This window comes from Harpia harpyja, chromosome 16 (assembly GCF_026419915.1).
Source record: "Harpia harpyja isolate bHarHar1 chromosome 16, bHarHar1 primary haplotype, whole genome shotgun sequence".
NCBI lineage: Eukaryota > Metazoa > Chordata > Aves > Accipitriformes > Accipitridae > Harpia > Harpia harpyja.
The window spans coordinates 30,254,689-30,326,777 of record NC_068955.1 but is presented as its reverse complement, the minus strand read 5'-3'; positions in this window follow the sequence as shown (position 1 = coordinate 30,326,777).

The following is a 72,089-nucleotide window of genomic DNA, read 5'->3' as shown; positions in this document are numbered from 1 at the left end:
ATAAAGCAGTTGATGGCAATTTACTACAAATCCCAGTCACTCTGAGGCCTAAATGTAATTTTTTTGAGCAAAATATTCTGTGTCCAAATTCATCTTTGGTACTAATCCATCAATTTTTGTACCATTTCTATTCTGCAAGTCTGTGACTATAGTAGAAGCGGACCTCTTGTCTGCCTCAAGGATAATATTTTATGCAATTGTGTCATTTGAATGGAGCCAGTAAATAAAATCATTTGCTATCACTTCAGTGTGTCTGACTTTCAATACATTCATCCAAAAATTTCAAATCTTTTAAAATCTTGCACCATCCATCAACATTTCAATGCTTCCAATTTTAGCTTCTGCCAGCTTTGATTTTTGGCGCTTTCCCATCACGATCATTTCTACTATACTCATCATTCGGTCCTCAAGAGTAAGGGGTTAGAGAACGTCTAAAAATATCATGAAGGATGTCATTAATTTCAGTCACTTCCCTGGAAACGCAGACACGGCACATTCTGTTCAGACGTTTGTCCACCTCAGACCATTCAGCCTTTCCACAGTTGCTTCCCCTTGCCACCAAGCAATGTGGAGCTCCTACTCGGGAGCACAGGGAGACTGATGCAGCTGTCCCAGAGCCCTTCACACACTTTCTGCTCTCTAATATCAAAAGCTAAATACTAGTAAGATAATTCTGTCATTGCCTGGTAGTGACTGAGAAAATTATTTCCTTAATGTTTTGGTTTCTCATCTACTTTCTGCCTACTCTGTATCTATAAATAGGTTTAGTGTCATTTGAGCAGGGAACTACAGCTTCATGTTCAAGGTTTATTTCTGCTCTAACCAAGTGGTAATGGACTATGTTGTAACATTCTTCTGTATCAGAAGAAGCAGTCAGCATTTACTTTTGCTCCAGAGCCTGAAGACGTCCTAACTGCTTCAGAAAAGAAGTAACAAACCCATTGCCAGAGAACATATAATCTGCCATCACCAGATTAAAGGATATGTAATAGCGCAGAGTAGGTGAGCAACAGAAAACAAAGAGAATGGTTAAACATAAAAAGATAACAAAAACAACAATAGGATAATGTGTTTTCTGAGCAATGCTGTGATCCACTGTTACTGAATTTATCTGAATGAGTAATTCATTTCTTATCAGTTTATTCAAAAAAGATGTACTTCTGAATATTCGCCTGTACCATTAACATTGTTTCTTGTGTGCTTACCAAGGCAGGAAATAACTCTCTGAAGAGCTTGGAAAGCAGTAAAGAAGATAGCTTAGTCCAAAATGAATTTTCCAAATGAGAAGGACAAGGCATGAGGAAGAGTGGAGTTGCTTACAAATGAAGCAGAGGACTGTATCAAGGACACCCGCTGGTGCCACTTGCTGACTGCCCTATGCAAGATCACTGGAATGAGCTTTATAAGTAGCTGGGATTTCTCACATTGTTTTCTCCTTGTTTGCAGAAATTTACTTGAAAGAATTTAAGAAAATCTTTCCAGTTCAACAAATTATGTCCTCCTGCAGTCAGATTGTTTGAGGTCAGAATTGTCCCTGTGTAACACTGTGCTATCTCTGTAGATGATTGACACCGGGCAAGACTGCATAGCCTTGGCAGAAGGGCGAGGGCAGCACTGCTGCATTATCTGTAGGAACATGACTCCTTCATTTCCTCATGCTGAGAAAAGGTTGGGAATAATGATCCTGTCCCTACTCAGCAAGGCCTCAGTCCTCTCACAACCTCTCTAATCTACAGCATATTTAAAGATCGGACCACCTTCAAAGAATCACTTGACTTTATCTCTCCTAGTGTCTGTTCACACTGTCCTGGCCAAACTATTTTACTGCATTTTATCTGCAAACTCACTGTGACTCATCCTGAATGCGGACAACCCCTCCTACTGCCGATCATCTGTCATCTTTCTGGTTCAGCTCTCTTTCTGTTGCTATTACTGTAATTGCAATGGCATTTGCTGTAGTTTAAGATGAAATACAGCTTCCCACAGTAACCTTCAGTTCTCATAATTTCTTATGCATGCTTTATTGAGGATTTTTAGGTCTGGCATTAGTCCTATCCCCATGTAACTCAAGATGAATATCTGCGGTTTGATAAGTGCAAAAGAGATAGCCTATGGTATTGTTCTCTTCATCTGAGAATGTTCAAAATCAGGTCCTGAAAGGAGACCACTTAATAATTTTCAATTTCTAAATGTTTAGTGTTGTGAACTTTTCTCAGGTGTTTGGTCATTTTTCATTAGCAACTTTTTTTCCTGCTGCATACCTTGCAGATCCATTTGTTAAAGATTTATTTGGCACAAGCTGCTTTTCTCCATGCCAAAGGACTTACAAGTTAGTTAGCCATGGCCTATGTGGGGAGAACTGATGCTTCCTCTGAGGCTGCTTGCAAACTCCTCAGAGGGGAAAGCCACCTGGGTGGGAAGGTTGTAGCAGAGCCATAGGAGCAAGAGATATCCCAAATGCTGTAACTGCCTAGCCACATCAGTTGGAATTGGTCCGTTGCTGTCCAGAGGACCAAACACTTCTAAGTAACTCCTTTGTGAAGAAGAGTATTATTATGTACCTAGGGAATAGCAAGAAGTATCCATCCAATAGAGAAAAAAATACCTGTCATGCTGAAAACAAACAGTTTGCCATACTTTTAACACCAAGATGGGAGAGCCGACATAATATCTTACTAATTCTGGAAGGGGGGTGAGTGTATGACTAGTTTGCAGCTACAAATTTTGTAAAGTCTCCCTGAGGACAGAAAAATGAGGCAGACAACCCTCAGACAGACAGCCCTTTTGATTAGGATTTATTTAAAATCTAGGGATTAAGAACTGCATTTTCTATGTTCGCAAGATAGAAACATTCATATGTCATTTACTGTTTGTTAGTAAGAAATTAAGTGAACCAAGGCCAAGATTCAGTAAAGCATGTAAAACCTTGCTTAACTCTATCCTTAAGCACCAAAGCTTTTCAGAGCATGCCTTCTTTAGCCCCACACTAAGTCCTATTGCCCTCAGTTTTACATAGGCATAAGACTTTTGTTGACTCTCCGTGAAAAGTTATGCCAAAATATACAGTCCAGAACAATCCAGAGGCAAGATACTTTTAAAGTAGCATTGATAAGCTTCCCCACTGTCTTTGTACACAGTCTTGGTATCTGAATCTGCCTTTCAACAAGTAAGTAGGGTTTTGACATTATTTTTTCATTACAAATCTTATCCAGAACAACAAATTAAGCCAAAAGGAAAAGAAGAAAAAATTACTTTTCTGTTTCAAGTAAGAATTCACATGCTATACTAAAGTGAGTGAATCTTGCCAAGAGGTATCAAGCTCCATCTACTGGCTATTAAAATGAACTTGTAACCCAGCATGATAAGTTTTGGGTCTATCTACATAAAACAAACAAGTAGATTAATTATCTTTGTAGAATTTCAGTCAAGTTCCATTCTGCTATATTTAATTAATTAATCTTATTTAAATATTAGCTGTATTTTCAAACTATTACGTCATTTGCTGTGTTATGTGAGCATAGGAGAAAAGACTTTCATAAGTACTGCATGAGATGTTAGGCTATGCATAAATAATGATTTCCATACAGCTAGACCAGAAAAGATTCTAGTGCTCTGTTTCTTACGGTACTCACATCACAAAGACAGATTTCACAAGGCTTTGACCTGCCTAGTTCGTACTTCATTCAGTCACTGAAAACACCCTTTAGTGGTATCAAGGGAGAACAAAAAGGTACTTATACCTGCAAATACTTATCTAAACAATTAAACAGGGAGGGGAGATCTCCCTTCAACTTCCATAATGTGAGGGAGCAGGGCACAACAGCAGCAGATGAGGAAATGTTGCCTGCATAGAGACAGTCTCATCCTTTGACCAAGCAGACAAAGGGAATTTGTTTTCTGCCAGCATTTGTTGTCTCAAATGCATTAATTCTGTATGTCTTTTCATATACGCTCTGCCTGTTTTCAAACATAAAATCTCAAGGACGGGAAATAAATTCAATGATCATTTTGAAGAAAGGCAACAGCTACTCATACCTGCAGTTTTTCTGTCATGTGGGACTTTTGATAAATTAAAGATAACAGTACATCAGGCTAAAGTCATACTGACTAAAGGGGCACTATTTCAGTTCTATGTATTTATGATGAAATAAAATCAGTCAACTAAAAAAACAGAACAGCAAGGCTTGTGCAATAGGCATCATGCAAATTCAAATTACCTTCAAGATACTGAAGATATACAAGGCTTGAAGAAGTGTATTTCTCCCTGAATGATGTACAACAAATATCATAGATTTTCAATCTTATTGAGCCAAAAAAAGAAAAAGAGGGAGGGAGCGGGAACAGCCCTGCCAGAAATCTGGCATTCAGAAAATTCAACAATCAGAAAAGGCTGTGATTAGTGTTAATAGAAGATAACATCCTATCCGTTTCATGTTTGTTTACTTCTAAGGGAACATTCTTGCCTTAAATTGCATCCTGTTTCCAAAAAAGCTGCTATGCTGAAGTCTTACGTTTACTAAGATTAAGAAAGTAGGTCGACAAAGTCCCGTTAATCTGTATCATGTGTCAGCTGAGTGGATGTGCAAGCTCCAGCTGCAAACGGGACTTCCTCCCTGCTCATCTGTCCTAGATGCTGCCTTGTTCCTTTTCTGTTAGAGTACTTCACAAAGCTCATCCTGCACATAGCTGGAAATTCAAATCTCTTCCCCATTTTCCTGTGGTTTACACCGTTGACCATCACCTTCACCCTCCAATCTCCCTTAGCTTTTATGATTCTGCCCTCTCCTGGCTAGTATCCCTCCTTGTTAATTGTTTCCTCCTTCCTGATGCAAGAATCAAGGGGAATTTCACAAAGATCAGCTCTTGACCCATCTTTCCCCACTTTATATTTATGTATCTAAATATGTGTAGTTATTAGAAAAGCGTCCAAGTCATCACGCCTGAAAAATGCTGTTGACTACATAAGTAATACATCCGCTGTTTTTCAACCAGCTTTATTCTCTGGGGAATCCCATTCCAAAGCATGGGGTCATCCACAATATCTTCCCTATTTTCTTTTCTCAATCTTAGGGACAACGGCAATGTAACTTCTGTCACTGAGGACAACACTCTGAGCATTAATTTTGACTTAGACCTTTTCATGGTGTCTAAAAGCCCTGTACTGATGCAGCTCAGAAACCAAAAGCCTGTAACTGAGATAATTACGTCTGGAACCTATTCACCTTAAATTCCCAGTCTAACCAGTCCAGGAAGTTACACCCAGAGGGCAAGCTAGGTCCTCAGTAGCTGAACTTCCCAGGGCAGGTTCTTCGTTTTGACACATTTCTGAACTGGGATGAATCATTAATGCATATTTTGAAATCTCACAGTCATTTCAAATGTTGATATTTTTCTGTAATTTTCGGATTTGAAGTGGACTTTTTTTTTTTTAAGTAATAAAATATTAGCTGTCAAAACAATGGTCAAAATAATTGTCAGCCATTTTCAGTGCTGAAGGACAGGTGACCCATAAAGGCAAAGTTTATTAGCAGTTTTATAACACTGTAAATGGGAAGATTGATAGAAGTACCAACTGAAAATGCCGTGAAAACATAATCAGATTTTTTATTTTGCTCTGTTTCTGTTTATCTTTTGTTTTAGATGCTCATTTCAACAAAAACTCAGTAATAATTAAACCTATTTTGGCCAGCTGTGCTCTTGGCAGATGCTATCCTGTCACCCTTTATCTGTTCCAAAATCCTTGGCAAAGTCATAAGCCTGGACTTGCTCATGTCACTCCCTTGATATCCTTACTCTTACTCCTCATTTAGTCTAGCTCAAAATCTCTGTCTTTGAAGAGACACCAGAGCTTCTTACTGAGCATACCAACTTTTCTCAGACTAACTGTGGAGCTGTGTTCTACAGAGATATCCTTGACTGTCATAAATGAAGTGGTCCCATTCATTTTTTTCATTTCCAGTTTTACACAGCTGTTCCTTACTCTTTGGAGGTGATTTCCACAGATATCCCCTCCTCCAGGACAATCCTAGGCCATAAAGCATTTAAGAAAAACTTGAACTGTGATTAGGCTTTTTACATAACTTTGTTGTTGTTATTTGACAGATACATTCCCCAGTCTGCTCATTGGCTTTTTCTCTTTTGTTTCATCTTATACTCCAGTGGAAAGCTGGAGTATAAGATGTCTTTGTTTTGTTTTGTTTTCATTTATGTAGCACACATAGACAATAGTATCCCTACACTAATGGTTTTTCAGGCAGCATTACCTATAGATCTACCTATAGAAAGCAGCCCTGAAGTCAGTGCTCAGAGACTACTGCAAGAAGGGACTCCACCTTGGAATAAGACTTTTTTTTGTCAGCAGAGTGATAACTGATAATAAAACCTAACTTTTAACTGAGTTGCCTTATCTCCTGGCTCTAGCTCCTGAAAGAGCACAATGAATGAATGGAGTAAATAAGTGAAACGGATTTCTACAGAAACCAAATTCTGGATATCTACATTTAACTAACAGAGCAAGCTGTTGTTGTTAGAGGCCATGAAAGAGGGAAAGCTTTCTGGCGGGTCAAGTAGGAAATACAAAGACTTAAAATAAAATGCCTGTCTCAAGCTACAGTTTTCCTGCTCCAGGTCCTTGATTCACGCTTCAGGTTTCTGTTTTAGATACATGAAGGCAAAACCCTCTTCTGAAAAAAATGGCACAGAACAGCTTAACAGAAATTGTAAAATTTCAGATGATATCTAGAGAGTAGACTGCAGGTATAAGCACTTCCAAAAGTTGGTGTTAGCTGCAAATGCAGAAGAGTAATTCATTATATCCTAGCTGTAAGTCTTATAAAACTGCTAACTCTTCATGAAAAAAAGACTCAATATGGTATAGTTTTATATATCAATTTTACACTCCAGCCCTTTACTTTTTTTCTTGTTCCACTGTTGAGTATTACCTTACCCACCTTCATTAATGTCATGGAAATATCTGATGTATAAAGGATTTACTTGTTGCAGCCTCTGACTGCCTTAAGCATCCTGGAAGATACATAAGCATTTATTCAGCTGTAGATATGAAGGTAATCTCATTCAAGAAAATGGGACTAACCAACTGGAACTCTTCGGTTTAATACTGAGATCCTTAAATAGTCAGAATGTGAAACAAACTAAATAAAAGGAGCATATTTTGGTAGTTTCATAATATTAAAACAGTATTCCAGTCATTTTTCTCAGAGTGCTCACTGGGAAATGTTGGTATTTCCAGTCACATAATTTGTCTTTACTATGAGCAAAACTATCCTTTAGTATTTCCTGGAGCAGCCTAAGGCACTGATAATTTCAGAAGAAAAGAGATCATAAGTCAAATATGGGGAGAAACAGTGCTCTAGTATCCAAACAACTTTATGCTCTTTATTTTGCCTTGCCAATTTGTCATGAGCAGACATTTTTCTTCAGAGCAATCTGGATGAGAGAAAGGCAGAAATATTTGGAGAATCTGGGCCTAAAGTCATCTGATAAGGAAGCAGACCCTCTGCCTCCAGAAGACTGGGGGCAACTTCTCATTATTTTTGAAGTGGAAGATGACACATAACTGGGGAAAACTCATTCCTCTCCCGCCACTCAAAGCACAGCTGAATAGTACAGAATCGCAGTACTTTGTCCTCACACTCCCATCCGCACAAGTGGACATCTAGCCTGAATATGGGCTTCAAGAATATTTTGATGAAACCTGACAGCTCATCAAAATAAATACAGTGTGATGAGAGAAAAATGCAGGAATAGTCAAAATACTTTATTCTTCTTAATCTGTTATCTGCTTATTGCTGTTGTCCTTCTTTCCCTTGAAAAACAAGTATTTTAACAGCTGTACTTAATACAGTAATATGGAACAGGGTTTACTACAGAGAGGATTTAATGTATATTTTACAATACATTTTGCTGTACTAGTTGGTGATGCGTATTTTAAATCTACAGAGTGTTCTGTTGGGTATATTTTAATGTGCATAACTTTTACTCTGCAATTGCCTCAACAGTTTTCTCTTTTGCCCTGACATCTTTCCCTTCCCATTGCCATCCTGAGCATTGCTACAAAGCTCTCTATGTCCTATTGTTTTGACCATGGCCCTCCTCTCTTTGAACAATTCCATGTCTCTGCTATATCAAACAAAAATACTTGTTGTCTTCACCTTGAAACCCTTTCAGAATCCCACCTTGCTGATCCCTGTTCACTTTTGAAATACAAGTAGGCAAAGACAACATCATCAACATTTTGAGACTAAAAAATTTGTTTTCTTCTGAACCGGAATGAAGAAAAGTATGTCTATGCATTCTCTCCCTTCATCTTTTTCACACTTTCTGACCAAACTTTCCCTGGGAAATTTCACTAGATCTTTTTTTTATTCTGATATGAAATGTTTGACTCTGGTTAAGAAAACATACTTTGATGGAAATGCACTTGGCTGAAACTATTCCAAAACATCAATTCTAATCACCTCTGACTTTAAGTCAACCCACGATATCAGCCCCCCACTGCAAACTCGTCACATTTTCAAAATTTAGTTTGTCCTGCTTCCTCCCATGCTGTCCTTTAAACACTTACAAAGCTACTTCATTCTCCTCCTTCTAATCTCTTCCTTGAAATGAGGGAGGCTTACAAAAAAACTGGATCCTGGTTGGGCCATTCATTCTTTGACCCTACTGCTTCCTATACTGAACAGCATTATTTCATTGTTTTCCCCCTTCTTGGACTGTCTTCCTCCTGCTTGCCATGAACAGGCATAGGCTGAATCCTATGATGAATGGGCCACCTTTTTAGTCTCTGCTTTTATTGACTTTGCCCTCATAGTTGACAGGCTTCTCATTCTAGTCTCTATAGTATCATGACCATAGTCACAATCATGTTTATAAAATACTTCTACCTAAAGGGCAGTCAGGTTATGAATGATGCTGTACAGACAAATTAATAATTCTGAAGACAGTAATGCAGCAAAACAAAAAAACCTTCCTAGTTAACTTTCTGGAAAATACCTCTGAGTGACGCAGAAACTTTAATTTCAGCAGAAACTTTCTCTAGAAGAAATTTCTCAAGATGAGGATGAAATTACTGATTGAAAAGACAGGAGCCTATCTGATCAGAATACTGGTGGTAGGTTTGTATTTGTAGCATTCGATTTCAGTTCCCCACTCAGCCTAAGTTGGAGAAGCAAGTGCATTGGATGCTGGGCTTACGTTTTTCTGCATTCCTTTCTTTGTTTCTCCCTTAAAAATAATTCTTTGGGATCTGGTTTCATTCTAGGGCAACCCCAAAACTGCAAAATCTTTCAAAGAATGAGAAACAGAATTGTTTTCATGCACATTCAATTGCAAGTTTCAGAACATGGTTTTGCAGGGCACGTTATTCTGAATTGATTCTAAGCCCCAAACACAAGTATTTTGTAGTTGGTCAAACCTTGGCCAGCTGTTTCTGGGGGCCCTAATGTGCACTGTAATAGTCATGATTACCAGTAAGGCACATATTGGCAATCTGTGATTATATCCCATTGATTTTCTGTTCTCTGCACAGAAGTGCCATTTTGCACCCCTGTATAATTAGAATGTGAATTGACACATGTGTATGTTGTAGTAGACTATACGATGAACTGCAGAAATGTTTCATCGTTTCTAACAGGAACGCAAAATGGTGTCACACTTACCTGTAAAATGTCCTTTGTGTACCCATAGAAAATTAGCTTGCTAATCTGTAACAATAATTGGGTGTATATATTAGTGTGTTTGTATGCAGATGCATGCAGAATTTAAAATCTAGGCCAAAGACAACTCAAAGTCATTCATATTGCAGTTCATGTTTAAATTCTCTGATCCCTTCCTGCTTTAGTCCTCTGAAAATTCCAGTGTATTTTTTGCACCTGTCCAGCTCCAATTTCTTATTAATCATTGGTGGATGAAAAAAAGTCCTGAGTTGCACCCGTATTACAAAAAAAAAAAAAGGAAAGTTGGGAGATGTGACGATCCAACAGGGAAATCAGTTTCCTCAGACTGTAACAAGCTCCACTAATTGTAATAAATATAAGTTTCTGGTTCAGAAGATTTTTTTCAAAAAAAATTGCCTTTTTTTTTCCAAATAAAATATGACTAGCTGGCAAACGCTAATTTTCTAACAAGAAACAAATATTTTGATTCCAAATTAATATTTCAAAGAGAAAGACCATTTTTGTGTCCTTTTTTTTTACTTTTTATTTGTCAGTTTAGGAAATGAAAGTTTATGTTGAAGTATTGGTTTGAAACAACAGATGAAAAGGTTCGAATAAATTGTTTCTACATTTCAGATAAAAAAAACTTTCTCATTTCAGTTCTAGCTAAATATTAAGTCAGTTTTAAAATTATGGCATTTTTATGAGACAAAATTTATCTTTCTCTAAGAGATATTCATAAAAATATAGGACAAAGAGATGATAAAGGAATAGACTCATTTTCTAATGATTTGAAAACTGATTAAAAATCAGTTATTGTGGCGACTATCTTTCCAGCCGCTGCAATAACTGTTTCTGTCCAATTTTGAGTAAAACTCTGTCAAAATGCTTCTCCATAACTTATTTTGTTTTCTGTGCACAGAAGAGGGATACAGTACAATCATTACTGTCTACACAAAAATTAATGTTTGCAGCAAACCTTGTCACTATGAATTCAGTCATTAGCAATAGCGTTATTCTTGGTACCCAGATTCTTCCTGCTGCCACCAGATGGCAGCCTCGACATATTCCAGTGAAATGCAGGTTTCTTCATGTGAAGTTAACGTTGGCCTTCGTGAACATTTTCCTTTCGAGGTGATTTCTTTGCTATACACACCCTTCCTGACTATATCTCCATCTCAGTGGTCTGCAGTCATTTATAGCTGAACTCAGTCTGCATATGGCCATCCTCAAGTCAATTCATTCTGCTGTCTGCAATACTTTAAATTGACATCTCTACTTCTTCATTGCTAAAAGCACTAATGGCTATGTCAAAGGTGGGATGATTCAGTGTATTTCTTTGGTCCAAGTGAAGGCCAAGAATGGAGAATTCATTAGATAAATCCTGGAGAACTTAGTCTATGCCCTCTTTTCTGTGCTCGTATGCAGAGAAGTTTGTGTGCTGTGGTTGCAGCTGTGTGCGCCTGTGCGTGCAAAGGAACCACGTTGCAGGAGCACTACTGCACTGCTCGCTGGGCTGCTCCTTCCTCCTCTCCCCTGCGCCTCACCTGGCAGGATGAATTTGGTGAGGAAAAAAAGGGCTTCTCTCTCCTGACCCTCCTCACACATGTGAACATGTGCCTGAGTTACCAATCCTTCTGTTTTCTTCTATGTAGTTTAAATACTATTGAAGCCTCTCTGCAGCTTCAGCAGAGGATGTTGACAGGAGCCTTCCAGCACCCATGGGGGATGAAGTACAAGGTACCTATGCGGTCAGAAGGATGCCTTCACCCTTGTAGGTGACCTTATCTTCAGATGCCAGCCACATGAAGCTTCATCCACCTAACCCACGTAGGAAACAGCAGCTTCCCAATGCAATGGGAATTTGGACTACAGAAACCTTGAATAAGCAAACATACAGAGACTTGGCATACAGAAGTTAAGCCCAAAAGCAGTAGCCCAAATTCCCTTTAACTGATGGTATTGTCTTCTGTTGCCTGGCATTTGATGAGGGAAAGGAAGCCACAGGGCATTAAGATGTACATAAGCTACAAAATGACACTGGGAAATCAGAGAGTTTGTTGGTGATTCAGAGCTAAGGAGTGACAGCTCAGTGAAAGGAAAGGCATGATGTGCTCAGAAAAAGCGGGATTTCACTCTGCAGGTGTTGTTATAACCTATCTAGTAAATAAATGATAAGGAAAAAAAACCCCAAACAAATGCTGCTGTGGAGAAAAGGGAATGGTTGGAAATTAAAAATATATATATATATGGGTCAGGATTGTCTTCAAAGCAGCATGGACAAGGATGATTACTGAGCATGGCGGGCAGAGCTGAGGTCGCCCAGGGGCTGGAACAGCCCTACTTTTCATTTTGGGAATGTGAGCAGCTGGATCAGGAGCAGAGGAAGCATAGCAGGGGGCAAGAGCCCTCCCACGGCTGCCTGCAAGGCACTGTGTGGGGAACTGAGGGCTGCTCCAAGGATGGCCATTCAGCGCCATGTAGTCATGGAGTTTAATATATGTACACTGCAAGATGACTCCGGCATCATAAGTAAATAATACTCAGCTATACAAGGATTGCAAGACTGCATTCTTAGCTGTCTTTGGCTATGTTTTCCCCAGTTTTATATGAAAATGTCAATATAATCAAGACAAAATAATGTTAAGCATTTACTTAATGGCTTGTTTTTTGAAAGAGCTGGGTATCCATTAGCTTTCTTGTAGTCAGTGAAAAAATTAAAAAAATTATTTGCTTAAAAATCTATGGGTTAAACTTTTGGAGATCTTACCCTTACTTTTTAAACAAAACAAAGGAAACACTACGTATAACAGCAGTGTTACCATGGTGCTACCATGCCACCATGGTCGTGTTACTTCTGAAAAGAGAATGAGGTAGGTCTGAAATGAAATTAGGGACTCAAATACCTATGAACTTTCTAGAAGAAGAAGGAATCTAAATCCAAATTTTGGAGCTAGTTTCATAACACTGGGCCAAATCTATCCCCTTGTCAGGAGCATACTTAAACTTTGGGGTTTTCTGGCACCATGAACCATGGTCTGAGTTTGCTGCTTGAGCCATCTTTCATTTACTGTTATCAGATATTTACAGGAGGAGATTTCCCCCACCCCAAGCCCCCTATGCCTTTGGATTAGAAGGCAGAAGCTCACAGAGAATGCCATGTTGCACAAGAGTGTGAGGTGAGAAATACTACTAAAGCCCTCGCTAAGCGGTTGCTTTTGTTAAAACACCTTCAGTTCATGAAGATCCAGGATGTGTCTGCAGGATCTCTATTTTAAAACTTCTCATCCTGAAGACCTCTATGTAGCCAAGCACATTTTTTTCTAGTCCTGAAATTTATGCACAAATCAATTTCAAATGCAACTCTGTTTTACTTTAAAGATACCAAATCAACCCTTACAGAACTTGGATCCTAGTTCTGGAGAGTATATCTGAATGAACATCTTCTGAGCTAAAGATTATTCCTAGATATTTAGGCGTGATGCATTTGTGATAGCTAATTGTAAGATCTGAAACCTGTAATGAGCTCCAGATACTCACACAGATGGTACTCCAGGAACATTGTCTTAATTTTCTTTCTCATTTCCTTCCCTTTTAATAAGATGTTCCTATAATTAAACTAGCCTAAGGCTTGATTCAGCGGGTAATAACTCATGCTGAGGTTCAGTGAGAGCCTGGAGCTAAATATGCTTAGATATGAATAATACACAGTTATTTTCCCCCTGCTGTTTTTACTGCCATATCCCTTGGCTTGTTTGAAATGGGTAAGTGAACACAGAACTTGTGAAGCCAACAACATTGTCTTCTGCCAAGGAAAGTGCTTTCCCTGCCTCCACCCTGCCCATCTCTGCAAGTCTGAGGTCAGTTTGGTGCCCTGGCCAGGACGGCCTTCATGGCAGAGACGGTCCTCATTGGAGCCTGCACAGCATCTGAAGGTGTTGCTGTGTCCAGAAGGGAGACTAATCCTCCGAGCATGTGCATTCACAGCTAACTCCAAGCGTGTGAATAGCACATTCGTGCGTTTAAAGTCATACACATGCACACACAGTTGCAAGGATGGGGCCCTAATTGGAGTTTGCAGCCAGCTGTCCACAATTAATGACGAGGGCTCATTAGTCGGCATGGAAACCAGCTCTGCACATGAGCCAACTGAAGAGCAGGCAGAACTCTTGCTGCTGAAATCATAGGGAGGAAAAAAGGTTTTCAAGGTTTTTTCCCTTGTTTTGTCAGCTCCCATAACCAGGAATGTACAGAGCTCGAATTGTTCACGAGGTGAATTGCTTATCAATTAAGAAAACCTCTGAATGCAGAAACTTTAGAGATGTTATAATTCCTCTGATTTAAAATTATTGTCCCCTTCATCCTCAAAAAATTCCTTAAAATCCTTTGGTTCCCTGTTTCTGTGGCAAGCTAACACCCTAGTCATATTCTTGAGTCTGTTTATGAAATCCTCAGGTAACCCTGAAACCTAGCTTATCACCCAGGCACCATGGCAGAGAAACAAACAGCAAGTCAGGCATTGATCAAAACTGCCAAACTGCAATCATTGTGTGATGAAAAAATCTAGCAACAAAAATCTAGCTGATATATTAGAAGCCCATGACTGGAGATAAAGATATGGATGTTGTTCAGTGTTTTTTATTGCTCAGGACTTTATATTCTTAAATCATTATGTAGTTGTTGATACTGTAACATGTTTATTCTCGGTTGATCCATGCGTAACTGAGGTCAACCCATGGCATTTATAAACATACTTTGTTTAGTCTCGGGTTTTATCCCACCATAAAAGTGAGCAATTAATAAATAAAAGAAGAAAACTGGCCACATGAAGGACAGGCTTCCAAAATCAAGATGCTGGATGTTTTACTCTGGTTTGAATACCAGGGCTTCAGAGACTTACAAGTACTTTAAATGCTTAAACTAGAAAAAGCACATATGTGTTTGTACACTAGGAATCAACAGAGCCTGCCCACTTCAGCCTGGGATTAAGCGTGCGAATTGATCCCGACACTCTGTCATCGGTACCCAGAGCTCAGCTCCAACTGGGCCTGCCACACACAGCAGTTGGGGGTTCATGCCACCCCTTCTAAAGATAGAGAAGTACGGCCAAGGAGTCTTTGCTCTTGTTTCAAGCTCATTAGATGAGTGATGACAGGTTATAGCAGCGGTCCCTCGTGGCCAGACAACAAGCAAGGCCCCCAACTGCTGCTGTCCACTACAATTGCAGTTGAATTTAGCCAGCTGTTGTAACAACCAGTGCGACATAAGAACCAGACCTCCCTGCGCTCTGGTTTAATGAGCTTTGTGCATTTTAGGCAAGTTCCCCTACAAGATGCCGCTCAACTGTGAGGCTTTGTGCTACTGCTGAAGCGTATGGCTATATGTTCTCGCTTCTTGTGTTGGCCTTCATATTGGCAGAAACACCTTCCCCTTAGCTGTTTCCTGTCTTTCAGTCTGCTGAGTCTGAACTAAACTGAATTATTTGCAGAGAAGGAGAAAGCAGGTAGCTCTCCTCACACCTCTGTTTCTCTCCAGACTGACTGCTCAAGTTTATACTCTTTATTTTAAGAAAGGGGTGAAGGGAAATACCAACAGGGGGATTTTGTTTTCACAGCCTTCTTTGTATATAACAAAGATTCAGTATCAATGTGCATCCTCAGTTCATTTTTACAAAGCAAGCAGTGGATTTTGTCTTTGTTGGGAATAATTGAAAATATTTTTTCTCTTTGACCTTTGGGGAAAATAAACAGAGTCTAAATATTCTTGTTTTGTAAGAAATATGCCCCCAAAACCAGAATTCTGGTTAAAACTGTTTTCCTTGTTTCTTCTTGGCAACCAGTTTTACTAGAGAGAACCTGAGGAAGATGTAAAAACCCTCATTCTCTCTCCCTTGTTTTAAAACACTCCAATGTTGAATATTCAAACCTGTGAGATGAATACTCATCCAAGAAAGAGTGTTTTCTAACTAGAAGTTTAATGTTGGTGTCTTTTAAGTGTCCAAAACATTATATGGTTACCTGAGCCAAATCTCTGGTATGATCTTCTTGTGTTCATCTAGTGTCATTGGCTGTAATCTTATCTAGGCTCAAGACTAAGTCAAACTCACAGCACTTCCAGTTTTACCCTGCACTCACACTGTTTTCTGAATTACTGGAAGGTACCTAACTTCATGAGTCAAAACTCACTAATCTGGGGAAGCCTTGCAGTAGCCCCAGTGCTCCGATATTCTGAACAATCACCTTCGATGTAGATTTCTGAAAGATATTGGCACACATAATTGATTGGGTTACATTATAAAGCGTTCAAGAGGAGGAAAACCTTGTAGACTTTGTTATTTGCCAATGTGCCAATATAGTTATGACATCTGTTTCTGTTTAATTTGCCAGTGGTAGGTATAAATACATATCTACCACCCAGCACCCAGTCCTATTTTCCAAATTTGTATTAGCAGTTGAAACTAGAAAAAGAATTCTTAACTGATTTCCAGTGTGCAAAAACTTCTCAGAATACGCGGGAAAGATTTTGTTCCTGTTCTGTAGATGTGTTGATTCATTGCTCTAAGTATTTTCTAGTAAAACTTCATACATTATTTGATGCAGATAAAGGTGAAACAGGGCCAGGCATGGGGCACAGTTTGAGAACATGATGAGGCCTCTGTGGTTCTCTAAGTCATGTTTTAAAATAAATTGCCATAATAACAATGCTGTATTGAGATATTGCAACTGTTTTCTTATTTCTGTCACTTGCTTTCAGCTCTCAGAGAGCCAAGGATCTTCTGACTTCTTTCTAGAGATATTATGATGCACAAAATATCAAGAGTCACTGAACAAAGTACTGATCTAAATCCAAACAGAAAAGAGTCTTTTTATGAAAAACTCCATCACAATTCTGTGCGGCACTGAGAAATTTGTTGTCTTAATGGCTCTGAGTTAATACATTCTGAGTAACGTGACACTTTGTCACATTATTAGTTTTGCTGATTTTGTCCTGATTATGAAAGTACTTTTATCTTTCAATGGAAAGCTATTCAATGATAATTTTAAGCCTTGATTTCATTTTCATGGTTTTCTCAGCCATGTTGCCTTCTTGTAAAGAAAACCTGATGTCCTGATTGTCCTTGTTTAGTGTGAACTTTAAAGCATGCAACCTTGGCACATAATGCATATTCTGCATTTGTAATACACACTAGGAAATGAATTCTAACTCTAGGGAAGTTAACAGCAACTTCTCTACTTTAACAGAGTCAGGATTTGCTTCTAGTTGCTTTGTCCTTTTATGCATTCCTCATATCTTGATGCAGACTCAACAAGGTGCTTCATATTGAGTCTACAATTCATACTGAATTAAAAAAAAGGGAATTACACTTTAATCCTGGTTCAAATCCTAATGGAAAGCAATAACTTTTTATGAACAATTCATTACTGTGCTATTAAGTAGGTTAAAACACACTACCTCTAGCATTTGCAGTAAGTATTTGCTTTTGGAGTATCTGGGAATTCCACAAGTTTCTGACTCTTATTTAAGTTCAGAAAGATTTAAACAAAAGTATCCTTCTTCCTTTTTTATTTTGTTAAACAACTCAATTTCCCCTACATTTAATTCATTCAATATGCAAAAAGATTATCCACTTTAAAACTAACTCTGCAGTAGTATAATGTTTTCCCAGCAGTGTTCACTGAAGCTTTACTTAACTGCATCACTATTCAAAGTCTGATGCAAATTCTTCACACATTTTTATGGTGCTTATCATTACAATAGCTAAGTGCAACACAAACATGAATATGTGTATATTCACAACATCTTTGTGAGGTGATGAAGTGGTGTTATACTGTCATTTTATAGCTTACAACTGAGACAGAGGTGTCAATATCAATACTGTTCACAGGCTGTAGATACTCAGTTTGAGACCCTTAAGATCTGATTTTTTAGAGTATAAGTATCATGTAGCACATACATTTTAAAATGAAATGCTGGCTATCTTTAGTAATGTCTATGAGTGCTTTGTTTTTCCACAGAACTCAGTATCTCAAGTCAGGCAGCAGATAATGAGAAATCCAAGTTTTAACACTACATGAGAAAGATCAGATCAAAATAACTAGCCAGCTTGCCCTTGGGAGACCAGGGCAGTGCCAGGTGAGGAACATCCTGTTTCACGGAGGAGAATCACGTCCCAAAGAGCTACTGCCTAAACAGAGAACACAGACAGTGGTAGAAGAAGGAAAGCATTATGTCCATTTTGTCAGTGATTAAAACAAAATCATACGCAAATATGGGAAATTTTTCAAAACACATACAATGTGTCACTTTCCACTTGGCACTTAGGAAATCTATGTGAAATATAGGTACAAAAGACAAAGATCAAAATGGCCTGAGTATAGGGTGTAAGCACACTCTTCGTTTGAAAAACAGCTGGAGTGGTGATGGTGTCACTTTGTAGGTACATACAAATGCTGAGCTATTTCTTGGCAGCTATAGTCCCTAAAAACTGTGTAAGAAGAAGAAACATGCAAGGGTTCTTGGCAAAAACACTGTTTGATTTATTTTGAAAAAATTTGAAAACTTACATTGAGCTGCAAGGCCTGTGACCTACAGTTTACGTAGCTGATTGATAGTATGAGAATTTTTGGTTCCCCCTGTCAGATCTGGAAGGGAGGATCTAGACCCAAAGCTTAGTACCGGAGTCTGGATCATTATTCTCTTGAAGGAAAAAAAGAGCTGGTATTAATACAGCCTATAGAGTAATTAGTAAAGAGGTGAGCTGCAGTAAGGAGCACAACAGAGTTATTCACACCAAGGAGATGATCCATAGTAATTCCAAACTGTTTATCACCTTCATTCACTAAAAACATGTTGCTTTAGCAGAAGAAAAGGAAGGAAAGGAGCAAATGCTGTGTTTGACGTTGTTACTCATTTCCCTGGATTACGCTGGTGCCCTGAATTAAACGCCCAAAGCTAACAAGAAACTGTTTCCCAGAAAACAGTCTCAGACTAGAGAGTTTTTTCAGAGTTATTTGCATTAGTGTTTATTTCGTGTGAGCTGATGAAAGTCCCAAGGGTTTACCTCTGACAAAAAGAGTGGGACAAATACACATGAGTGCCCAGTAGCTCAACTCAGCTGTGGTGAGGCTGCCAAAGGAGATAATTCTGCCAAGCGAAATGGCTTCCAGGCTGTGCACTTGTGTGTCAAAATGACATTAGTGTATTTTGACATAAGTGCTGTCTTTTATCAGGGATAAGCTTCAAAGCTACAGAGATGGAGAGATGGGAAACTGGAGGTTGACAGGAAAAATAGAAGTTGACAGAAAAACATAAAGAGAATTTGTTAAAACAAACCCAACACTCCAAGAGCCAGCGATACCTTCAAGGATCAAATTTAGAGCAAAGGATGTTTTATTCCTGTATGACCATGATAGTTTAGGCATAGTAAGTAAATTTTCTCTGCAAAATGCAATGGAATTTAAAAAACCTTGTGTCTGCTCTAATGTCTGGAGCTGCCTGCTCACTGCTAGCTGATTAAAGAAGCTTAAGCCCCACAGAGAGTATGGAGCTAGTTAAAAAAGACTGATATGCCTGTTCGTATCTGTTTTCATATAAATTCTGGACAACTTAGATGCTTACCTAAATAAAGTTCAACAAGGAACCCTACAAAGCAGGGAAGCATTTCAATTTCACAGCTTGAGGAATGGATACCTTCAGACGTGAAATTATTTGCCAAAGTTTACATGCATTGCAGGCCACTAATAATGCCAAGACCTGAATGAGGCATCCCCAGTCCTAACCTGGAGCTGAATCACATAGCTCAATTCATCCTTGGCCAGAAGAACCATTGTGGATTTCTAATAGCGTGGCTGTACTCACAGGCCTCTGGGTCAGAGATTTGCCCTGAACAATCTCTCTCTGATTGATTACAGGGTACCTGGGAAGCTGGATTTGTTACTTGGAAACACAGAAAGAGGAACATACAGCTTCATCTGCCACAGTTACCACTGAGGTTTCCTACCTCTTTTGTTAGTGGCACAGAATTTCCATTAAACTCCACAGGCTAAAACCTTGCTGAACGGGGTTAAAGGTTTCTAACTTCACATCAACAAAACTTCCTGCCAGAGTGATTGTTATGTCCAACAAGGTAGGTCATTTCCCTCCTGTGCGTTTTCCTCCTCTTATCTCTGGTGATTCCAAAAGCACATAGGATTCACAGAAGCTAAAACTAAAACAACAACCTACATCCGGTCAATCAGGTCATCTCTGATCTTTCGGTCAGTCCCCTTTGACAACCACACAGTCAATAAAAATGCTCAGAGATGCCAGTAAGTTTAATTCCCCTATCCCTTTCACAGGCTTGAAGCCTGCAGAAGACAGAATGATAATTTTCAGCTTCTTAGCCAAATTTCAGCAATCAAAGAAGAAGGGTGCTGCCAATTATAGATGACATGGCTTCCTCTGACAACTGTATATTAGCATGAGTGATGTGTGCTCGTCTCCCCTAGAGTCCAGAAGCTTCTGCAAGGCACACATGAAGATCAAAGACTTCTATCTAAGTCCTCTACCTCAAAATATTTACTTGCTGTCATCTGGAGAGATAGAGAGAAGTCATGGCCTCAACATCTGACAACTCTCTTGTGATGCTACAAATGTGTCCCATTTGCCATTAATGTCACCAGCGATATAAATAGGATATCGCAATGCCTACAGAAAAGTAGTTTCCAGGCAGAGATAGCTAGATCAAATTCAACCTGGATAAGGCAAAAGAATTACAGCCAGGAAGGAGGGATCACTAGGTAAATGGTCCCCATGGAAGTATACGTACAGAGCACAAGCCCTGAAGATCAATAGACTCAAAGACTTTTTTGGTTCAGATAGGGCCTCCAATCCTTAAGCCCAGATATATGTGCTTAGTTTTGATTCCCAGATTGTTGTTATTGCTTAATGCCATACAGTCCATCTTGATTAAGTCAATTGAGCCGCATAAGGCTGAAGAAAACATTCCATCATCTTGTTTAGCAATATAATTATTTAATTATACAACGGCAATATCAATGCTAAACAAAGTCAGGAATCACTGAGGGAACAGATCAGCTTCACAGCAGTTTAGGACAACATTTTGAGACAAATAAAGAATATTACAGATAAAAAAGAATAATAAAAGAATATTAAATGAATATGTTACAAATATCAGCCATATGGCCCATGAGTGAAAACTGTCTTTTAGAGAGCTGCTTGTCTTCTCTCTTTTAAAGCTCTCTTTAAGCTTCTCATAAACAAGACTTTTACTGTATAGCACAGGCACTAGTATAGCAGTGACAGCACAAGCTAAGGGACAATTCTGAAACAGTGTTTATTTACAGTTGTGTATGCTGCTGCAAAGAATTCCAGACAAATTCTGGTATTTAAAAAGTTTGCCCAGGTCCACAAAAGCATTTAGATATTTCACTCCCATTAAAATCCTGGAAGAAATCAACAGGAGTTCAGCACTTGTTCCCAATCACTGCATCTGAGCAGCAGTCCTCACAGTGAAATTGATAATGAACAGTGAAGCCAGCTGCCACAGCATCCAGATGACAAATTTTAAGTCCACTTGATTTGGAAATCCCTAATTTTATGCCTTAAACAGTAGTCCCAGTTTTATTTAAATGCCATCTTGTTAATCTCTTTTCTAGACTGCTCAGTACATGATCTGACAGTCATTGAACATGAAGTGAAAAACACAAGTCAGACTCTTAAACTGCACTGCTGCATGCAGTATTTTAATTTTATATATAAAATCAGGCATCATAAACTGAATTAATCTTTTATACACCTCCACTGACCTTAATGAAACAGTCAAGAGTTAAACTTGACCTTTTGGATCTGGACATCTGGATTTTTTACTGATTCCTGATAGAAATTTTACTCTGGTCTTTCCCCATCCCAGGAAAAGCAGTGATATTTCAGGATGTTTATTTGAAGGCATGTTGAATTCATATTCCCACAGTTAATTCACAGATTGTATAGCTAATTTTTTTAACTGCTCCTGGAATGGAAGGCAACCTGTCTGTTACTCCCAGAACATTTTGCAGCACTTTGATTTCTGGACTTTTGCCAAAGTGTGGTATTGTTCAGGTCCTTTGTCTTGCCATTAATGTTCTTACTGTTACGGTTTTGTCTGTTGGATCAATGATGAGATTAGTTTTCATTAGCACAGAAAACTGAAAAAAAATACAAGTTATTAGATAATCATTAAAGCACATCTGTTGCATTTTTCAGAGTGCCAAAGTCTGAATTCCATTGAACTAGTGACATGGCACTTGACCAGCGCTTAGTTCAGCTATGGTCAATGAGCTGCAAAAGGATTAAAATATTAGCAGCTAGTTGATTCAACCTAATCCCTGGCAGTTTTGTTTAGATCGAAAAGAAAGGTGCCTAGAGCAAAAGAGAATGAAACAATTGCAGTAAGAAAATGCTAACATTTTTGAGGCCATTCCACAAGTTGTGCTATAGTGGTGCTCCACTTTGGTGTTACGCCAAGGCATCAGTTCCTCATATACTCTAAATACACTTTCATGTACTTCCACCCTGAGTCTGTTCAAAAGTCCCTGAGAACTTCTCAGCCTGAAAGTCTGGCTGTTAGAGAATGGAAACAGGTATTTATTCCATCATCCATACACCCAAAGTCAACAGCAATCTGGACTGTGAACGAATATCATGTCTCAGACACCAGCTTCTTTTCTCTTTTCAGAAAGTCTTCTGAAAACATCCTGTGGCAAATATTTTAAATCATAGACTTTTTTAATGTATAATTTTAGTTTATTCTTTAAAAAAAACTTGTATGTGTTATGTATATCTTTGCAAAGTACTAGAAATCACGTTTTTACAGAGAAAAACTAGGTTTTCCAAAGAAGCCTTCACAGAAGGAAGCACCCAGTTCCCATCAGATGTCACTTGTGATTTAAACTTAAAGTTTTATCATATAAGCACTGTACATGTGTAATCAGGTAGCTGCCTATGACTAATTCTACAGAATTATTTAAGAATTTACAGAGGAAGAAAAGGAAAAACCTTTGATCATAAAAAAATTACCATACATTAGGCCACACACATTTAGGAAGATTTACGTTCCTTACATAATGAGTTGGATAGTGAAATCACTGTTGCTTTGGTGTGACTGTCATCAGCTAATTTAAGACTTGAGATATTTTGTGATTTAGTATGGGATTCCTGATTTGCTTATTAAAGATTCAAGTTAGTCAAGTTGTACACAGGGTGAAAAGGAAATTCTTGGATGATTTTTCTGCCATCCCTGACCACAGCAAAAAACCACAGTCATACCATCTAACCAATGTAGACATTCACAGGTGCTAAGGACCCAATCCATAATCCACTGAAGACACTCAGCATTTTCTTGAGCTGCTGAATGTAAGTGTGTAAAAGAAAGCTGAGAGTACTGCTGGAACTGCATTTCACACATACACACCCACGCACCCATGGCTGGGTTTGTCAGGTAAAGGTTGCATTTCTCTAGAAGGCTTTTTCCAAGCTGAAACTTAAAACTTCCTTTTTTAGTGATGTAGGTGTGTGAGGAACAAGATGGATTTCTGCTTTGTTCATGTTAGCTAGTATTCTTCAAAGTGCATTTTTTTAACCTAAGAAACACCTATAAAACCAAACCAGACTGATGTTCTTTGGAAGCTTCACTACCTGGAGTGGTTAAACTATTACTCTATAGAGTTTGGAATTTTTTTGCTCGCTGTTAATTGCTACGTGTCAAGCAAATTTGGAGAAATTGAAATTGCATTGCACTGGGTTTGATACTGATTTTACAAAATGTAAGACACATATATCAAGGGGAGAGAGGGGTTAAGAGGTATGTCAAGTTTAGATAAACATGTGGGTATGCATTTACAAGTGATGAACTTTTTATTTTTAATCAAATCATTGTCTTAGGTGTCCTTCTTTTCATGACTATTTCCAACACTGCTGCTACACTCCCATATAACTATTACTGTTCTTGCACTCATTAATCCCAATAAATGGTTGCTCACGTGATTTCTCTATGTTGTACTCCTGGAATACGCCCTCTCACATATTACTCACCTGGGATATCAGTAATAAACAAGATAATTATGATAAGCCATCAAATCTGTAACAGGTGGTGAAAGGCAAAAGGGAGATAAACCCTACAATTAGAAGTTTATAATTGATGAATTGTTATTTCATCAATGGTTTTGTTTTTAATAAATTTCTTTTCTTTCTATTACTGACTTATCTGTTGGAATTCCTCTTTAATGAGCAGGAAGTTAGCAATATGACTTTGCTACTTCTTAACAGGGAAAAAAAAGCATGCCTAAGAAAGCACAGTGACTGGGTAACTCATGTTCCAGCTAAAGCAATTAAGGAATAACAACCATCTAACTCTGAACTCCTTACCTACATAAAAGGTCACCTTTTAGTTTACTTTTCTTAGAGTAGGGTCTACCTTGTTTCCAGTCTTGCAGCATTCAGGGACAAGAAATGCATCTACTACATATCCTGCTGCATGTCTTTAATAACACATGCGCAGCAACAGTACTTAAAAGCTCACAAAATTCTGCTGCACATCTTTAAGTGTTTTGTGCTCTTTGGGCTACAGTCTTATGCTCAAAAAATAGTCATTGTTTAAATTTGCTTGGTATAATATTTCCAGTTTAACTAATGGGTGGACTTGAAGGTCTATACTTCAGGCTCATGCATGAGGCCCATGTTCCTCTTGTGTTATGAGTTGGTTTTAGAAGTCAGTATATGTACCTGAAGAGTCTGTATTGCTGAATTTAGCTTGTCAGCAGCAGCTACAAATTCATCTGGGGAGAACCTGACTTTTCTGTGTTCCAGAACAGAATGAAAGTCAAGAAATTCTGGTTAATTGGCTGCAAGGGTTCTTTGGAAAGAAACAGAGTATTTCTCAGCCTTTTGAAAAGAAGGAAGAGATATGCATCATCATACACAAGGGATTGGGACAAACATCCTGGATGCAAGAAGCCTAGCTTTAGCTTTTGTGCGCTCCTAGGAGGGATCAGCCCCACATCTCTGACTTTCATGTAAGGTACCCTAGCTACCCAGACCAAAGGGTGAAGCTGTGCCATCATTCAGGAACAAATTAAAAATTCACGGGGTGAGAACTGGTGTCTCCTGCTGTCAAATAATGAATCAGGAACTCATCTAGAGCGTGAGAAATTTGGATTCTGGTGCACACTCCACCAATAGCCAGGGTATTTTACATGGTATCTGGTTAATGCAAAACAGGCAAAGGAAGAGACAGGTTTCAGGGCTCTCCTTTTCTGTCTACTTACTAGAGAAAGCAATCATACAAATGTAGGTTCCCTGGCTTAGCAATTCTTGAGGTCTCTTCTGAAGAATAGAACAAAGTTAGTAGAAAAGAGAGAGCATATAGAACAAACTACAGGGGTTAGGGCATCCCTCAAACAGGAAAAAACTCTAATCCAGGTCTTCCATTCACTTAACCATTGCTCTAACACTTCATTTCTGTATGAAAATGTCCCTGCTGCTACAATGAGAATGGTCCTTCTACAGCCTTTGTCACTGATCCTCAGCCTCTTTGCACATGCTTAATACAGCAGTGAAATGTAAATCTTCTGTGAGGCTGCTGACCATGTGACAAATGCTTGTTAGAGCTATAAAATGGGATTGGGGCCAAAGTGTGATGCGATCTGGCAACTGTAGCCAGCAGCCCAGTGCCCTATGGAGTATTAGATTCCCAATGCAGGTTAGAGAAGCCATAAGTCTGTTTTCACTTGCAATGAGAGCCCATTTGTTCTCTTTCTTCCCATGCATCTCTCACCTCTTCCTAGATCCTGATATATTAAGAAGGCAAAACCCCAATTGTTTCTAGTGGTTTTGTAATACATTTGCAGATCCTGGCATTTCTTACAAGGGACTTTATCAGAACACGTTCCTAGATTTGAACAATCCTAACTTTCAACATTTCAGTCAGGTTTTCCATTTTTAGAAATAAAAATAAGACTAAGTCCTTCAGAGGTGACAAAGGTCTATTTCATGCCTTGTATATGGATTTGTGGTAGAATCTCAGTCTTAAAAGCAAACAGACAAAAAACAGCAGACTATGAGTTTGTGTCTATATCTGAGTCACTCCACCTGCATTATTAACTGGGCACACTGTGTCATATAAAGAAATTCTAATTGTTAATCAAACAGTTCCACATTCTAAAGTTCAACCAAGTAGTCCTCCTTGTTCCCCAAAGGCCAGAACTACTTGTAACATTGAGGTCACTTCAGTTTTCCTAAGAAACTTCCAGTTCCTGTGACTCATAACACCACCTTCCAGACAATTATGACCTAAATGTGACTAAAATGCTCTTAATCTGTGCATTGGCCTGTGTACACTGGTAATATACTCATACACTTACCTGCTGTGGTCACAGTCTAACATCAGTTCCATCCAGTGATGTTATTTATGATCAAGTATTTCTTAGTGTCAGTGAATAAATACCTGTCAAGGTCTAGAATAAATTCCTCTGTTGTTTTAGGCCTGAGGAATATTTTCAGCACAAAGATTGGAAATAATAAAATAATGATTCATTTCTGGTATTTTAGAAGAGCAGCAGTCTGATGCTCTTTCAGCTAAGCTCTGTGTCTTAGTGTGTGATTTTATTCCCATCAGCAAAGAGCATGGCATCCACTTATTTCAGGCATTGGGGAAGTACTTCGGAGAAAAATATGGCTTATTTTAGCCATTTGGGAAATACCATCATGTTTCTAACAAAAAAAAAAAAAAAAGGCAACTCTGTTACAATGGGGTAATTGAACTTAGTTACTCTAGCAGCGCATTATAGTATTTTTATATGGCTGAGTGGTATAAGATACATTCAACATGCTTCAGAGAACCAAGAGGAGGAACAGCTTAAGGTGTGAATCATTTTTGACAGAAACACTGTATGCCAACATTGCATCACCTAAGAAGTTGGGCCTACTTTCAAAGGTACACAAGTACATTTTTATGCAGTAGCTTATTGCATCAGCTATTGCATCCTTCAGATGGTAGAGTAACACCTTTCCCAGAAATCCAGATTGAAACAGCCAATTTGCTCTGTACCCTTCTGAACCAGTTCCACGTACTTGGGAAACCACTGTTGAGGAAAGATCTGTAGCTAGTGAGAGCTATCACAGCTCAACACATTCTTCACTACTTCTGCATTACCTGTTGTATACACCCTGAGATCACATGCTGACTCATGGAGACTGGTATGGAGCTGATTAGGAGCATAGCCACTGCACTTTCCTCCAGCAAATAGCTAGATTTTTGATCAATCAGGTAAGACAGTATGTAGAAAGGGACATTAGGGAGACCTGCAGTCTTTTTTCCCTCACTTGAACAGCTGTTATTGTGATAACCTGAGCACTCTTACCAAGAATGATGAAGTGCCAGTTCAGGTGCTCGTAGACTTCAACACACTTTGTCAAATACAGTAAGGCTTATTCTTAATATACAAAGTATTAGTGCTTGTGAGGCTCAACAGTTCTTTCACAGACTAGGTGTCAAAGCATTAGTGTTCAATGACTTACAGAGGTCTGTAATTGCAACCTGGTGCTTTTCTCTTGCTACCTTAAGTATCAAAGAATTATGCAAAAGCCTAGTGCAGGAAAATATGTAAGCATCCTATTTCCTAAGTTACATCGACCTGCTTTTTTTACCAATCACCTACAATAAAAAAAAATCAGAAGTGTACCTTTGGTTTTTTATGTAGAATAACAATGAAAGACAACAAATATTTTGACCTTCATTTTCAGAAAGAAATCATAGTTTTGGAAACTTCAATTTTCAGGTGACTGAATTTAGGAAATCATGGACATGACTTTGACAGATGTTGAATGTATGTGCTGCCAGGCTCTTCAGCAGTAAAGAATTAGCCAAATAAAAATGATGGACCGCTATTTTTAAACACGTGTTGTTATAAAAAAGAAAAAAAAGATTTGTTTCAATCATATTATAAAAACAATGTTTGTATATTTAAGACTTGAAACTGAATGGGAATAAGGTTATTCATGGTTTGGCCAGAAGTTACATGTATTTTTTCCTGATGTAAAATCTTTTCCTATTGGCAACATGCAGAATATTGTAGGCCTAACATTTACGGCAAAGGGTTATGTTTATTGCTTAGGATAAATAACATACTTCAGATAAAGACATGCAATTCTTTTAATTCTAATGCTTTTGGATGAGGACCAGGAATTAATTATGTTAACCTTAAGTCTAACTTTGACAGTTTCCAAGAAATCTTGATTGAGAACTTTGGAAAATTCCATAAAATACATCCTTCTTCTCATCATTCTTTTATTGTCAATAAATAAACTTGGCAAATATCAAGAAATCTGAAAGGTTTTCTTTACAAGTATTTGAAAGGATTTTTTAATTAAAAAAAACCTGTAGAATTCTTTTCCTATCTCAAAAGCAATCAAGAGGAACTAATTAATGGAGTAACTTCAGAGTATTTATTACTCACTGGGAGATACTGTACCAGACAGTCCATGGCTCCTAAAATAATTATCAAGCTTTTATTATGTTATTACTACTACTTGCACTGGTAAACAGATCACGTGATTTAAGAAAAAACTCATGGAGTAAGACAGAAAAGATTGGAGAATGTTAGAAGTATGTGTACCCTAGGTTGAAGTCTTGTTCCATTTAGGTCAAAGACAAAAGATCCTGCTGATTTCAGTAGTCTTAGTCAGGCCTTAGAAATATTGTGCCAAAGTCACTCTGCCTGATAAAGCTTCAGGTTTATTTTTAGTCATACTGTGCTATCAGTAATTAGAGCAAGGCACTAATAAGGTCTTGTTCTGATACTCTCAACTCCATTCCCAACAGCACAGGCTTGCCTGGGCAGACTGCATAACTTCAGAGAGTCTGCTCTCAGAAAATACATCTTATTTCTTCAGCATGATCTTCCACAGAGGTGACACTGTCTTACTGCTGCACAGCTGTCCTGAGCTGCAGTTTCAGCTTTATGGCATTTCAGCAGTGAGATATTGGGCATAAGTATTAATCACCTTCTGCCTCAGTAATTCAAATATGGAGACTAGTGATTTATGTTAAATAAGGCAACACAATGAGGACTGAGACATGAATATATTCATTTAAACTTAATGTAGCTACTGTTCATTTCTTGTTGGTGGAAGCAGATGTTTTTTATAGCTTTCTGTTTTTCTAACAGCAGCATTTATGAGCTTGTCAAAGAAACCAACACAGAGGAGGGGAAAAGTCACCACCTCAAGTTCTAAATAGCTTTATTCTAACATCTAGATTTCTGAGTATGTATGAAAAATTGATTTTCTCTCATCAACGCATTTTACTTACCACAAGATGGCACTGTTTTTTATTTCTTTATTTTCGGCGAGCACTGTCCACAGTCCTCTTGTGTTTCATCAGGTTCTCTGAAGAGAAAATGATCAAATCTCAACATTTAGCACATGTTTATTTCATATACCTGTTTATTTTGACTATCTGTTCTCTTTATACTATATTTGAAAAATGTCGGTTTTCAGCTTGCAGTGTTTATTGACTGTAGACATTATTTTCCTTTCAGACTGTAAAATGTTTCACAGCCCGCCACTTCACTTTTGAATTTTCAGACTCAGACCAGCTCAGGCTTACTTTGGATCCATGAAATGAAAAAAAAAAAAAAAGCTTCAGATGTGAGACTAATCCAGATATTCTCCCAAATTCAGGAGCCTTGGTAAAGATTTGGATGGACAGGGTTTGAGTTTCCCATTCACAGAGAAATCAGGTGGCACAAAAATTTCTAGACAGCATTTTATACACTTCTACTATAAAAATGCCTCTTTTATTCTATATCAGGCTATAGCTTATATTACATAAACCTATAAATATAACATTGTTGAGTAGATACTAATAAATGTTCCCATAATAGACTGGTACTGCCTGCAAGGACAGGGGGATTTACAGATATCCATATTTATGTAAATGAAGACATCTCCATTAGCTGAAATAGGAGATGGTGATAACTGATTTTTATCTTAAGATGTATTCAAAATGTTGCCAGTTGCTCTATTTATCTGGATTCATCAAGATGCTGTTATGCACAGGATACTTGCAAATAAGGGTGTTATACCAGGACATGATTTCTGCAGAATTCAGACCCTAAGAAAGGTTATCAAAGTAACTGTTGTTTGAGTGAAAAAGTTGGGTTTGTGCTTCTGTTGAAAATCTGAACTAGCGAGTTGCTGTAAGCAGTGAAGACCCCTTCTTCTATAGTATCCCCAGAAAGTATCTAGTGTTTGCTTTCCCTCTTGTGAAAGAACATCTGTTGTGAGCGGTATGAGCTATCTTCTGGGTCTGACCCACCTCTCGTTACTCTTTTAATAACCCAAGTCAGTATGCACAGTAAGTAGGACATGCATGGGTCTCCTTTCCACATAATGGATAGGCAGCAGTAACCTTGCATCTGCTCTTGTGTTAGTCTGTCACTCACAATCAGGGGTTACTTGATGCCTAAAATAATTCCTCCCCTGACAACTAATTCATCTGGGAAGAAAAAAGACTCCATCCAGATGGTGGGAATCTCACAGGCTTCTATTTTTTTAAATGGCAAAGTCTCTCTTTTTTTAATAGACACTCTATAAGTTATATAACATTCTTGGAGCTATCCTGTGCTATTATCAGTCTTTAAATATGTATTAGGCATTCAGAAAATAAGTCCTTCCCTGACCTGGCAGAATGCATCTCTCAAAATGTGGGCTGCTAAAATCCTTTACAAAAGTGAGCCCTAACAGCAAATACTTTATTTTTCTCTAGATGGAAAAATTAACGACAGAGAAGGGTGGTATGGTGGGGAATGGAATGAGACAAACATTTTTAACTCTATGCAGTGTTGATTTGCTGAGGTTGTTGGCAAGTGTCACCATCTGTGGACTGCTTGGTGGCCCACACGCCAAGAATTAGTGATTTTAGTCCAGCCTTTAGCCTACCACTCATGGAAATGCAGAATGATTTGTGATTTGTAACTGAGGAAATGAAGACATAATATTTGTGAAAGGAGGCCTAATTTCCCTACATAAAGAACCAGGCTTCGGACATCAGTCTTTAAGAAACATCTGCTATGTCTGTTGAGAAAGCTTACACAGTCTCACCCTGCAAGGCAGGGGGGTGCCAGTGTAATTGATTTTCTATTGTTCTGTTGTAAAAGTAGAGGGCATCAGCCAGCATGACAGTTGTAATACTATTTTTCATAAACTGAGGTTTCTATTCTGGTGTGGGTCAGACTGTCATAAGAAACTCAGCTCTTCTGACTTTCGAAAAGTCAGCTTCTTCACCATGTGTTTGGAGAGAAGAGCTTGGAAGAAGATTCAGGAAGGCTCAGAGGTCAAAATGCAAACATAAAGGTATTTATATTTGCCATTGAAAAGCAGTATTTGGGGACAAATTTGTATCAGCTGAATATCTGAGGCTGGAAATACTGGTATAATCTATCAGCCTGCTGCCTTCCATGAGAACAAGCAGCATACCAACTGCAATGACATAATACTTATCTGTGTCAGTAGGAGTACGAAATACCCTGCTTTCGCAAATAAAATAAATGGAAGTTAACACTGTGCAGGACTTGGATTTTTATTTCCATCCAGTCTTCCAGCACAGTGCAACAATTTGCTGAAACACACTATGGAAAGATAGAACTGGGTTTTCTAAAATCAAGTTCCAGTGGCACGCTCACGCATCCCAGGAGGGTTCCCTGTTGCACTGTGGGGCTAACTCTGCCCAGGCCCACGGCACGTCCCAGCCTGCGGGACCGACAGCCATCCTGGCAGACGTGCCCAGGCCCCAGGAGCTCGTGTGGCTTTTTGCCTTGCTGTCATCTCCAGCGTGAACGCCGGGCACCTCTGAGCTGTCACTGTGCTGGAACAGCTCCAGGCCTGCCTGACTCACAGTCACCAGGTAGCCCTTAAAGCTGCCTTAGGAGCAACTGGGTGCAGCGATAGACTAATAAAAATCAACTCTCTCTCAGTAAAATTACTTACCAGGCTAACGACGCCATCCTTAGCTCTTCACCAAGCTGCACAGCTCCTGTTCGATGGGTGACAACCTGAGGGGCTTTGAAGAGCACGGCTCCTTGTTTGCTGCCTGCCCCTCGGCGATAATGGCCGCTGCCGGAGTTACCTTTGCAATATAATGTAAAAACACGTTGTTTTGGGTGTCTCTGGCAAGGTACCGGCAGCGGGGGCTGCAGGGCACCTCTCTGAGGAGAGGCTGGGGCTGCCCTGTGCAGGACATGACTGGTTCCAGCCGGTTCCAGCCGGTTCCAGCTGGTTCCAATGGCCCCCCCCTGCCAGGCACAGCCAAGCCCCTCAGCCAGGCTGGCGGCGCCTCAGGGAAAGAGTGTTTAAGAAAGGGCAAAAAATGCCAGACAGGCAGAGAAGGAGGGAAAAAAAGGGGAAAACCAGCCCTGCGAGCATCCAGGTCAGAGGAGGAGGAGGAAGAGGTGCTCCAGGCACCCGAGCAGGGATTCCCCTGCAGCCTGCTGAGAGACGCCTGAGGAGGAAGAAGCGGGAAAGAGGAGTTGTCATGGACTGACCGCAGGCCCCGTTCCCCAGCAGAGGCATCAGGAGCGAAGGACTGGAGCTGAGCCTCGGAAAGGGTAGGCAATTTCCCTGTCTTCATCTCAATCTATGAGCTTTTTCATCCCATTTTCTCCCCCTGCTTTCTGTCCCTGAGGAGGGGGAGCGGGAGAGCAGCTGGGGTGGGTGGCTGGCTGCTGGCCAGGGTGAACCCACCACACGTGTACACATAATAGAGCCTCTTGCTCTGAAGAACTTCCCTGAAAACAAAGATAATGAGGTGAACAAAAGGGAAAGATGTTTAATGTTAGAAATAATTTCAGAGCTGAGGCACAGAAACATTGCATATTTTGTAGAGGTACACCAGGCATCTGCCAAGGGAGACTCAGCTCAGGCTCTGGTGTTGGAGGATGGCACTTCAGGCTCCTGACCACCTTTCTTCCCATATCAGGACTGAAGAATTTAATGAGAAGTGCTGTCTTCCTGTATTTTGACCAGCTAGCTGGCACTTTATACCCCAAGCTGTCTCAAGAAACATGCATTGAGTTTGGCCTGAAAACATGCTGTGGTATTTCCATCTGTCAGTAACAGATTAAAAAAAGATTTTGTGGATTCTTTATAAACAACCCTAAACCTTCACCTATGCTATTTATATCTAAACTGAAGAAACTCTAGTGATTGATGGCTGGACTCCTATGCCAAATTCTTGCCAATACACTGACAAAACAAATTCAGTGAGACCTGCGCACCACTGAAGGGATCAAGAGCAAGACTGAATTCCCAGTCTTCATTGTCTGTTCTTAAACCCCACTTAAACCCCACTCCAAAATAATAGTTTGAAATCTGTTTTCTACTGACTCATGACCTTTAGGAATGAATATTTATTTTGCAAGAAGGTTACTAAGTCTGTATTAAGCACTAATTTACTCATTTTTACAGCTCGCTTTTTTGATTCATTTTTCTTCAGTTTTTTGGCCAACAGGCATAGGAATAGCAAGTAACATTTATCTATGATTACCAGACATCTGTTTATTGCTAATCAAGGGGACTAAGTCTTTAAAAGGAAGCAAGAAAATGGTGAAAGGGTGATTTCCTAATAAGAAAGAAGAAATTCTTATTCCAGGGGTTTTTTTGGTTTGTTTTTTTGTTTGTTTGTTTTTATTTCACAAAATATGATGATCGACAAAAAGATGCTGCACAGAAGTCATGAGCAAATGCATGTATCTCTAATGAAGAGGCCTTATAAGTAAAGTAGGGTTACTTGGGCAGACACAAAATAGAAAGCAAAATTCCATACCAGCATAGGAAAGGTGAATAGATTAAATAGTGTGACATTCCCTGATGCTGTCACATACATGGCAATAATGAACTGAACAATTGTATGGTGTACCTTCTATGATAATGAACATTTTGAAACTGGAAATTAAAGACAATTTGAATTAATTGACCCCCTGTATTGATATCATTTCCCATTTAGGTTTTCAGAAAGTTAATTTAAATGAAGCACCTGAACACAAGAACCTTTGAAATATTTATCCATGGGCAGTTAGGAGCAGAATTATCCCACACATTTCTAGCACAGCTGTTTTTATTTTATGAGTTGGGAAGTGTAATTTACCAATGTAAATAAAAATATTTTTGACTGAATGTGTTGAACAAATAAAATTACAAAACTGATATCCTTCACTTTAAAACACTGTTCAGTTCAAGTAGATTCCCCACAAAACAATTGAGGAAAATGAAATCAGGAACAGAGGAAAGTAAGTTTCCTTCTATACTTTCCAACTTCCTTTCACCATTTGGGGGTTTTGTTTAGAAGGCAATGCTGAGAACTCTGTAAAGATGTGTTCAGTTTTTCACAAATTTTTGCTCTTTAAAGTAAGCCCTTTCCCCTTCTTTCTCATACTTCATCATTTTCCAACAAGGGAAAATAGAGGGAAAGAAAAGGAGAAATAAGAGAAATAGGATCTGAAAAATAATTTTAAAATAAATAATAAAAAATATTAAAAATTATAATATATAATTTTGAAAATAAAAACTAAGTTAAAAATTGTGTTTAACTTGGAACCTTGTTTCAAAATGTGTTTTATCTTGGTTTAAGATTTGTAGGCAAATTTCCAGGAGAAATCACATTTCTCTTCTGCTTCTAATTTGGGAAAATTTTGAATTTGCAAGTCCTAGTGGGTTTTGGCATGTGAAATTGTATGAGAAATGCATGTTTGTTCTTCAACAAATCCCATTTCACAAGGATATCCCTTCCTGCCCTAATCACTGTGGCAAAATGTGTCATTTTTTTCCAAGTAATATACTTGAATGAATGCTGATTATCATTGGTAGTTTCACATTACATTTTTACCATCCCTTCTGCTCTGAGTTCTAGGCATGAGTAACCACATTGATGTGAATGTGAATATAGATGGGAGAACTCAAACCTAATCTCTCTGGGCAATCATCTATGCCCCAAAGACCAGGAGCAGCCCTGGTTTTAGAGCCTCAGTGGTCCTAGGAAAACAGTGTCTGACTGACATCTTGAGTCTGACTGACATCTTGAAATCACTAACAGTGAATCAATAACTTAATGCTCGAAGGTTTTTTAAGTGCTTACAATTGATGAATTTCCTATACTAGATGCTTGATCCTAGGGATGTTCTAAACCACATCAGTCTTGAATTGTTCCAGCTTGGGAGGGTGAAGGAAAGGGAAGGATATAGAATTCTTGGGATTGCCCTGGACTTTGATAAAAATAAGATAAATGGGCCCCGATCTTTTTGAATCTCCATAGTCAGGCCCTCTAATCAGTGTCCAGCAGCATGATATTTTGTCAGCTTCTCTGGCAACAATGAATTAATTCTGCTGACCTTTTAAACAAAAGCCAAAACATTGAACTGGTTGCTGGGTGAGCTTCTTTAAACAGAGTTTGTTGCACTATTAAACTTTTTCATTTACGTCTATTTGGTTAGTCTAGTACAATGACTAGTTGATTCTAACTTCAGAAACTCCTCAGGGTCTGGGAAGGCAAGGAAGTTTGTCTTCCCCTCCCAATTCATGAGTAAAGTCAGACTGTGAGAGATAGTACGTAGTAAATCTTAAATTCTGATCTGTAGTGATCAAAAGCCAATCAATTAAGTTTAATACATACAGATAATATATTTCTTTATCTAAGAAATCTCTCAATGCCCTATCTTGGTAAAACCATGTCTTGTTCTTATGTGTATTTAGGGTAGCATTATTTTGGTAAAATATTGTTTTGTATGTTTAGTTTAGTTTTAAATTCTCATTGAAATGCAGCTTGATAATCTCGGTAATGCATGAGTCATACACACTAGGCAATGCAAACTCTGAAATAAATATGAAGAGACACAGGGAAACTTTCTGGTAAACAAAAAGGAGAAGGAGGCTTTGTCACTTATTGAAGAAACCGCCTTATTTTAATGTGAAAAGGATGAAGAACAAACACCAAGCAAGATCAGAGCCAGTCATGTAAATCAACACATCTTGCTTGTTAATTTAAAAGCTGATTAAAATCAACTATTTTTATCAGTCCTCCCCTCCATCCTATTTGACTGTACTATCAGTTAGAACACCCTGTCTGCTTCTAAAGGAGAGTGAAGGGTATTTGTAAACATCTTGTATTATTTTAGCTGTATTCTTGTCTGCAAGATTTTTGAGGATTTCTAATATTCAAATTACAAAGTGATATTTTTTTACAATATCTGTTTCCAGAAGTGCTTTACTTTTATACTGATATAAATTGTTATTAATTATTAGGTTGATTTCTCTACACACTTTCTGTAAACATCTTCTAAACTGTAACTAGAGTAGAGACAAGGAACTGATGAGGGAAAGGTAAGGTCAGTGCATCAGATTCTTTCATGTAAGAGTTTTCCAGGCAGGATGAAAATAGCTGTTATGGTTTGATTTATTTTTTATTTTGGCAGTAGCCCTGTAAGTGAGCCTTTGTGTTAGGAAGCCTGTATGGAACTACCCTACATACCATTTGTCGCATCAAAGACCTTCTGTTTACAGCTATCTCATGGCACCTTGTGGCTACAAGGTTTGCAGTTCTCACATTTGCTGAATGTCAATGAACTATAAAATAATTAGCTAAGAATCAGGTCATTTAACCTGAATCAATTTATGACACTGTGTTTTCTCAGTGCTGGCTCCATCACCTATGTCAGCACTATGCAGGCAGTCCCATTTGTACCACCTTAAAATGGAATTGATCATACATTAGTTAGCAGTTATTCACACGTTGCCCTGTGGAATAATTTCACAAAGAGCTGTATAACTGAGAAGATGAAAAGGAGTTGGATTTCACTGCTGGTTTAATATGTGCAGCTGTTTCACCCTGACATCCCTTTGCTAAATGTCCAGGAAACTCCATGCCCTAACACATCATTAAAAAACAAAAAAGAATTCCCTATTCTCCTCAGCATCTCAGCTGCAGATAAGAGTGATAGCCTAAAATACATCATCTATTTTAAGTCCTATATTGCTGCCACTTAAAAAAAAACTTCCATAAAGCACTTCCAAAGGATATAAACTCTAAGGATTTTAAACTGGAGATTTAGTTGAACAACAATAGTAGTAGTAGTAGTAGTAGTAGTAGTAGTAGTAGTAGTAATAATAATAATAATAATAATAATAATAATACTGTAATTTAGGCTAGACTAACAGAGTCTGAATCTAGAAGTTCAGCTGGCCAGCAGTAAAGACATGCTTGCTAAGTCTGTACTGGATCATCAAAGCATGGACTTTGGTATCCTCTGGGTGAGGACTGTATTCTGCTCACCCTTCACAACTCCTGCTGCATACTGCAAGGGCTAGGTCCAGCACTACATTGCTGTCTCTTGGTTTAAGAATTATTAAAAACTATGCTTACTTAGCACTTAGAGATTCTGAATCATAGATTATATTAAAAGGAAGAAAAAAGGAAAGGAGCAGGCAGAGGGAGAAACAATATGGACTTAGACAAGCCATGTAATAAATGGGCATGCTTTTCTGCTGATTTTAACTATGGGTGCTAACCACATGACTCTATGGTCAGTTTTTCCAAGGAGGAGGAGGGCCTTGTTAGCTGAGTGTCCAAGAATATGCAGGATGTGTAGCAAGTCCCTGCAAAACCAGGGAGATAAAACAATGTTTAATGATGATAAAAGTATCATCAGCCTGAACTGACATTGCTGTGCAAATGCAAAGTAAAAATTTTTCCTCTGCCTTCTTCACAGGAAATTCTCAACACCCTGAAAAGACATAAGCCATCTCATGGCCTCTGCCTTAGAATTAATAGTGCTGACACTGCATTATTACTGGTAAAGTGTTAGACTCATAATCCTGAAAGCACTCATCATAGCACAATATTTCCTTATTATTCAGAGTATAAAAATGACTTGGCAATTTTTATTCAGATAAAGCTTTTAACTTACATGTAAGAGAGGGGACAGGGGACCTCGCCTTGTTAAAGAGTGTAAGTTCACCTCTACATTCCAGACATGCGCCTGAAGGCCAAACCATCCTTTATGTGCACAGATATATGTTTAAGTGGGAAGTTAGACTCTGCGCTTTAATCATGACTGAAATGCTGACCCAATCATGACCCAATTACATACATGAATGAGCTGATGCTGCTACTCAGCCATTAATTCTGGCTAAGCCATTTTAATAAGAGTAAGGAGTCTTAACCACCCTTTTAGATTTGTTAAGATTCCACTGTAAGTACTAGTTTGTTTCTAATTTTCCTAAAAGAAGTTATCTTCTTTCTTCTATTAGCTAACTAGTCTACGCCTACCTGTTCTGCTAAGAAACACATTTCAGTTCCTTTATGTTTAGGCTGCAAAATACTGTTTGGAAGTTTCATTCTGAGAAAATGAAGTTTCCCAAGTTACTGTTGAAGAGGCAATAACCAAATGTCTCAAACTTTCAGACCTCTAGTCAATCAAGATGCATTTTCAAGACAGCAGAAAGCTCCAGATTATCTTGATCATTTTATTATAGGATTTTCATTCTAGTGGTTCACACTTGAATTCTTGTCCTGTTCTGCTAAAAAGAGGTGCTTCTCTAGATCTAGTGCTGTACCTTTAGCCCTTCTTAAATATGTGCCTGTTGAACATAACCCTGCTAAGAGTACTTATTTCAGTACCTACCAGAGGGGTAGATGAATGAGACAATCTGCTCTCTCCAGCTTCTGAAGCCAGGCCCTCATCCTATCTCTGGTAGACCTTGTGGCTGGCAGAGGTCTTAGAAAGGATCTGAAAGAGGAGAAGAAAGTAATTAGAACTTTCCAGGATAACTCTGAGTTATAAAATACCATAAAGCAATATTTAAGTTAGCCAGTTAATCAAAGAAAATCGAGCAGTAAAAAGCGATGCTTCTAATAATAGCAACACACAAATCAGCTGGCTTTGGCTTCCTCCTGGAAGCAATTGGCCTGAGATAGAGCCCAGTTCTTGTCCTGGTGTAAGTCAGGAGGAATTCTGCTAAAACTGGGCCAAAGCAGAACTAGTGCAAGCAAGGTCAGAATCATCACTGGTTTCCCAGTGCAAAGCCTTATATTATAGATCAGGTTGACAGGCTGTCATATGTAAGTCTTTCCTGTAAGCACAAGTTGGCCAGTTTCTGAGCCGGTGCTGAAGGGTATAAGGTTATAATAGTTAACATACCCTTGAATGGCAGAGCGCCATGGGTCATTGGTAAAATGGAAGGCTTAGCAATGGATCAAATTGTATCTGCCAAGTATATTTATCTTTCTGCTTGCTAAGTGTTAAAGAGTCCTGGTGACACTGATAAGGGAACTGTTACTTATATTTGCAAAGCCTAAATACATCAGGTCATGACCCCGATTGGATAAGTGGTAGCTAAACCCTTATGGCTTTCTAACAATAGAAAAAATTACAGCACTGGTAATTGGGCACCAGCTATGGAGGAAAACGTGAATGGCCATAAGTACAAAGGCGGATTATGACTTTCTGACTCCTTGGCATGCTTTAGTGAGTATATGGACCATGCCACTTTAGTCTGATCTTCACAAAGGAATTGTCTTTGAACAAGCCGAGACTGACAGCTTTTTTCTGACTCTGTGTGAGGTTAAAGTCTGGGACCCGGCACTCATGTCACTGGTGCATGACAAAAAGTAGAGAAGTAACACTTTAGAAACACAGTAGGCCTTCTGCTGCTTCTTTTGTTGCCTGGACAGTCCAGTGTTCTTTCGTATCACAAAAATACAATAAAGGTGCTAGCCATCGATTTGGTCAAGGATGAAGCTGGCATAACAGACCTGCAATGGTGCAGAACTAATCTGCAGCCAGGCCTTTCCTGTGTGATAAGCCCACACCCAAGTAACCTAATCTGCAATGGGAAATCACACACACAAAAAAAGTGCCCAGCATTTAGTGATGGCCTGAATTTTTTCACAGTCATTTGAAGGTTTCCATTGGGGTCCTCTAGTCATTTGATGTGGCAATTAGCAAGAGGACTTTTGTACTCTACGGAGATGAAACAGCCCTCTTCAATAATTATTTTATGCCTTGAACAGAAACAAAAAAAGCCCAGAGAGCAGATAACATTGTTACATCAAACAGCAAATGGGTTGTGCTTGTAACTATTTATTTTGTTTCATTAAAGCAAAGTGTTACTTTTCCCATGAGAAAAACCCTTGAAATTATAAGACAAAATTTCCCCATATTGTCTCTAGACTCCCCACATTTTTATCTAGGTTCATAACCCAGTCTGTTTGCTTTGATCCTACAGCATTTTTTAATTCTTCTTTTCTTTTAAAGCTCTATATGAAATATTAGCAACCTGAAGGGGAAAAGTGTCAACACCATCTGCAAGACCTTGGTTTTTGCCATCAGAGCCAAACACACTGAAAGATAAAGTACCATACTTCTTTAGTATGCTTAAAAGCTCACTTCCTCTCCATCAGTAATTTTATGCAAGGTACCTCTAAGTAGGAATAATTTGATTCCTCCATAATCAGTATAATCTGTGCTACAGATTGGAATACATATGCTACATATGGAATATGGTAACTGGCTTAATTCACACTGGTGGGAGACATCATGACTTCTCATGATTCCTCTAAAGTAAATGTATTTATCACATGAAGTGGCAGTAGCAGTTAACATACATCATCTCCAAAGTAGTGTGAAGAAAGGATAAAATAGCCACTTAATTTCCACTGCAAGATGAGTCATATTTTATTATCAGTAAAATCTCCTGGAATTTCCCTCAGTTACAAGTAGGCAGTTTGCAGTTAAACACATGGGGGAACTGAGGCTTGGAAGTAGCTCTTTGACAATTACAGAGTAAATTGATGTCTGAACCTGTCAGTTCCTAATTTAGTACACTATTTTGATTCTTTAAGTGTGACCAATCAGGCTTCTAACACTAGTAGAGGATTTTTTGTTGTTGTTCATATCCTGCCTCTCTTTGTAGGTGAGCAAAGACTTAAAAAGTAGTAGGTACAAGCAAAGATATTTGACAAAAAATTAATAAAACCAGATATTTAAGTCTGTGTTTAGAAATTTCAACAGGTGACATTTTATTTTATTCTTTAGCTTATTGAGGGATCTGTACATGGAACTGGAGATTCCTTCACTGGCAATGCAGTTTTCTCTGCAGGAAATTGGGCTAGGTACATGTTGACTTGCCTGGGATATAATTAGAGGTGTTCTACTTCCTTCTGGATTTATTTGTCATTCAGTCAGATTAACTGATGAAATTACATGATGCTTTTACATTGCAACATCCCTCTGCAAAGATGTATTGTCTTCTGTTTCTCTGTAATTAATCTGCACTCTAAAGAGAGGAGTTAGGTATAGTTATCCAGACACATATGGTCACTACGCATTTTTAATTTTTCACCCACACTGTAAAAATCTCTAACTCACCTAGCATGCTGTTATCAGCATTTAGTCCTAATGAAAGAAATAATTTCTTGAAGGCAGAATGAGTGGGCCTAATTATGTTCTCACTTGTATAAACTGAGTGCAAAGGAGACCAGAATCAGATTCAAGATGCTCTTTTTTTTCCAGGACAGAGTAAATAAATAACGTTACCAATTGCATTGGCAGTTGCTCTTCTAGTTGGCATTTTCATTATAAAAAATTAATTTACTTGTCCACTCCCAAGGAGTTACCTAAATACATGTGCTACAGATTGTGTTTCATAGCTCCACTCCTTTGACTGAATCATGCAATGTTTTATTTCATTAATTATGAGCTTTTCTATGGATGTTTTATGTTAGTACAAGATATACCCAAGTCAAAGAAAGGTAATGGGTTACTTGTGTTATCTGGAGCTGGATGAATAATTTGCACATCGTTATTTTTTCACCAAGTTCTGTCCTGCTTTTGTGTATTGATTTTATTGCCTGTATGATTTGATGGACAGCCAGTAAATTTTTTACAAGCTATTTGTTGCTAATAGTTGAGTTCCATAATTCAAGCTGAATTGCTAGGACCTTTCTGTACCCCAGCTAGATGGCCACAATGCTTACAAGCATCTCTTTGGTGCAAGAACCCACATTTAGCAATTCAGAAATCACAGCATGAGGCTATTTTCAGTATTTGCTTAAAATTCCTATCTATTTCTTCCAATGAAGACTCAGAGTGATCTGAACAAACTGAAACACAGCTGATTTAGGTTTGTATCAACATTCAAATAAATATTTATGGAAATGTGCTGCATGATGTGCTCAGCTTTTGTGCAGTAAAAAGTGATCCAGCTGACATATACCTGAGTCCTGGCAAGCAGCAACAGACCCAGCACGACATACAAAGACCACACAGTGACTAAACATGCAGGAACAGCTTGCTTTTTTCGTACATGGCTGATGGACATTAGGAAATGTGCACTACCCAACAAGTACTAACCCGGGGAAACAGTGAAGAGCTTCAAATGCTTTTGTACTGAAAAAGCACCGGAGAGAAGAGACTTAAGAAGAGCAGAATGAAAAAGGTGGGCTATGTCCTTGGACTTGAAAGGAAATATTGGATAAAGCTGGGTAAAGGGATGAGAGTTTGGAGATGACTGATAAATAACAAGCAGAGGAAGAAAGCACATTCTGAATACAACTCCCCACCTCTCAATCGTGCATCGGGAAGGTTGGTTTGAGTCCACTGCTCCGTTCAGAGCCTTGTTCAGTGCCTCTCTCTTCTTCATCCCACTCCCTGCATCTTCTCTTGCTAGGTGGTAGCATCCCAGACCTGTGCTGACTTGTGTCCATATATTGTATATATGTCCTATTAGCTCCTGTCACAGGATATTTTGCTTATTTGCCTTTCCTTTCTTTTTTATTTCAGCTCTGGGCGTGACTGTTTATGCAACTATTTTTACAGGGCTATGGTAGAGAGAAAGCATTGAGGTAGCACTCATACCAGGTAGAGCACCAGAAAAGCTGTAAGAGGTGCTAGCAGAAATCAGAGTTGGACACAGCCTTCATGTCGGTTTGGAGCATAGTCAGGGCTGAGCATGGTTTGCAAAAGTGGTCAAGAGGCTGAAAGATAGCAGGGTTAAATCTTTGCAGGCTCTCCCTCACCAGTAAATTGCCAACCCTAGGAGCAGCTATTACACAAACCGAGCGCTAATTATCTAAGCATGGTTTAGCAGCACCTTTTTATTAGAACTTTCGATACACACAGACACAACACACCCACTTGGGAGTCAGGCAGAGCCATCTGTTTGGAGTTTGCCCATACCAGAGGGATGAGCATCCAATTAGTGAGGGAGTATACTTCTCCTCTTCATGCAGTGCCCTCACTCCACAAGTCAGTGTAAAAAGCATCAGGTGTGAAGGCACTACAAACTCATGTGCATTTTTACAATCCCTGATGCTGTTTGGGGTGCCATTCCCTAAAAGAAGTAGAACGAAAAAGTTACTCTCATCAGAGCTTTTTCACCTCTGTATTGCCAAAGTCTAACTACAACACACAAGCTATGTGGTTTGTATGAAAGATGCACCATATTCAAAGGATCCATCATTTCCTGCTACTTTGAATACAAATGGTACCGAGTGTTTGAGTAAGAGGCCTGCAGTAGGTGAAAACACTTTGTCAGTGCTTTGTAAGAGAACTGAGTCCCTCTCCTTTGGCACGAGAATTCCCAAACACGAAGCAATAGCTGACCTGCTGTCATGGAGAAGAGGTGCAAATCCCAAATGGGATTGCTGGAAGCAGCTGTGGTACTGCACTTGATTTAAGTACAATTCATATGAACGTGTAGAAAGATAAGGACACAATGTAAGCATAGGACTGAAGGTGGAAGAGAACAGCTATTACCCAAATAAGCTTCATAGTCATATGGAGGGAGCAAGGACCACAAGGAAGAAGCAGCTGAGCTATGAAGTGGTATATGCTTCTCCTGAGTTTAAGGAGAAAAAACAGAGATAGGAACAAAATATAAAAGACATTGGAACACAACTTCAGGGCTCAGGAGTATCTGGAGCAACTCACTATGTCAGCTGGGACCATAACTACCGTGCACATCCATCTGTCCTGCTGGAACAGTTTGTATGATTGTACTAGTTAGCGTTAAGTGGGGATAGCAGGGCAGCCATGACCACTCAGCACATGGCAGTTATCTGAATATTTATGCAGATATCTCTGGTTTCGTAGTCTGTCCTAAGACCTGCATTACTTAGGCTGTTGCTATGCTGGTACAAATCATTCAGACCAGTTAATTTGAAAGTAACTATGAATAGTCTCCATCTGCCAACATGGAAGAAGTAAAAATATTTACTTGCTATGATCCTAAGATGACTCCCACTGAAGTGGAGGTTTGTTCCTCAGAGTGGAATGAAGCCACTCATTCAGAAACACACTTCTGTGTGTGCCTTGCTGGCAGCATGCTCTCTTATCTCATTGACTTCAGTAGGATTCAGACTACAGCTTAAGTGTTTAACTGAGTTATCTATCTTTAAAAACCTTTTTATAAGGCCTTAGTTAACATGGGAAAGTTGCACTGGTTTGACCTAGGATATGAATTTAATTGATTTCTCCAAGGCTTTTGATACAGTTTCCCACAGCCTTCCCCTAGAGAAACCAATGCGTTACAGTCTAGACAAGTGGTCTGTGCGGTGGGTGCGGAACTGGCTGACAGGCTGCATCCAGAGAGTGGTGGTAAACAGCTCCTTATCAATCTGGCGACCTGTCACAAGTGGGGTCCCCCAGGGATAGATATTGGGCCCAACGCTGTTTAATATCTTCATAAGTGATTTGGATGATGGGATCGAGTGTACCCTGATGACGTTTGCTAATGATACCAAAGTGAGTGGGGAAGTGGACACTTCGGAAGGGAGAGCCACCCTGCAGGAAGACCTGGATAGGCTGGAAGAGTGGGCTAACAAGAACCTTACGAAGTTCAACAAGGACAAGCATAAGGTCTTGCACCTGGGAAAACAATTCAGGAGTGCAGCACAGGCTGGGATCTACCCAGCTGAGGAACAGCTCTGTGGAAAGGGACCTGGGGGTCCTGGTAGACAGCAAGCTCAATATGAGTGAACAGTGTGCTGCTGCAGCAAAGCAAGCCAACAGGATGCTGGGTTGCATCAACAAAGGCATCACCAGCAGGGATAAAGTCATTATCCCATTCTACTCAGTGCTTGTCAGGCCACACTTGGAATACTGTGTTCAGTTTTGGTCCCCGCTATGCAAAAAAGCTGTGGACAGGCTGGAGAGGGTCCAGAGAAGGCCACAAAGATGATCAAAGGACTGGGAAGCCATACCAGGAAAGGCTGAGAAAACTGGGTTTCTTCAGCCTTGAGAAAAGAAGGCTTAAGGGACACTTGATCACCACGTTCCAGTATTTAATGGGTGGCTACAAAGAAGATGGAGACTCCCTTTTTACAGGGAGTCACATGGAAAAGATGAGGGGTAATGGGTACAAGTTAGTCCTGGGGAGATTCCAGTGGGACACAAAAGTAAAACTTTTCACAATGAGAACAATCAGCCATTGGAATAATCTCCCCAGAGAAGTGGTGGATTCCCCAACATTGGACACTTTTAAGATTCAGTTGGACAGGGTGCTGGGCCATCTTGTCTAGGCTGTGCTTTTGCCAAGAAAGGTTGGACCAGATAATCCTTGATGTCCCTTCCAACCTGGTATTCTATGATTCTATGATTCTATGTAATCAATGCAAACGTTTGTGGAGATATATTCATTTTAGAGTAAAAGAGCAGCTATTTGTTTGTCTTAAATTAGTTTAGCTTTAAATTAAATTAGAAGTGGTATTAATCTACTTACCTAATTATTTAACCAGGTTTTAATAATGTTGATTTAAAGACTGACTGAAGTTAAACCAGTGTACTTTTCCTGTAGACACAAGACTTTTGACCTTGTTGCTTGAATTATGCAGTCTTCATTCTTGATTAAATTGGTTCTGTAGTCGTCTCATAGAGTGGGTGTGGAGTGAAGCTGACAGCGCTACATGTGTTCCCTTGAGTCCCTTAACAATAAAAGCCAGTTACTTTTGGTTGGCCTATGAAATAGATGTCTTCTTGTGCACTTCTAAAAACATGTTTGCAGTCTGCTCCAGGGGTATACATGTACATATGTTCTTTTAACTGCCAGAGATGTTGTAAAAAACATCAGAGTTTAGGAAATGACAGAGTGAGTGGGTGGCAAGAAAGGATCACATAATCCTCCAAGACAGTCTTCTGGGCAGAGACTAATTTCAGGATGTGAATAGCAGCTGTGGGTTTTCACTGCTTATAGTGCATCAAAATTCTTATGAATTTTCAGGCTGGGACAACATAACTGAGAATGCAAAGGGACTTTAATGCAGGCTCAGGATAGCAACCTCCTCAATGTTTCCTTGCCCTTCTCCTCCCCACCCTGAGCCTTTGAGGAAAGGAATGGTTGAAGAAGTCTCATGCTTCACCTAATTGCCTTATACATCACAATTTTTATAATTGTGAAACCAGATTGTCTCCTTTGACCATGCTGCAAGCGTATCTTTCAAAGGATACTTGATAATATCTCTCTCATCACTCAAACCGAAAGGATCTAGATTTAATTGCTAAGGGACCCGGTCTTTTCCTGGGTGCTGATGTTGATCAGTACAGAAGCCATAGCACGTATGTTATACACATTTAGCCAAGTAAAGGCCCAGCACTGAAAGTATTTATGAAATTTGCAAAAAGAAAGAGAGAAATGGTCAGCCCTCCTGAGTCTAAATGGCCCACAATGTCGTATGGTTAAGACTCACCTCCGTCCAAGCTAGCTGCACACAGGGGAACATGAGAGGAGGACAGCCAGCTTGGCTAGGGATGGCAGTAGTGTCACTGATCTTCATGCTGCCTGCCTTGCTGCTTTGTTTGGGCATGTGTGAAAGGGAAAAAATCCTAAATCCCATGGCAGGCCTGTCTCAGTAGCACTTATCACAGCAGATTTCTTTGAGTTTTAGTACACATATGGAGAGCTACTCCATATGCCAAGGTACATGCCACTGATATTCTCTAATGCTTACTCAGGCTCTGATGGTCCCTTGCCTTCAAAAAATACACCCGCTACCTCATCTCGGGTGCCACATTGTTCATGCCTTAAATGTCCAGGTAAGAAACTAAGGGAATATGAACAGAGCCCCAAATACGATGGAAATTCAAACCAAAAAAAATTTCCAATTAAGGTGCAATTGGGCTTGCTCTAGTTCAAGTCTCTAATGCCAATTGTATTAATTGGGAGATTAAGATCCAAGATACTAAATACTGATATGACTCAATTACGCATGGTATAATAGGATGCCATTCAGTTCCTGGGCTATTTTGTTCCCTCCCCATGGGGTTGTCTTGTCTGTTTAGATCATAAATTCTTTGGGACTTGAGCTTGCTACTGCTCCACTGAGCATCTAGCACAATAGTGGTCCTTTCACTGCTGGCCCCTTGGCAATCCAACAAGACTACACTTACTATTACTATTGTTCAGTGGGAATTTTTCCATTAACTTTAACTGGAATTAGATAAGGCTCATAAACCCTTTGAAATACATTACTCATAATGTTGAAGTAGAGCTGTGCTTCAGTATATTGTTTCATGGAATGTCAAAGGTCGGAAGCAGGAACAATCCAAGACATTGTTCCAATTTCTAACTTTTGACATTCTGCAAAACAATCTTTTGGACTGCTTTTCTCAGACTTTCACAACCATCTTCCGACAGAAGATGCATGTGAAATTAGGCTGATGCCTCATTTTATTTTAGGCAAAACTTGCCAGCAAGCGAGCATAAGTGGTACACAGAGAATACAGTGGGCTTGGGTCTTCTTTGCCTTTGCGTTCTTATTGCTTGCAATTGCATTTCCTATTGTTACATGTGCTTTGCACATGTTTAATTTGATAGGACAAAAGCTGAATGTAAAACCAAATATGTTTCAGTAGTTTTGAATGCCTAAATATTCTCAAGGTGGGACAACGCCAGGCATGGGTAACCCCAGGCAGCTGCATGTGGAAAATCTGTGCTTTTATGCCAAAAATACGCACTATGAGTCATCAACCATACACTTACAATTTTATACAGAAGTGAGGCTGTGCCCCCAATACATTTGACCTCATCCACACAAGCCCAAATGGATATTAGAAAACTTATTCCAGGTATGATTCTGCATTATTAATCTCAAGACTAGAAACAGTTGTACTAGGCATCATATAAGCCCCAAATCAAACTGAAATGTTTGCATTAAAATATTTATTATTGAAACATGGCCTTTTCTCAGCATCAAATCTTTTTGTGCAATATTATTAACTGGATGGATATTTTCTTTTTGTAACTGATTTTAAATGAAAATTTTTATCAAAGTGTTTTTCAAGAAAAATTTAAACAAATTCCATCTGTTCACATTTCATTTTCTCACCAAAACTGAGCAGTGTTAAATTTAAAGACTATTCAAATTATCTCAGAAGGAGTTTGGACACATTTTTTCATGTAAATATTGGGGGAAATCTTGTGAAATTTGGCTCACGATTGAGCCAAGAGCAATCAAAGCAGTGTGTAAAATTTTCACTATTACACTTTTTTGCAATTACACTTATTTGCCTCAGAACTGAGAAGGACAGTCCATACTGTTTGCACTCTGACAAAAATGGGAGGAAATAAGCATTACCATGATTACTTGAAAATTGGACAAACAAGGCATGCAGAATTCCAGGCCTGGTAAACAGCAGCTTGTCTGCCACCAAAACTCTCTAGAACACAACCTGGAGTGATGGCAATTCACCACTGCGTGATCTCGAGCTGCAGGAGCATACTGGGCTCTAATTCAGATGCTAAGAGACTCAGGAAATGGAGAACAAAAGGACGATTTTATCTTCAAAAGTCACTGTACTGATAACATGGCTCTACAGATTAATAGCAGGTTAATCCATAAATAGGACTACTTGCTTCGCTAAGAAGACAGAATATAAAATACTAGTCAACCTAAGAAACTAGTTCAGAATATAATCTAAACAAGTTAATTCTTAATTATTATTACTGGGTCAGAGTGATTATTGGTCATTAAACATTTTCAGGCATTTTTCTTCCTTATAACTTGTAAAATTTTGCTTTTGATGTTCTTTAGGAAATGAAAGACTAAGCTAATATTAAACCAAGATTTTTTAGTATATCTAAAGGTGAAAGAAAACTCCCGAAATGTTTACCAAACAGGTACTCACCATGAGTTAGGAAATTGGCGGTTCAAATGTCATTGGGAAATAGCATGTCAGTGCAAGTTCTTTAGTGATCAATAAAGTATTCTGCATTCAAGCTTCACAAAAAGGTTTCTGAGAACCTCCTCAGACTCCCCTAGGGACAATCCTTTGACATATTCATTGACACCTACTGGGGTAGTTGTCTTTCTAGTTTTGCTATAAGACAGCAATTTGCCACCTCATTATCAGTGTGATTGATGAGAACACCATCTGAAAATCTGTCACATGATGATTGTTGGTTTGACTCCTTCTCTAGATTGATCTCCTTAAAGACATACACTGATGTGCATGACAAAATGTTTTCTGGGGAAAGATGTCAATGACAGGTTTTTTGAAAGAAACTGCAGTTTCTGCAAAAGCAATTGACTCTTCCCTCCCTCCTCCCCATCCCTCCAACTCTCTCTTTTTTCCCTCTCTTTGATATTTGTGTTAAAAAAGTAGAACATTAGACAGCATTTGCTTTTAATGGCATTCCAGAGCTGGCTCACTCTACTGGCAAATGCAGCGGCTTTGGCACTAGTGTGTGTGAGACACTTGTATATCTCTGAATGAAAAGTGCTTTGTAAATCAGAGATATAATCAGTGCACAAACATTAACCCTTACTAACAACCCACTAAACACTACATCACTGCAGTGCTTTTGAAAGTTTGCATAATTTCTCCCTCTCTAGCTACTTGTTGCACTTCTGTCCTCTTTCTGTCACACTTTTATAGCTCTTGTTTGTATAATAGCTGAACATCCCACATTTTTGATTGTTCCTTTTATCCTTCCTGTAGTTAGCTCCATTTTGTAGGGGGTGTCTGTCCTGTTACAGGGAGGTGAGGCTGCACTGTGGTGGGAAGCCAAGCAAGGTTTCCTCTCGTTAGCCTAATGGAAACACACAAGATAAAATCCTCTATTGCTGTGTTTCCCCAGCTGCCGTGACTGGCAGCTGCTCAGTGGAAGTGTGGTTGGACACATATTACTGCCCAATGCAGTGCTGTCCCCATCCACTGTGCAACCGTGGCAGATTTCTATCTAGGCTTCATTTAAGAAAGTGTTTCTAATGATAACATTAAGATATGAATCAACAGGCCATCTTTGTCCTTTAGATATGAGCTGGAGTTCATACTGAAAGCCAAACACAGATTGCAACCACAGCCCTTCGATGTCGTGGGCTCACTGCTGGGCAGACACTGTCACTGGGCTCCAGTTGCATGCAGGGTGTCAACCTGTGATCCGGGGACACTCGAATAGCACTTCCCTGTAACCCGTTGCTGCTGACGTGAAGGCAAACAGCATGGGATAGGGACTGGGCTCTGCTCTGCTCCCCACCCAGGTTCTGCCAGGTATATGCAGGTACAGCAAATGGTTTAGCTCTTGGCTGGAATCCAGGGTGCTCTCATGCTGGTGTTCGTGCAAGCTCCTCAGTCTCATTTAAGACTGGACTGATACTTTAGATACAGCAAGAACCTGAGTAATAATCTAAAAAACCCAAATATTTTAGCCAAATATTTTGGACTTGCAAGCATTTTTCTTGAAATTTTGTAGAGTATAAACTCCATTAGCAATACTTCCTTTTTTGTTTTTCTACATTTTTGCTTCTTGTAAAGACAACAATCTTACTCTTCCCTCCATCCATTGGCAGATTTCCCTTCTTTTCTCTTCTTCTCTTTCATTCTGCTACAACTTTTCCAACAGAGAATATCACCATATCATTTGCTGACATAAAATTGGCAACTGACAACTAGGATAATAAAGATTGAATGCAGATGTTAGACTTGAAACCACAGTAACTCCTACAACCCAGAACATCACCTTAAAATGCAAAATCTGGTATATTAATTTCTTCCTAAATTCTACAGAATATCCCAGAAAACTGAAATCGTTATATAGTCAAAATAAAACCATATCTGCTTTCAATCTAAAAAATAGTCTTTCAGCCTATTTTTCAGCAAATAGGCTTTTGCCTATTTGAGTAGTATAGATTTTTTTTTTGACTGTTCTTTGGGAACAAGGTCTCAATTTGTAAGATATTCAAGGACCTCATCCCTAATGAACAGTGGATGTATTATAATCCACTGTCCTGAAATGACTGGTATACAAACACATCCAACTGTTTATATAAAGATTTTGAGGTAAAGATTGTCTTAAAGCTCTTTAAAATGCATTTCCATTAAATTATTATAGAAAAGCAGTCTTTTAAAAGATATTAGATGAAGTCTTTGAGAGCTTTGCTCTTCAGCATAATTAAAAAAACAAATTTGCTGATTAGTGTTCTTTGACTAGAGAAAAAAGTACTACTTCTCATACCTGTCTCTCCATTTTTAAATTATTAAATAAGGTTCACTGGGGACAGAGACATTGCAAGACCCACTGTATTCACTAAGATGCAAACTGGTCCAAAGTTGAATGAAACAACTCTGTGTAACACATCCCAATAGCACTGCACAGCAGTGCAGTGCTGGGAGAGGGGACTGTTTTGGGTAATTGACATTGTAGTGGGAATTTAAGCAAGCAGACTGCAGTGGGGATTTGGAATTTAGTTAAAGCCTTAAGGAAAACACCTCAGATAATGAATATAAGTAAAGACCCAGGGAAAGACCCTCAGCTGATGTATTTTGTTGCGGTTTCATCGATTTCCACACAACTATGACAGTTTACCCAAGTTAACGATGTGGTCCTATGCTACATACTAAGGCTGACAATGTTGGTAAGGCAAGCACTTGCTACCCCACAGGGGGATTTTTGCATGTTCTGCATCAGACCGCGAGAAGCATCCCAGTAACATGGGCACCCAGGTGCTCCTCTCCTTGGAGGCTGTGCGGGAAGCAGGACCCAGCCTTTCTGCAGTGCCACTGGGGCTGAGGGTGGCTGCAAGGGGGAGGGAGGGAAAGGATGGGGAGAAAAGAGAGGTCGGGGAGGGGAGACCCTAGCACAATGTGGAATGGCTTCAGGCAATTAAAAGGAAAACGAATGAAATATCTGGCTGAATGCCAAAGTGCGCCTTTTTTTTTTTTTTTTCCTCCTTCACTGCCAATAGTCCATGAAAATGGGAAGGTATGTGAGGAATTCCCCACTTTATATTCCAGCTCCCATCTATTGTATTTTAGCTATGCCAGAGCAACACTGTTATTCTCCCATGCAGCCTGGGAAGAGTCAGGCATCTTGTCCGACAAGACTGATGACAGGGCTGAGGCTGACTGAGCAGCAGCCGGGTTTATCAATGCAATCTGAAGGAATCTGCTGATCAGATAGGGAAACAAGAGCACAGGCTTCTGCAGTGAACCACCTTTTGGGGAGATCTCTTTTGTTGCCTCTCTTTGATCTATAGGAAAATAAACAGCCTTTGCTTAGTCATTCTGCTCGCAGCAGTAGGAGGTCCGTGATAGCGGATCGATATTGTTACATGTTAGAAAGCACTCAGAGTTGCCCTACTTTTACTATACTCTTTGAGTCTCATAAAAACCTGTTCTTTGGTTTTCATTGTACAACAAAATCCTCACCCTGTGGAAGCTAGTGGCAAAAATCCTGCAGATGATCATAGAGACTGGGATTCAGTTATAGAGCATTTCCTAATTATCTCAGAATATGACCTATATTAATTAACTAACTGAGTCTAGCAAACACCCTTGTGAGGTAGATTAATATTAGTAGTATACACCTGTCAAAAGTCATGGCTCTGCCAAGCTGGAAAAGAAAATGAGAGTCTTCATCATAACAGAGAACTCTACAGAGGCACCAAACCTGCTTTTTGCAGGTGGCCCTCCTTCCTGCATGGCAGAGCCCTGCGCTGGGGGAGAAGCACAGTCCTGCTGCCGGGGTTGCCTTGCAGCAGCCCCCAGCATTAACTGCCTGCTTCCTTGCAGCAGAGGATCCCTACGCAGCACAGCACCTTGCTACAGCCCCGCGTTCTGTGGCAGCTGTGGTCCCAGTTCCCAGTGTTATAGCCCAGCCAGCTCCCCTGCCCCAGGCTCCAGCACTGGGACACAAAGAATCTAGCATGCCTTTGAGTAAAAAGATAGTGTGTTAAATATATATACATTTAATTTTTCTCCTCCCCTCATTTTTTTTAAAATTCTCATTTCTATTAATTTTTTCTGACCAGCTCTAGTAAAGTAATAGCAGCTCTCTCCCTCTGTCTCTCTCTGTGTACATTCAAATATACATGCATGTAAATCCTCTTCATAATTTTGTAGTGATTCTATTAAAACCAAAAGACTTTTGTATCCAAAAGTATGAAGAGGATGCACATATACTATATGCCAGGGGATTTCTTAGTTGTCGTATGAATACCTTCCTATAGGTTCTGATGCAGTTTGACATAAGGATATAGGGCTTCTTGTACAGGTCCATGATTTAATGATTAGCAGCTGCAGCGGAAGGGATTTCTGGCCTAGTTTTGGTTGCATGCTTTCAGGGAGACACTCCAAACTTGTTTTATATCACATTACATAGCAACAGAATACAGAAAACTCAAGCACTTCTCTTTCTGAGCGCGGACAGTTGAGAGGCAATAAGAATTAGAATTAATAACAAGGAAATAACAACTAACAAGGAATGACAACACTGCATATAGTGATGATGCCCTTAAATCATGCAGCAAATTCGATTCGAGGCACATAAATGATTTATCTTGTTAATGTAATTGAGCGCAGACTTTCCACTTCTCCAGTTCCCTTTCACTAAGGGCTCCTTGCTCAGAGAATGTTGTCCCATCTCATTTGTCTATGTCTGCAGATGAGGAAATTCACAACTTGTGCTGTTACTTCAAATAGCAATCCCTCTGACGGCCCTAGAGCGGAACAGCCCAGGGCCAAATTCCCCTCAGCTTACTTTGGTACAACATCTGTGTCAGTAGAGATATTGATTGTGCTGATATACCAGAAAGGATCATCTGAAGTTAGTGGATTTATTTGGCTTTTGAGGAGCATAAAGAAGGGGTCATCTAGATGGAGATTCTCGTGCCCAGAGGACTGGTGTACATGCTTACAGCCCAATAGTTGCCTTTTACACAAATGGTTCTTTCTAGACTGAAGTTGCACCTAATGGTACTTGCCACAGGGTCTTGGCCTTCTCTTTTTTCAGACCATACCACATATTTCATGTGCCCTGCTTCTTTAGGCTTCCGCTCTGTAAAAGTAGGGTAAGATTGGGAAGAACGGGCCAGTTCACCTCCAGGTCTCACCCTGCCAGGGAGCGAAGATGTGGCCATGGTTTGCATCCAGGCGCAGGGGCTCAGGTCTGGAAATACAGACATGGCCTGAGTGCCCTGGAGGCCTGAAGGACCTTCCTCTATTTCCAGAACTGCTCTGTGGAAAAGTGTTGATTCATGGGCAGAAGATGAGATTTAATTCACCTTGCTTCAGATGTCAACAGTATACACTTGTACCTCTGAATCTTTTTTTTACAAGGACTTAAGGAAAACAGGTACTTCTGGGTTGGTATTCCTTTTACTTACAACTTAAATGACTAATATCAGGGTTAGATTTAAGCACAAACTCTGCTTATTTCTCTCCAATACCTCTAAGGAGAATAAAAATTATAACCCTGAAGTAGAAGCCTTCACTGCAGCATGTAAAGTTGGGAGACAGGAGTCTACATACGGCACTAGAGTGTATTACCTACCTCACTTTGTGCTAAGTTTATCATGGATGCAACCTATGACTGAAGTCAGAACTGGTTGAGTTAACTTTGGTTTGGTATTATAAATGATGACAGAACTTAGCCCTTGATCTAAGCATTTCTTCTTTCTTTTTTTTTCTATATGGAAAAAGTGAGAAGAATAAATAAATACTAAAGAGTATACTTCCAAATGTTTTTGTTTGGGCAGCCTTCTAAATATGTGATTGTACTGGAGTATCTTTTTCTTTGCTTTTTAGCCTGACCTAATATCTCTGTATAATCTAATCTATGTATCTACATGTGCTATCATCTTCTTGGACTCTTGGACTTTGGCATGTTAATTAGCAGACATAGAAATGTCATCACAGTGGTTGGGAGTTGTCTGACACATTTGCTTATCAGCTGGACCTGTTCTTGAGAAATTATCCTTATTGTAAACTTTTTTTTTTCCTTATTTTATGTGAAAAAGTTTAAAAAAAAATATTCATACCAGTGACTAAACTATTCAACTCACTATGCAAATAAATTCATATCAATGATTAAAAAAAGATAACTGCTGAACTTGAATTATTAATTAGTCAGTAAAAACATGGAAAGGGAATAATGTAAAGAGGAAGAAGAAGCACTTGGAGGCATCATCTTCTAAGATCTGAGCCAATAGACAGGTATCCATATATCCACAAACCAAACCGAGATCTGCAACCTAATTTCAAAATTTAAATTAACAACTCCTTCAGCTTCACAAAAAATGTGTTTAGCACTGGTATCTTCACTGGGACTTCCAAAGATTTATAGAGAAGAAGACAACATCATGTTTTTCCCACGTTTCACAGCCATGTGAGGGAGAAGTACTATGTCTTTTATCCCTCTTATACATCAGCAGCACAGAATCATAGAATAACTAAGGTTGGAAGGCACCTTCAGAGGTCATCCAGCCCAATCCCCTGCTTGAAGGAAGTCCAGTTAGAGCAGGTCGCTCACATCTGGTAAAGTTTTGAATATGTCCAAAGGCAGCTATATCAAAACATCTCTAGGCAACCTGGACCAATATTTGACCATCTTCTCAGTAAAAAACCCCTCTTCCTAGAGACAGGACGCTCTGGATTAAATGGTCTGATGATCTGAGGTGTTGAATATGAGTACTACAAGACAGTCTCCACAGTCATCCATCACAGGAGGGAAGACTGAAAAAAAATTCAAATTCCTTTAGCTGCCTTTTATTACAATGCAAATGCAAACTTATATCACCTTAAATTCACTGTTTTATATGACCAGCATTTTTACTAATTAAGCAAGACAAGGTCTTTCCTTTTTCTTTTCTCTTCTTGTCTTTTTTCTTCTCTTCTCTGCTCTTTTCTTCTCTGAGAGTAAGCAGACATCACAGTGTCTTTAGGCCTAGCCTTTCACACTCATACCTGCATTTGTAATTTTTGGAAATTTTTGCAACTTTTCTCTATGTATGAGTAAAGAGATAAGAGCAGAACACAAGTAAAGGCAGAGATAGTATGTATCTTAAAAACAAAGATCATTACAAACTCTGGGGAGAAGAGAATGAGAAAGAGTCTCCTGTCTTTCGCCCTACAGTTAAGAAAAATGTTGTGATCTTGGATTTAAATGGGATGAATAGAGTCATTATACCAAATGATGACATTGGGCACCGGCCCAACAGACTCTTGACATTCTTTCTGACATTCCCAAAATAGACTTTGCCTAATTATAATGTTGTTTATGTCCATTTTTAGTGTCAAATATTTTTGGAATGTTGCTCATTCTGCAAAGAAAACCCTAAGCGCTTAAATCATAATTTTAAGCCATTATATTAAAATTAAGAACAAACTTAAATGTTGGGGTAATTGCTAAGAGGCTTTTTGGCATATTACTTTATGTAAGCTGGAGACAATAAAGTGCATCAGCAAGTTTCTGTTTTCAACTGATACTCACTCACTTTCAGTTTCTAGTGTGCCTAAGGGTTTAATTGTACAAGATGCTAAAAGCCCTGATTCTTACGTCCTTTTCGGACTCAAGTATGCTGCAAGCAAAGGTATGGCCTGCAACCATCAATGTCATGTTTGAGCTGTACTAATCTGGGATGCAGGGCTAATAAAAGCAGAGATAATTTGGCAGAGTGCAGTTACTGTGTGCATATATACACTGTCTTTTCATAGTGACAATTTACCATGGCAGTGCTGATATAATTCAAACAAATACAGCCTGTAGGGTACTGGAGAGTCGACAGCTTCTGATTCAGGCGAGTATATCTGGATCCACACATTAAAATTTGCCTGTGTGCCATAAGTCATGTGAACTGGATTTCCTTTTCGCAGAGCTAAATACCAGATTAATCTGAAATGTGTCAGTTCACAGAGTGTAAATAGCTGTACAACAGGTCATCTTGAAATACTGGTGGAAGATGTGCAGCAACAGTCCCACTGAACACCAGTGAAGTATGCACACAGACACATACACACACTTATATTTATTTATTTAAATGCCTATTTTTATTTGTAACTATACATATTTACATAAAAAGAAATCTCCCAGAACCCACTGTTTCTGAAAGCTGAGTCATAGTGGATCACACATGCGCAGATGCAGAACTGCAGGAAACAGTACTGTGTAAGTATATGGAAATTGTCATGGAAGAAATGGTTTTCTTCTCAAGCACACAAAAAGTCTTCCTCATCTGGATATACGAAACCATTTAAATGAGGATGCCTTCTGTGTATTTTCTCCTGAACCTCTAACCTACTGAGTAGCAGTGGTGAATAGCAGTTCCTTCAATAGCAGGCATCAAAGTATGAATTACACATTGCTATTCTATTGGTGAGATTAATTTATCAAAGGTTTTCAGAAGGTGTAGTAAATAAAGGACAAACCCACATCAAAGACATGTCTAGGTTACTTTAAGGCAATTTACAAAACAAGGAAAGATTATGGAGCAGTTGAGGATTAGGGGTTATCAAGTCCACCTTAAAATGTCAGGTTAAACGGTTTCATTGTTAAAGAACCATAGTGGATGTCTGATTTGATAAGCATGTTCAAAAGAATATTTATTTTAAAAGATGTAGCAGATTATTGATGAAAAAGAAAAGACTTGCCTTCAATTTCAAATTGAGACCAGTCAAATTACAGAATGTTTAAGTAAAGAAAAAGGCATTTGCGAAGGCTTATACCTGTATCTTTGGAAATAAACCCAGCAGGTGCAGACCTCTGGTTACAGCAACCAGGCACTCTAATGTTAGCTTCTAAAAGTTAGACCTGGGCTGCTTGGATTTGGATTACCAGATCTTCACTTCTCTGTTTTCATTCAATGGGATTATATAGATTGAATCTCAGCTTGGTTTTGAGAAGAATTCCCAGGGTTAAGTAGCTGAATACAAACAGCAATGCATTGCAGAAGTCCCACACATTCACTAACAAAATGTACTGGTCAGAATGTGTCAATGGAAAGAGGACACTTGCTGGTTTTTTTCTAAAAAGTATAATCATAAGGAAATATGTTTCTACAATTCCACCAAATGTGTATTCAGGGTGGAAATATGTTCATTTTGTATTTGATATGCTCTTAAAAGGTAAGTAATTCATATTTATACATCATAAGTCACGCAAGATTTCTGTATGTTTATGCTATGTGAATCTATTTTGACTCTCGGAAGCTTTATGCATATTATACTGCAGTTTGGGTTGGATTTCTGGATTTTGTGTCCTCAGCCCATCAGACTTGGGTTGGATACTGAAAACCTCAGGATAAAGTCTGATTCAATGTATGACATCCACCAACAGGAAGTCAGGATTTGCTCTGAATTCAGAACACGTTGTAAAACTTGACAAAGAACTTTTGGACCAGGACTGTGAAAGCTAATTGACTGGCTGGATCACAAACCTATGCATAGCATGGAATATGTGCCGGATGGTATCACAGCATTGTAAAGTGTTCTTCCAAACATTCTTCCTGGTTTTCTTTTAATAGCTGCCTCTGCAACTATGAGGTTCTGACAGCTTTATCGATTGCGTCTCATACCTAGTCACACTGATGATCAAAACAGTTATAAAGGAAAAGATCTGATGGAAAGCTAATTCTAAAAATGTAGAACTGAGTTTAGGTTAAACAACATACGATAGGCCTGTCACCTCCATATCATATTCTAGGGATTTATATCTGTCCAGTGATAGTTAACAAATTATCTAGGTGTACTTTCAGAGCTACATCTGTACTTCTTTTTTTCCAATTTCCTTCTTTAGCTTTATTAGTCCAATAGTTGTGCATACTAAAAAAACCCTTAAATGTTAATGTTTAATCAGAAACATCAAGAACTAGTACTTTTTCTTGTTCCTTGTCTCCAGGAAAAATATGTTGATTTTGTCCACTGATCCCTAAGCTTGACATTTTTCCTGATATGACCAGAGGAATATTGCTTCTCCCCTCCCTCTTCTTCAGGTTAGAATGACTAAGAATTAATCTTGTGAGGGCTAAATAATGCTGAATTAGGACAGTTTACATCTAGGTTACAGGATTCAAAATACTTTTTTCTGTTCTGCCCTTTGTTTAGCCTCTTTGATTTATTAACGGAGGCTTCTTTTTGATCTGGCTTTACCTTGTCAGTCCTTCATGTCCCACCCATGGACTTTTTATTTCTTTTTCATCTAGTGATGCTGGCAAAGAACTCTTAAAAAAAAGACAGAGGGAGGGATTTGGGATTGTCATATAAAACCTGTGTTACTCAGTTTTCAATATCTCATTGAACTTCTCACAGCTTTGATATTTTAAGTAGGTATCACAACAAAGGGAAAAGAAGTGACTGGAAAGGTAATGCAGTGTATTAGGCCTGTTAATGGCCCTGAAAGTCCCAGGAAAACTTGCTGAAAGAAGGATCCTTTCCCATGAGTACTATTTAATTTCTCTGGGAGGGTTTTCCTGGTGAATTAAAACTCTAAAGAGCACATTTAAGCAATGCAACTGCTATCTTAGCCTATGCTATGTGCACAGTGACGTTCACTTTTATTTTAAAAATCCTTTTGTTAAAAAGTCTGTAGTAGAGAGATTTCTGGAGAATCTTTTTCTTCTTTTGCTCTGCTGCTAACACACTTGGGAAATGTAGAAATCTGGAACACAAACCCAAGTTTTTCCCAAAAGGGCAGAGCAAGATCAAACAAGTGATAATATTTTATTAAATAATTCCTCTTATGAGTTGTAAGTAATGAGCCTGCTCCAACACTTCAAATTATTAAGTGTGACAGCAAGAAGCAGATTAAGCATCTATTTAGAAGAATTTAACAGTGCAACATGTGGGGGTCTAACAAGCAGGAGTGAGCTGTTTTTTACATTGTCATTTGGGGTCGTGGGAGACCCCAAGTCTGATCTATCTTCTGCCATATGTTTCTTTGTATAATATAGACAAGTCAATTAGCACCTTAGTTCCCCATCCATAACTGGTTGATATCATCCTGGATTCCCTTGAAAACAGCCAGGAGGTCCTGAGCATTAGAGATGCAAGAAGCCTTCCCCTGCCCATGCTTTGACTAGAGGTGAGGCCGGCAGTAGCAAGGATGCAAGTCCTGCACCTCTGCCATTAACTTGTCTCACAAAGTCATCCTGCATGAGACTCCTTCCTGGCTGAGCCAGGGAGGGATCGGTTCAGCCAGATAGCTCTGCTGTGCTGCAACACCTTGGGTCCTAGGTGGAGTTCGGCTTGTCTGGGTCAGCAGCAAGCTTCATGCCAGAGACCATATCTTGTTGGCTTTGGGAGGGGAACCCAAGGCTCATTATTACTGTTCTCTCCAGGTGCTGTGTTGTATTAAGAGGCTTGCATCTCTGCCATGTCTTACTCACTCTTTCCCCCAAAAGTGATGAGGTTCCCAGAACCCCAGAAAATTGGGCAAGCACCTCCATTATTTGCATAGCAGATTGAGCCGCTGCTATCCAAAACAGAAAAGTTACCACTACTTTAGTGGATGTTTCCATCTTTGCTTTTAATGTGATCTTTAATGTAATGTAACCTTCAATCACGATCTACAATCTTAACTTAAATCTGTTTTCCCTGTTGGCCTGTCTGATCAACTATCACCATTAGTGGTAGCCTTTCAAAATCAGTCTTTTCTAGCAAGAGGGCAACATGGGACTTTTTCCAGCTCTGTGATACGATCAGGGTTGCTCCCACATCTGGCTCACTGTGGAGACATGGTACAATAAGTGAAAAGGTGGCACATCCTACCAGTACAAGGGAGTTTGGGGAGAATGGCAAGACAGGGGGATGGTGTGGGCTCTATGGCTATGTGCTGGTAGATGCAAAGGACTGGAGGCAGAATGCTCCAAAAAGTTAGGTGATCATTCAGCTCACATGTGGGGAATGGAACAGGCATTCCTGTGTTTTCACCTCCTTCCTCCAGCAGGCAGTGAGCCTCAGGAAAATCTCACAGTGGGTACTGATACTCTACAAGAAGTCTTGTCACAGAGTGTCACTGGGAAGCTGTGGCCACATGTGCTGTTGATTTAAGTTGAAAAAATATGCCGTTAGTTTTAATATGACTTTATTTTGTACAGAGACTTTCATTTGCACCCCAAATACTTCGTGGCTGTGGCACTAGCTAAATGAACTGGTCACACAGGCTCCCTTAAAACCTAACCCCTTTGGTACAAGGCCACTAATACCTGATGGACACAATTTTCATATCACACCCACCAACCTCCGAAGCAAGCCACAGAAAGGAAAACATCTCACAATATATCTAGGGAAGCATCAGCTGCTGATTTAATCCCCTAAGTGCCTTCCTATGGCCATAGCACATAGATGTCTTGTACAGAGCAAGAAAAAATTCTTGAAACTCCTCTTAAGACTTTGCTAACCATTCAGTCTGCCAGGTAACGGAGTCAAAGCTTTTCTTCAATAAGCCTTCTAAAATCAGTATCAGACTTTAAACAAGCACTTCAAAGCTTATGATGTTAATTCAAAGCTCTTGCTGAGCTTATGCAGTCAGATTCCACATATAGAGGGGTTTTTTTCTGATAGATTTATGATTCAAAAGACTGTCTATGTTATATTGGTGTGTGGACCCCTCTTTCATTTTTCAGAACACTATCTTGCTTCCCATTTCTCTTTGTCTGCTTTTGAAAGGAGAGGTTCAGTTTAAAAGTATTTTACTGATCTAAATGTTTACATGGACTGCACATAGCCCAGAAACAACCAGTGACCTACTGGGGTAGTTTAAAGTTCGTGCTGCTCTTGGTTTTCCTACGACAAGGCGATGATGCCAGCCAGGCCTAAAAGTCAGAATTAGTTGAGTGGCTCCTGTGCTATGTGTAAGAAAGGGAATTAGCACTACCAGCATGGAGCAGCCACTGAAATTTCTGTAAAGAGCATTGCTGGAAATACTACTTCTATGAATCTTTTCAATGTTGGGTTTCTTCAGGAAAAAGAAACAGAAATAATTAATTTCAAGTTGACCCACAGTCTGTTAATTATCTAGGGGATGCAGTAAAAATGTGAAACCCCGTTGAATATTTTTCCCTTGCACCATCTTTGGACTCTCAGCAATAACCACAATACACAAAGACACTGAGCACCTTCAAATGTTTTGATCCTGCAGGAATCAGTGGGAATGGAAATTTTAGGAAAAGGCCACTTTCTTACAGGATCAAGCCTTAAAGCTTACAATCCAAACTGTTCTGATGTTTGCAGATCTAACATAATAAAGACTTTATATGACACCATCCCTGCTTTCTTGAATAGGTGTTGAAAAGAGTTCAATTATTCTCAATTTCTTATTAATTATTTTCAATTTCTGATCCCTTATTCAGCAATACAGTAATGCTGGTTGGATTGCACAGCAGAGCAGTTTATACATTATATTTCCAAAATCAGTGGTTATTGATTCAAGAATGTAAATTAAACATTTCTGCATATATTAGACTTGCAGAATCTAGTTCCTAGAAATGAAAGACAAGTGGCATTGCCCTTTCCAACATATAAAAACCAACAAACTTATTTTCATGGTGGAATTCTATTATATTCTGTCTGGACAAATTTAGTTTTGCACATCCATAGAAGAATATAGAAGGAAAGAGTTTGATCCAGAATGCAGTTTTACATCTAAATAATTTGATTCATTTAACTACCACTGAACAGGAGAGTTTTATAGAACTGAGCTTTAAATTGTAGTAACAAAACCCAGAAAAATACAAGATTAATTTTGACAAAGAATAAGGGCACCATGGATCAGCTATTGACCATCCTCAAACTGAGGCTTGGCTTACTCCAGTGTGGCCAACTCGTATCTCCCTTTGTGTGATTGGCTTTTGAAATTACATGTTTCAACAATTGCTTAAATCTCTTTATTTCATGATCTCTCACATTAAAGATCCTTCAAATCTGACCTACACATTGAGTTGTTTCAATTAGAGATGACCCTGCTTTAACTTTTCAGAAATTGCTTGTGCCTTGTGGGCAGTCTACAGAATGGGGCATAATAGAGGGTTTCCAGTGGTAACTGGAGAGCCGAGCCCTGCAAAAGCCCGAGCCCCAGCTTGGTGCTGTGTGAGCCGCGTCCCTGAAGCACCTGGCCACACTTAGGCTGAAAAACAGCTCTGCCATTATTCATCCATGAAAATGGCGTGCTAAAACACAATGCCCTGAAAAACTAACCGCAACAAAGCCCCCGGAGTAAGGCAACTTCATTTCCGTGTGTCTATCGGCTAATGCTTGAGGTAGAAGCTAATGACTGATTTCTCAGGTAGTGCCACAGGAGGAACAGGCTTTTTTTCTGTTTGAAAAGAGGCTTTCTGGCAGTGGCAATGACTAGAATAATTTTTATATTTTTCTAATATTTTTCTAAATGGTCCTTTCATTTGAAAATACCAAGGCTGTCTCATATCATCAAATCTGAGAAATTCAGAGTTTATTTTTAAACTTTACATTAACCTTACAGTTGATATTTCTGTAGGATTCATTTTCTGGTGTATATTGTGATTCTGCTGGGTCTTATTTACTACCTGTAGGAGGGACTGGTAGCATCTTTGAAGCCATTTTCCTCAATTAAAAAAAACAACAAAAAACCAAAACAGTGCTGGAAACATCAGAAGTTAGTGTTCTAACGGCTGTAGTTTAAGTATTAGAATCTGAAACATACTCCTGACAGAAGAGATCAGTTAGGTAGTTTTTTATTTATATTCAAGGCTTAACAGTGAAGCTCCTCCACTTAAATATGCTGTAAAGCACAAGAAGTGAATTTCTGGCAGTCTAGCAAAGACTTAGAGGCCACAGTAGAACTTCACAAAATTTTTGATGGTATTATGCCCTTCAGTATTGCTGGTCAGAATTTTTCCAGGACATTTTTTTTGTTGTTGATAAGCAGAAGCGAGAGTTTCAGTCTTCTGTGTAAAAATGAAACAATTTTTTCTTTATAAAAAAATTTGAGAAATTCAAAAATTATTTTTTTTTCCAAAGAAAGCATTAAGCCTTTGTGAAATCAGAATCATTTTGTCCTGCATGCAATTTTTTTCTTTTTAAAAACAGAAAATCTGTCTTCTGGTGGATAAAGAGGATTTTATCATTCCTTATAACAGTCACAGTCCCGCTTTCATTTTTCTGATTATTTTTTTTAGTGAAGACTTATGTTTTGTATTGCACTTTAGCAAGGTGAAGTATTATAAGTGGGTCAGTTTATGTAAAAGGAAAATTTAATTTGTGCAATATGGCAGGCTCTGGATAAATGTCCAAGTCAAAGCTTTGCCCTTCTGTTTTGGAATCTCTATTGACTTCCTGTTACGTATCCTCATCCTAGAATCATAGAATCATAGAATCATTTAGGTTGGAAAAGACCTTCAAGATTATCGAGTCCAACCATCAACCATGCCCACTAAACCATGTCCTGAAGTACCCCGTCCACTCGCTTTTTGAATACCTCCAGGGATGGTGACTCAACCACTTCCCTGGGCAGCCCATTCCAATGTTTGACAACCCTCTCAGTAAAAAAATTTTTCCTAATATCTAACCTAAACCTCCCTTGCCTCAACTTGAGGCCATTTCCTCTTGTCCCATCTCCAGCCACCTGACAGAAGAGACCAGCACCCACCTCGCTACAACCCCCTTTCAGGTGGTTGTAGAGAGCGATAAGGTCTCCCCTCAGCCTCCTCTTTTCTAGACTGAACAGTCCCAGTTCCCTTAGCCGCTCCTCATAAGACTTGTGCTCCAGGCCCCTCACCAACTTGGTTGCCCTTCTCTGAACACATCCTACTTTACACCAATGAGTAAATATTATTAAAAAAAAGCAAACAAGTGATTATGAAGTATTACTTTTACAAACGGAGCTCCTATGCCAATTTTCAGGTTTTCTAAGGCAGATCCCCATCCTTGTGTATACTCATTATTCCCGTATTTCATGAAAACTGCATTTGATTTGGAAGTTATTTATAAAACCTCTATCAAGAATACTCAGTATTTGTAATTGCACTCTTAAAAGTTGACTGGATATGTATGTCAGATGGTTTAGGATTTTTTCTTTCTTGTACCTGTTACACCTAGAAAATATTTATGGCTGTTGGTTTGAAACTGAAGGATCTGGCAATATTTAATTATAATTAACTGCTCTGTTAGATACTCCTGTTTTGTTCAAATGCAGTTGTGGATGGTAATCTCTAACTCTACCGAATTCACCTCAACCATGAAATAAATATTTATAGATTTTTTTACTGTGACTTTTAAGAATATTTTAAGAATTTTTCCAAGTTGCATCTGAAAGGGTCAGCAAGGATACTTTTTTCACTGCCTAGTCTCCTAAATACCAAGGGGCACACTCATGTTCCTGATTCAAGACAAACAGGGCTGTATTAAAAACTGAATTTAACAGGGAAGCACACTTGCATGTATACGCAAGAGTCCCGTGGCCATAACCTGGGAATAATGGAAGAGGGCAATTGTGAATGGTTTAGCAGGTCCTTGAGGACCTCTCTCTGGTTACAGGTTGTAACAGAAGATTTATTTTGCTGCCCCTGTTATAGAGTTGATCTAGTCTGCCTTACACAATTGCTTATTCCCAAATAAGATATTTCAATCCTGTGGTCTTCAGAGTGCCCATTGAAAGCACTAATTAGTGATCGTTTAAAGTACTTAGGTAATGTTAACTCCAGCACACAAGGGATGCTCTTGAGTCTGACCCCTGCTCATTCCATTTCTTTTTGGAGCTCTGAAGACAATTGATTTTTGAAGACTGCAGCGTTCCCTTAAAATCAGGGACTAAAAGAGTGGGGACCTAATCTTGATTCAACCATTCATGCCATCTTTAAAGACATGTTTACTTTTTTCCCTCTGGATGTCAATTAATAGATTTTAAAGTCAGTGAATTAACCCAATGTGAAAGAGTTTAGAGCACAATTGCATGTGAGCAGAAAATGCTAATTATAAATAATCAGGCTCAAAAAAAAGAAAAAGTGAGTGCACCTTAAATAGCTGGTGGGAACAGGTTAAAAAAAGAGGGGGGGGAGATGTTTAAAGCTAGCTTGAAAGTAGTATGTAGAGTTACATGGAGAATGCCAGTCAAAACAGTTGATATGAAAGGTATCTTGGGGCTGATTTCTGCACGCGCTGGGTCAAATACAAGCTGTAGTTTCCCTTCATGAGAAAAAAAACACCCTAAGAAAGACTCCAATGTATACTGGCTGAAAAAAAAGTCTGAGGTAGCCATAAAGATATCTGGAGATCGGTATGGTAAAGGAACTTCTCAGTGGTATGTTTTGGCAACGTCTTCCAGTGGGTGCAGTTGTATTCACAATTGTTGTATACATGTCTTTACAGAATTTTAGTTACTATCTCTCCTAACTCTACCTGCAACAGTGCAGTTGCATTTGGGTTAGCAGCAGTATTTTTATTAGGTCTAAGCCTTCTCAGGGCTAGTTTAGATGATCTGACCCAGCCACACATCAGGTCAAGGAACCCCATGAAATTCCCTGAAAAAATGACCCCACTCCAAACTTACTGATTTTCATTACAGACACTTTCCTATTAAAAATTATGCAATTTAGGATTAATTCCTGGACCGCTGTCGGGACAAAATTATGCTTTACACAAATAGGAAAGGAGCCTCAAAGATTTTCTTGAAGGTTGAGCTCAGATCAGGAGATACTGACCATCTCCAAAAAAGGGTGGTCATGAAATGCCCTTGAAGTAGACCTGAAAGATCAGATGGGAAGAGATCCTTTCAAAGAAGAGCACCTGATCGTGTTTGGGAATGATGGAGCCTCCCATCACTTGTCTAGCCCTCAGGTTTTGGTGGTGGCTTTAGCACTGCAGCGATGAGTAGAGTACTTTCTGACAGCTCCTCCCAAAGATCTATGTCAGAAGGTGTGCCATAGTCCAGTGCTTTCTGAAAGATACTTGAAATTTGAAGTTAGGAAGCAAAGAGAGGTGAAAATACAGAAAGCCTGTCCAGTTTCAAGTCAAAGAAGCCATTTTCCAAAACAAAGAAGCCATGGAGTACGATCACAGGGGGTTGTTCAACTGCTCTGCCGTGACTTGGCCATTTTCATATACTGAACTGAAGGAAATTCTGATGGGAATGTGTTGTACATGGAAAACACAGACCAACAATTTCTTCCAATGCAGCAAAACTAGCTGATACTGAGATTCTACTCTCAGGCTTTGAGGACTGGGATTTCTGAACATGAAGTTGTACTTAGCTCAGCTTAAAAACAAAAATCTAATGCTTCATTTCCAAGAATTGAAAGAATTTATTAATAGTATTTTTACCTCAATTATTAGTGTATTTGAAGATGATCAGGACATCAGCACAATGAATCAAAGCTGAGATTTGGTCATAGATTCTTTTTAACATTTATAACAAGCTCTTAAGCGGCTTCTTTCCTTTTAATTTCAGATAATATATACTGTTAAATAAAGGACTCTTTCCTTGTGAAGGAATTAGCGGAGTAACACTTGAAAGAAAAACTTACACACTCTAAATCAAATAAACATGCAGAGGTATCCCAAAATTAATAAAACAATCACTATTGTTTGTATTGGGTAAGTGTAGCAGGAAAATAGACGCTTTCAACTTTTAGCTATAAAATGTAATTTAAATATTTCTTTTTGTGCAGTATGCCACTGTTTCATTAATATGTATGTTTGACAGCAGGTTTGAATGCACTTTCTTCTTTTCATCACTGGTGTAGCTTTGTTTTCTCCACAAGTCTATACTTCTTCTTTCAATCATTTTAAATACAGGAGAGGGATGTGTTAAATTTCCTTTCTCTGAGTACTAAATGTTTTGCCAGTGCATTTTAGACTGAAATAAATGTGGTGTATTTTGATAGAAAGCAGACTATTGGGCAAACAGGGCTGCTACTGTGGGAAGAGGGCAGGAGGCTGGCACGTGGTTATAGTGGGGAACAGATAAATGGTAAACAGCTGAAATACACCTATGTTCCTGCTAATCTGAGTTCATCAAAGATGATAGCGAGTTTTGCCTTTAAAATAATAGACAAAACATGACTCAATGGGAGCAGGACCAGCCTAGTAGCTGCGTTGTAACTGACCTAGCATAGGACTGGATACCTCCAATAACCCAGAGTGAAATACACAAATCTTGGTAAGTTATTGCCAAGCATGAAATCACTTTAAAATTTCTACATAATGCCTTTTCTAAACTTTATGTGATGAGGAATTGTAAAATGTAAACAAGAAAAAAAATTTTAAAAATTACTGAGTTAAACTGGGAAAGAAACTCACCTATGGGTAAGTTTGTATATTGGAAAGGATTCAGATAGCCCATTAAATACTCCAATGGTTATTTACAATAGGATTAATTTCATTCACATTGGAGAATACCTATTATGTTTCTTTAGTTTATGCTTAAGCAGCTGTCCAATTAAAAGGAATCGATCTTCTACAAAGCTTGTATCTGAACATAGCACTGGCCACTGTGCAATAACTCCTTTGTATTTGAGAGCTAATATGCCATGCAATTATGATCTACGGAGGGTTGTTTTTTTGGTTTTTTTAATCCTCCAATTCCTTAAGAAATTATCTTATCACTCCACCATAATCGAGCATTCCTTCTCGGTTCTACAGGTCAATGAAAGGGTTAAAAATTCTCTATCTCTATCTTGATCTTTGCTGAAATGGTGTATGGGAATGAAATGGTTGCCAATTTGTTTGCAATGCATTCTGACTGTACGGGAGTTCTTTTTTGCCTGACAGGCAGGTGAGATCAAAGTGGTGCAGGACAAAAGGGGCTCAGCAGTGATTTGTCAGGGGACGAAAGGCAGTCCTGTCTGGGAAAGTGGCTGTAGCCCAGAACGAGCCTTCAGATCACTAACACACTAAAGAAATCATGGCATGAGAAAAAGTACAGCAAAAAAGGTTCAAAGGTCAGTTTTATTTGGTTTGGATTATTGGTGCCTCCTTTTAAACCAAAGAGCAAGAAGGGGAAAAAAGAACAGGCTAATAACCTTTGTTATTGTCCAGGAAAAAAACTCTTTTGTACACATTGCTTGGGGATTGTCTGTAATTAAAATGCTGTTGTTAGATCCAGGACCTGATCCTGCAAAGTTTTACTCGTGTGAGTAATTCTCCATTGCATGAATAGTCCTGTGGGGTTGCTCACGTGAATAAAGATTACTTTCACGACAAAGAGTTTGCAAGTTCAGGCATTACATTTGGTTAGGGGATGCAGGTGTGTCTGTGTGTGTCTGTGTCTGTGTGTCTGCTCAGAGGTGAGTGTCCTTCTTTTTAAGCAAAGATTAGAATTTAATGAGTGACCTGAAAAAAATTATATACTTGAAAACTCAAAACTCAAAATAAAAGCAGATAAACAAATCTCTGTAACTGTTTGCATTCTGCTTCCATAAAAATCAGGTGATTGTGAAATGCACTGTTCTCTTTTAATCCAGATGTTTGTCTAACAATTACGTCACTGATTTATTTTAGAGGAGCTGTGTGAATTGCCACCCGGTGTAGATCACTCCCAGCAGTTATTATCTTCCAAATATTATTGAGCAAAGAATGCCTTGTTTTAGGTTACAAACAGATGGTCCTATGCCTTAACTGGCAGAGGATGCTAGTGACATAGGTTGCGTCCAGCTCGTTTGTGAAATGGCAATCTTCTCTAGCTGAGGAGGAGGCCCCCGCAAGGCTGGCTGGAGGGGAGGACACTTGCTGTGACACACACCCTGCCAACAGGCAGCAGAGAAGCAAAGGGGGAAAGACGGGGGCTGACCAACCCTTCTGTTCTCCCAAGAGCAAAATAATTGAGTCTCAGGTGGTAATACGGAATGAGAGTAGGTGCAAGCCTTGCTGGGCATCACTTTCATGCTCCGGAGTGGCAGAAGGCAAGGGCACACAGGGAGCATAGGAGACTCTCTATTACTTTTGAGTGCTTCCCTTGGTTTTTCTTTTACCCAAGAATGAATGTATTCTGGATGTTTAATGGTAGGCTGGATTGGACTGGACTGGATTGGATAGTACACTGAAAATTACATGTACATTTTCACTTCTGTGAGGGCAAATGGTACAACTAGTGAGTGAGTAAGTCTCTAAACTTTTCCTGCTCCACACTGAGATTACTTCCAGTGCAGAGTGGAGAAAGAGCCAAATGGACAGAGTCAAAAAAAAGGGGAATTTTTGTGATCAGGTACAAGATTTTGCAAGCACAGGATTTTTTATGCCTGGATCAGCTGTGCATAAAAGCAATGATGCAGAGGGTGGGGAAGTAGAAAGGGAACTGTGCTTCTTTTAGCAATACCCAAATTATCTGAAGAAGTGTCTTTGAAAAGTGTTCCAGGATTCCCCTGTGGAGGTCTCATACAAAGACCAGCTTTTAGGGAACAACATTGCACTTTGAGGTAGCTGGAGCACAACTCCAGGTAACATCCTCCATATATGAATAAACAAGATGATTCTGAGACAAACAAATAGCGGTGCCCTGGACCTCACATAAGGGATCTGACTTCTTCATATTAGAATTCACCCTTGTTCATAACCTTGAGACCAGAATGTTGCAGCTACCTGGTCTACCAAACTGTTCTGGGGATCATTCTTTGCAACGTGTGCCTGACTTTCCTTGGAGTCCTGCAGCTCTGGGAACTGAAGAGAATCTATTGAAAAACAGCTAGTGGTAGTCTAGAAGAATATGTCTGCTAAAGACCTGATGATGGGAAAAGGAAAGGTTGTGAGTAGCCTTGCACTCTTTTGTGACCATGTCCAGTTGAGAAATTCTGCAAAGGCTGTTGCTTCTTGGAGGATCTGCTTATGGTAGGTAGTTTCCAAATACTTCAGTAAGATTCTTTGCTTTCCTGAAAAAGTTTTATATCCTTCTGCTGCAGAAATTCCTGATCTGTTTTGGCTTTCTGGGGTTAAGTGTTAAAATCAGAGGACAAGTGTATTTCAGAGGAGAAAACAAACCTGACAGTTTCTGGATACCCGCTGGGGTTCCAGTAGTCTTATTTAGATTGTCCTGCAGTTTTGGATTGTGAAATGATCCTAGCTAGATCCTCACTGTAGTCTTAAAGTAAGAGCCATCAACCTAGAAAAGGAGGAGCTGGACTGAAACAGGTGCATCCAAAAGAGAGGCTGATTTTCTGTACTTTGCAGATTGCTGCTGTGGTCAAGTTAGAGTCTTGGAGGCCTCAGCCAAAAACAAAATCAGAAGTGGCTGAAGGAGTTGATTTGGACTCAATTTTCTTTGCATGGTTCGTGAGAGAAGATACAGGAATGGCTCTGGAAATTGTTACTTTTATTTTTTGAGATAGATTATTAAGGCAAATAACTGGATTACCTAGGAGAGATTCATGGCAGCAAACAATACCCTTTGGAGAAAGAAGTTCTCAGACATCAAGGTATAAATAAGTACTTACCCAGCCTTCTGTAATTCACTAAAGGACCAATTCTGCAAGATACATCAATACTTTTAAAGTGAGCCAAAAGAAAAATTCTGGTCTGTACATATCCGCTTAAAAAAATGCCTCAGTAAAGATACCTAAGATGCCACATCTATGGGATGCAACTCGCCTATGCTGAGGGTATTCACAAGTGATGAAAAAAAGAATCACCTGTGCTTACTAGTCAGACATCCCAACCAGAGGAGGGAGAATGCTGGATTTCATTTCCCAATGAGAAAAATCTCTGAAAGAAAATGGTGAAGTGGGGTGAAATGTGGCAATAAGGGTTAGAGATGAATAAAATAATATTGGCCATTAAATCCTAGTTGCCCTATTCTGAGTTTATGAGCTTATGTTACTCAACTTCTAAGGAAAGGGAGACAACTGCCAAAGTAGTGAGAAAAATATCCATTACAAATTCACCTGTGGCTTCCAGCACATGTGGAATTTGCCTGTGGATGTTGATGATACCAAGATTTCCCATACCTGATGCTTACACGACCACTTCTGTGCAAGCCTTTAGCTCAGGCATGACCTGAAATCTGGTATCTAAGCACTGGTATCGAAGACTGAGTTACAGCATTCAGCAGTGCTGCGGTTGTCCAATGTAAAGAGCAGGAAAGAAAATGGCACTGACCTCTTTTATTGATCACAATATATCCCTTTGCCGCCAAAAAGCCGTCTTCAGTGGGAAAATATTCTATTGG